The sequence below is a fragment of the Phyllobates terribilis genome, unplaced genomic scaffold (genome assembly GCF_046119375.1).
Source record: "Phyllobates terribilis strain yellow unplaced genomic scaffold, ASM4611937v1 Scaffold_61__1_contigs__length_8056638, whole genome shotgun sequence".
Classification (NCBI taxonomy): domain Eukaryota; kingdom Metazoa; phylum Chordata; class Amphibia; order Anura; family Dendrobatidae; genus Phyllobates; species Phyllobates terribilis.
In genome coordinates this window covers 1,971,575-2,035,093 of record NW_027362821.1, presented here as the reverse complement: position 1 = coordinate 2,035,093, position 63,519 = coordinate 1,971,575, and the positions used below count along the sequence as shown (strand labels likewise).

Sequence of the window (63,519 nt, the reverse complement as noted above, 5' to 3'; positions counted from 1 at the left end):
CCCTAATATTCATCCAATATCATTAAATAATGTAGACGTCAAAATATTCTCTAAAGTAATTACAACACGGCTCTCCCACAATCTACCCTCAATTGTCAGCAACGATCAGGTTGGCTTCATTAAGGACAGAGAAGCTCGTGATAATAAAAATAAAACATTAATTTCACATGCAAAAAAACAGGGGATCCCAATGTGCCTTGTTTCTGCCTACGCTAAAAAAGCGTTTGACACAGTGAATTGGACTTTCTTGAAGAGCACCCTACCACAAATTAGGTTGGACTCTTTCTTGTTATCTAAAATTCTATCCTTCTACACTGATCCTAAAGCGATAGGGTAAACGGCCTTCTATATGACACATTTTCTATTAAAAAGGGGACGAGACAAGGGTGTCCCTTATCACCTCTCCTATACACATTGGTGATGGAACATTTAGTGGTAGCATTACACACAAATCCAGATATTAGTGGAGTTACTATAGACTCACATCACTATAAACTAGCTCTACATGCAGACGACCTGTTGCTCTATGTTTCAAACCCAATGATCTCATTTCCCTCTATAATAAAGGAATTTGAATAACTCGGCCATGTAAGGAATTTTAAAGTCAACTACTCTAAAACAGAAGCCATAACATAACTTTTAACGCTGAACTGACACAATAACTCATTTCTAACTTTCCCTTTAAGTGGCAAAAAGACACAATTAAGTACCTGGGTATACAAATTCTGGGGAACTTGGATGATCTGTATTGTTTAAATTATATCCCCCGTCCTTGAACAAATGGTTAAAAATTTAATGAATTATAACTTGAAACCCTTGTCCTGGTTTGGTTGTATTAGTGTGATCAAAATGGACATTTTACCAGATCTTCTTTATATATTTCAGACCGTTCCGGTCTGCGTTCCTCAGATTTCTCCCGTCTCAACAATTCTAAGAGCAAGTTTGTATGGGGAACATCGAGGCCTAGGATACGTGTTAAAATATTGTAAAGAAACAGGAGGGAGGGTTAGGGAGCTGCAACGCTGAATCCAAACAGGGTGAAGATAGTCCACTGAAGGGTGCCGGTCCGGCTGGTGAGCACAGCCATATGAAGAAAACGAAAAGGAGAAAATCGGCACTCCAACAGGTAAAATATGAGAAAAATATATTGGATCATTTAAAAAAAAACAAAAAATTTAAAATTCTTACACGTTTCTGGCGCTAGGGTTGCGCCCTTAGTCATAGCAGATGAGAAAAGGACAATGAAGTCATATATATATATATATACAAGCACAATGGAGTCACATAATACAAAATGAGAAATCAATTAGACTTGCAAAAGGTGTGAAGAAAATCCCAGCCACAGTTCACATTGAAGGCAACGAGATCAAATACAGACAAGGTGATTATTACAAGCGTCACACAACAAGCCAGAAATGCAAAACACCATGATGGTGAAAAATAAGATAGAATTAGACCTCATCCTCTTATTCATGCATATCCGTATCCCCCTCTGTATATAAACTGTTTATTGCAGGACATTTGTGTGAAGACCTCCGGTGTTAGCTGCCAGGGATTATCCCATATAGGAACACAACACCGGGATTAAGTGTACAGGTGTGAGATCACCGGGTCAGAACATCTCAAATGCCATCAACTATAGCAACGGAAGGTGGGAGGATATACTGATTATAGAGGGACAGGAACATGTATACATGAGATGGATGCTAGATTCAGTATAGAGCATCGCAATAACAATGTCCAATAAACAGAGAAAAAGCATATCAATGTCTAAATTGTGAATAGAAATATTGTTCTTATCGATCTGACACACGTAAAAATATAATATAAAATAATATGCACAATAACCAATATGGAGAAACTATAAACCTATAACAATGAACATATAGAGGGGAAAAAATTATGCAAATCAAAATTGATTACATAGTAGAAGATTTACAAGGAAATCCACCCACATCTGATCTGGTGCAAAGTATAATATCCTGGCAAAGGATCATAGAGCCGCAGATATACCGAGCATTATCTGTCATATTAACGGGAGGCAAATAGATGCATCATTGTAAAACAGACGAGAACAAGTACAGAACACTGGTGAGATTACTGTGGAGCATTGTAATGGCGAATCAGATTACTGTGGAGCATTGTAATGGCGAATCAGAATACTGTGGAGCATTGTAATGGCGAATTAGATTACTGTGGAGCATTGTAATGGCGAATCAGATTACTGTGGAGCATTGTAATGGCGAATCAGATTAGATGGAGCGTACAAATCCATGATATCCAAGAGCTAAATGTATAACAGATTAATGGCAATGGGAGACGTCTGCATAGAGTCTGATGGAAAACCTGATCATGAGGCTATAGATGGAGGAAGCATTTCTATCTGTATCAACGAAAAACAGGTAATTACATTATAATAAAACTGACAAAAACAAATATCTGATGCAGAACTGAATCGTGAAGCTGTGGATGTAGCGGGAATTTCTATCTGTATCAACGAAAAACAAATAATTGAATTATATTGCGAGAAAACTGACAAAAATAAATATATGAGAAATGGAAAATAAATAAGCTGCAGAACATTGCAATGGAAATACTCCGTCATTGCTGAAAAATCTTTAAGATATTTGCATCATTTATGTGCGTTCTGCGAAGATGAATCAGCGATGATAGCGCAATATACAGAAAGGCAAATAAGTACACCGGCAAATAATAACCGGAAAAACACAAAATAAATTCAGAAAACCTGGAATGTCACCATATAGATGTCTGCTGGGAATAAACCAGTATGAATTTCATCAATAGATGTAAAACAGGTCATTGCGGAAATTCATTACCCGAAGGGTATTTAGTATGTACACATCAAATCCAGAAGGCTTCACGCATATTAAGGTGTTTCTGTCTGTTTCCACCCATTACCGGATAATTAACTTTTTCAAGACCAAAGAAAGAAAAATGTGTGAGATCATTATTATGTATGGACACGACATGTTCTGATGCCCCAGAGTATGTGCTATTAGAACTGTTGATATATGAAATCTGCTCTGGTGGTCTCTATGAATCCTACCAATTTGTATAAAACAATGTTGTCCAGTATTCTGGAGGAAGGCATTTATTTGTCGGTGTTTAATAACAAAATTCAGCGCTGGCTGTTACCTGATTATCCCATTTTACCCAATTTTCATGGGCTCCCCAAAACACACAAGGGTATCTCTCCCCCCCCCCCCCCTTCGCCCTATTATCTTGGGTATGGGTTCATTGAATGAGAATTTAAGCCAATGGCTGGTGAACATTTGTATCCTCTGGTTATTCAAACACCAGGCTATGTGAAAGATACTACGTCTGTCGTGAGGGTTTTTGACAGGTTCGTGTGGCAGGAAGAATATAGGTTTGTCACCAGCAATGTTGTCAACCTGTATTCCTCCATCCCTCACGCATTGGCCATCATTGCTGTTCAACACCATTTAAATAAATATAGTAACATCTCATAAAGTGGACACCACACTCTATAGAAAACCTTTCTCAGGTAACACATTACAGTTGTCTTCCAATTCTCAACTTACTCTATACAGTTCGCAGGGGCGACTCCGTATAGTTGGAGGTAAGCACTCCGATGCTGTTCAGCGAATGTGACCCGTGCTACACAAAATATGTAACTTCCAACATAAGTGCTGATCCATCCTCCGTGGATTCTTTTATGCCTAAGGGGAGACCTGCCCACATACCCCCTGTGATGACATCACGGGGGCTGGTCTCCAGCCTTCATATTTTTATTAGATATCTGTTTTTTGCGATAACTTATCATGGGTTGATCATAGAGGCCCGAAAGTGATACCATATTTTCCGTTATGATTTTACCTTTCTCCAGAGACCACAGACGGTATACCTGCCGTCTGCTATTTTGTTGCTTTTGCGCCACAGAGGGGCTTACAGAGACGGGAAAATATCCATATTGTTCCTTAGCTGACCCTGCCACCCAAAATATAGGCCCCATTATTATCGGACATATGGAACTTTAGTTATTCCATATCGGCTTTGGGCGCTTTGCAGGCCTTTGTTACATTCCCTTTGAAGCACTGAGAATACAACCTTCTCAGTTAGCTGTAAATCTATCACAAGGCTGTGTCAATTGGGTTTGGTAGCACCTTTTGGGCCAGCATTTGCTTACAAGGCCCTTCTCATGTGTGTGTTGATTTGCATAGAGGCAACTGGCCAAAGTGTCAGCTCTTCTCCCGTGGACAATTACTATAGGGGATGAGGGAAGAGGAGTTTTGTACATCGAGAGGCTGAAATTCTTGCCCATTCTTCCTTGCAAATCAGCTCGAGCTCATTGCGGTTGGATGGAGGGCGTTTATGAACAGCAGTTTTCAGCTCTTTCCACAGATTCTCGATTGGATTCAGGTCTGGACTTTGACTTGGCCATTCTAACACCTAGATACGTTTATTTTTGAACCATTCCATTGTAGATTTTCCTTTATGTTTGGGATCATTGTATTGTTGGAAGATAAATCTCCCTCCCAGTCTCAGGTCTTTTGCAGACTCCAACAGGTTTTCTTCCAGAATGGTCCTGTATTTGGCTCCGTCCATCTTCCCATCAATTTTAACCATCTTCCCTATCCCTGCTGAAGAAAAGCAGGCCCAAACCATGATCCTGCCACCACCATGTTTGACAGTGAGGATGGTGTTTTGAAGGTGATGAGCTGTGTTGCTTTTACGCCAAACATATCGTTTTGCATTGTGGCCAAAAAGTTTGATTTTGGTTTCATCTGACCAGAGCACCTTATTCCACATGTTTGGTGTGTCTCCCAGGTGGCTTGTGGCAAACTTCAAACAAGACTTTTATGGATATCTTTTAGAAATGGCTTTCTTCTTGCCACTCTTCCATAAAGGCCAGATTTGTGCAGTGTACGACTAATTGTTGTCCTATGGACAGACTCTCCCACCTCAGCTGTAGATCTCTGCATTTCATCCAGAGTAATCATGGGCCTTTTGGCTGCATCTCTGATCAGTCTTCTCCTTGTTCGAGATGAAAGTTTAGAGGGACGGCCGGGTCTTGGTAGATTTGCAGTGGTCTGGTACTCTTTCCATTTCAATATGATCGCTTGCACAGTGCTCCTTGAGATGTTTAAAACTTGGGAAATCTTTTTGTATCCAAATTCGGCTTTAAACTTCGCCACAACAGTATCTCGGACCTGCCTGGTGTGTTCCTTGGTCTTCATGATGCTCTCTGCACTTGAAACAGTACCCTGAGACTATCACAGAGCAGGTGCATTTATACGGAGACTTGATTACACAAGGTAGATTCTATTTATCATTACCAGCCATTTAGGACAACATTGGATCATTCAGAGATACTCACTGAACTTCTGGAGTGAGTTTGCTGCACTGAAAGTATAGGGGCCGAATAACATTACACGCCCCACTTTTTAAATTTTTTTAAAAAGTTTAAAATATCCAATAAATTTCGTCCCATTTGATGTTGATTGTTCCGAAAAAAATTTGAATTTTATATCTTTATGTTTGAAGCCAGAAATGTGGCAAAAGGTAGAAAAGTTCAAGGGGGCCAAATACTTTCATAAGGTACTGTATGTGATCTGGTGTTCTATGGGAACTGTTAGGGTATGTGCACATGGTCAGGAGCTGTTGTGGGTTTGACACTGCAGCTTATGCAGCAACAAACCTGCAGCGGCCAGGTGTTACAGCATAGTGTATAGGATTTCTAGAAATCCCATGTCCACTATGCGACTCTGTGCACCAATGGATCACCCACGAAAACTGGCATGCGTCGCGTCTTTCAGACCCGCATCATGTCAATTTCTCTTGCGGGTCCACATGTGGACTTTCTCCACAGTCTAACTTCTATGAGGAAACTCCACATGTCCTAAAAAAAAATTGCACCACTCAATTGCATAAAATGAGGGCAGAAGCCGCACGGCTATCCCGCAGCTTCGGGGCCGCAGACGCCTCCTGAGCGTGGGCACATACCCGTAATGTGTGATTGATAAGGATGTGGTGTAGAAGTGGAGTTTTTCCAAGAGTGGGCGGTGTGACTGTGGAAGGATCGATGAGTGGAGGTGGAGCTGGGGCGGAGTCTCCAGGGTGCCTAAAAAGTTTTTGCCAGTATGGGGCCTGAAATTCCTGGTGGCAGCCCTGCACACATATACATACACTCATATACTAATCTTTTATGATATTGGGGTCTTCTGGAGAGGGCTGCAGAACGCACTGTGGAGGAGGGAACACAGCAGACAGGACTGATTTCAGCTTCCTGCCCCTACGTGCTGTCCGATGCTGTGGACTCTCCTCGCCCAACCCCCTACTCTTAGAGGAAATTCTACTGGGAAAGGAACAGCAGGAGACAGAAGACCCACTGTAAGTCCACGCAGGAGGACAGACACAGCAGCCAATGAGTGCTCTTATCAGTCTGATGGGGAAGCGTTCATTGGCCACCAGCCTCTCTCCTGCATGACATGCCCCATTTTTCAATGGCCGCACTTTGCCCAGGGTGTCAAAAATCATTACGGGTGGGAGTGGACAGGGTTAAGCAGCATCAGCCCTCAGTCAAGGGGCTCCATAGCAGCTGCGTGGTCTACTGCCTGAGCAGTACGCCCCTTCCTGCATGGGCCCCCCTCCACCTCTGGGCCCGGGTGCGGCTGCATCGGCGGTATGTCCGCCCCTCGCTGCGGCTCTGAGCAAATGTAATATTATTTACACCCAACCGAGTGGTAAAGAAATCAGTGAGAAACTTGTGGGATAAGACAGTAAGAACGCCCATTACACCCTCAGATGACTTCCCTCGTGGGCACAGTGTCCGAAATGGGGTTATTTTAGGGGGTCGTATGTTCATCACACCTCAAGGGCTTTGCTATTGGCCGCTCCGTACACACATGGCTCCGCTCCGTATACACAGCTCCGATCTGTACACCTCGTACACACGCGGCTCCGCTCCGTACACCTCGTACACGCGCGGCTCCGCTCCGCACACCTCGTACACGCGCGGCTCCGCTCCGTACACCTCGTACACGCGCGGCTCCGCTCCGTACACCTCGTACACGCGCGGCTCCGCTCCGTACACCTCGTACACGCGCGGCTCCGCTCCGTACACCTCGTACACGCGCGGCTCCGCTCCGTACACCTGGTACACGCGCGGCTCCGCTCCGTACACCTCGTACACGCGCGGCTCCGCTCCGTACACCTCGTACACGCGCGGCTCCGCTCCGTACACCTCGTACACGCACGGCTCTGCTCCGTACACCTTGTACACACGCGGCTCTGCTCCGTACACCTCGTACACACGCGGCTCTGCTCCGTACACCTCGTACACGCGCGCGGCTCTGCTCCGTACACCTCGTACACACATGGCTCTGCTCCGTACACCTCGTACACACGCGGCTCTGCTACATCCACACAGTAAACCCCTCCTGACCCCACACATAAACTTCAGCTCATCCAGCACTATGACAACCAGCACAGCAGAGTCCTGCATCCACTGAGGCCCCTGATCATGTGACCCCTGACTCCTCCCCTCCTGTGACCTCATCACAGCTCCTGTGCGCACAGAGCAGCCATATATGTGGTGGCGGCTCTGCAGGTGGAGGTATGTGGAGACCCCATTACTGGGCGCAGGGGGCATTAACCCCTTCAGCACGGAGACTCTTTTGGGGTCTTGTGTTGCCCCTTTATAAGAATCATAAGGTTTTTGTTCTGTTTCCTGTAATAGATACATACGACCCAACTATGGAGACAGGAAGGGAGGAAACGTATTGTTCTCATAGTACAGGACCCCTTTACTGGCCCCACAGTGTAATGCCCCCATTATGCCCCTTACACAGTATGTATGATGCCCCCACACAGTGTAATGCCCCCATTATGCCCCTTATGTATTATGTATGATGCCCCCACACAGTGTAATGCCCCCATCATGCCCCTTATGCAGGATGTATGATGCCCCCACACAGTGTAATGCCCCCATTATGCCCCTTATGCAGGATGTATGATGCCCCCCACAGTGTAATGCCCCTTATGCAGGATGTATGATGCCCCCACACAGTGTAATGTCCCCGTTATGTCCCTTATGCAGTATGTATGATGCCCCCACAGTGTAATGCCCCCATTATGCCCCTTATGCAGTATGTATGATGCCCCCACACAGTGTAATGCCCCCATTATGCCCCTTATGCAGTATGTATGATGCCCCCACACAGTGTAATGCCCCCATTATGCCCCTTATGCAGTATGTATGATGCCCCCACACAGTGTAATGCCCCCATTATGCCCCTTATGCAGTATGTATGATGCCCCCATTATGCCCCTTATGCAGTATGTATGATGCCCCCATTATGCCCCTTATGCAGGATGTATGATGCCCCCACACAGTGTAATGCCCCCATTATGCCCCTTATGCAGGATGCATGATGCCCCCCACAGTGTAATGCCCCCATTATGCCCCTTATGCAGTATGTATGATGCCCCCATTATGCCCCTTATGCAGTATGTATGATGCCCCCACACAGTGTAATGCCCCCATTATGCCCCTTATGCAGGATGCATGATGCCCCCACAGTGTAATGCCCCCATTATGCCCCTTATGCAGTATGTATGATGCCCCCACACAGTGTAATGCCCCCCATTATGCCCCTTATGCAGTATGTATGATGCCCCCACACAGTGTAATGCCCCCATTATGCCCCTTATGCAGGATGCATGATGCCCCCCACAGTGTAATGCCCTCCATTATGCCCCTTATGCAGTATGTATGATGCCCCCACACAGTGTAATGCCCCCATTATGCCCCTTATGCAGGATGTATGATACCCCCACACAGTGTAATGCCCCCATTATGCTCTTTATGCAGGGTGTATGATGCCCCCACACAGTGTAATGCCCCTTATGCAGGATGTATGATGCCCCCACACAGTGTAATGCCCCCATTATGCTCCTTATGCAGGGTGTATGATGCCCCCACACAGTGTAATGCCCCCATTATGCCCCTTATGCAGGATGTATGATGCTCCCACACAGTGTAATGCCCCCATTATGCCCCTTATGCAGTGTGTATGATGCCCCCAAACAGTGTAATGCCCCCATTATGCCCCTTATGCTGGATGTATGATGCCCCCACACAGTGTAATGCCCCCATTATGCCCCTTATGCCGGATAAATGATACCCCCACACAGTGTAATGCCCCTTATGCCGGATGTATGATGCCCCCACACAGTGTAATGTCCCCATTATGCCCCTTATGCAGTATGTATGATGCCCCCACACAGTGTAATGCCCCCATTATGCTCCTTATGCAGGGTGTATGATGCCCCCACACAGTGTAATGCCCCCATTATGCTCCTTATGCAGGGTGTATGATGCCCCCACACAGTGTAATGTCCCCATTATGCCCTTTATGCAGGGTGTATGATGCCCCCACACAGTGTAATGTCCCCATTATGCCCCTTATGCAGTATGTATGATGCCCCCACACAGTGTAATGCCCCCATTATGCCCCTTATGCAGTATGTATGATGCTGCCACACAGTGTAATGCCCCTTATGCAGTATGTATGATGCTGCCACACAGTGTAATGCCCCCATTATGCCCCTTATGCAGTATGTATGATGCCCCCACACAGTGTAATGCCCCCATTATGCCCCTTATGCAGTATGTATGATGCCCCCCACACAGTATAATGTTCCCACAGTACTGCCTGAGGTTGGAATAAACTTTCTGGAAAATGGTCTTCCCTTTCCCTGCTCCCCTACATGTATACCCTCGAGCATGTATACATGCATGTAGGGGAGCAGGCTTTACTAGATATTGAGGCTTTGTACAGTAATATACAGCATGAGGATGGCATCAGAGGTGTAAGACGTTTCTTGAAATTGAGATCAATAAAGTGTAGCAGACATAATGACTTCATAGAGGATCTTCTAAAATTCACTTTTACTCATAACTTCTTCCTTTTTGACAGGAAGTACTTCCCCCGAGCTCAGCGGTACTGTGATGGGGAGCCCCTGTGCCCCCTCGTATGCTAACCTATTCCTGGACTAGTGGGAGGAAATCACAATATTCATAATGATCATAAGTGGTGGCATCCATATACTGGGACATAGTATAGATATATTGACGACATTCTTATTATCTACTCAGGGACGAGTGAAAAGTTTCTTGAATTTGTCAGGGAACTCAACATCAATAGAGTCGGCCTTAGATTTACATCAGAGGTTAATTATTACCAGTTGCCTTTCCTGGATGTTCTAAATAAGATATAGCGGGATGGGACCCTAGCGACACTTATCTACAAAATACTTACAAGCACTAGTAAACTATTGAAGTGGGATAGCCGCCACCCCATCCCCCTAAAAAAAAACAACAAAAAAAAACAAACAATATCCAAGGGCCAATTTTTATGGTTGAGAAGAAGCTGCTCTAATATCACAGATTTTAATATACGGCCAATAGACATGAACACCAGATTCATGGAACAAGGGTACAGACACTCCTTCATACCTAACCAAGAAAAAGATGGGATAACACGAGAAATAGGAACTTTGGACAATCAGAGTGACCATATCTTTAATATCCTCAGAAAACACTAGGGTGTACTTGTAGTCAACTCGGACCTGGGAGTGCCGTGTGATCTACTACCACAATAACTTTCAGAAAGTGTCGGTCAATTAGGGACCGTTTAGTTTACAATTCTGAACAGCCAATCACAGCATTTCTCACTGTTTCTGGCAATCAGATTGCCGGAAACAGTGATGTGCAGCCTGGGATCGGTGCTCATAAGAGCATCGATCCTAGGCTGTTGCTAAGAAACCCCAGCCCTCTCCCCAACCCGCTATGATTGGTGTGATCGCCAATCACATCGATCGCACCGATCATAGCGCCACCGCGCGGTGACTGGGCGGTCACGGGGCGGTGACCGGCTTGAGACCTACCTGTCACCGCCCCATAACCCCTTGTGATGTCAGCAGAGGCCCCAGACAGCTCTGATTGGAGCGATCGATGATGACATCGATCGCTCCAATCAGAGTACCTGAACACAGGTGACAAGGCGGTCACAGGGCGGTGACCGACTTGTCACCTCCCTGTGACCCCCTGTGATGCTGCCCAGGCCCCAGCCATCTCTGGTGCGATCGATGCCATCATCGATCGCACCAATCAGCGTTCCTGATCGGGAGGTGAGTGGCCTGTGACCTGGCTGTCACTACCCTATCATTCCCCCTTTGACCGCCCTGCAGTTCCTCACACTTGGTGAGGATTTCTACGGAGCGGTCACGTATGATCACCTCTGTGCTGGGCATTGTGTTGCCACAGAAGCACCTGTGACACCACAAGACCTTCTCACCTGCTCCAGTCGCTGCTGCGCTGGCGTCCTGCTGCTGCGTCCTGGGTCTCCTGCTCCGTGTCTTGCTGCTGCAGATCTTACTCCTGGACCTGCTGCTGAAAGAAGAACAGAGAAGACTTTGGTAAGTCCATCTCTGTTCTCCCCTCATCCACCCCAAACCCCTCCTTTTTACCCACCCTGCCCCCAGTTTGTTTGTTTTTTTGTGCGTCCTGCAGCGGCCGAGCGCTGACCAGTGACTACTTCACTGATCAACGTCCAAGCTCGCTGCATTTCACGACTTTATTTCATCCCTGTCAATTCTTTCTCCTCCCCCCTCACTTTGCACCACCTCCGTGCGTACATCCAGCAGCCACCGAGAGTTTATCGGTGACGCAAATCACCGATCAGCACTCGTGCTCGCTACTTTACCTTTTTTTTTCAACTAACCATTTTTTTTCCTAGAGGGCGGTCACGCTGTCCGATTGTGCTCCGTGCTGGGCCACAGAAGCCTGTGACACCACAATCGATGCTCCTGCTCCAGAAGACATCTTACAGAAGACATCTGATAGACGACATCTGAAAGACAACAACTGTAAGTAGGATTTTTTGATCCCTCCTCATCCACCCCAATCCCCCTCTCCCCCTTCCCATACCCCTTTCTGCCTCCAAGTGCTGATCATCACTTCATCGCTCGACTGTTGTCCGTTTTCCTTTTTCTTTGCGCTTCGTGCAGCGGCCGAGCGCTGATCAGTGACCACAGATCTTATTCCAATCGCATACCTTTTTGCAGTCCAGTGAGCGTCAGTCACAAATAGCCAGGGATCGCTAATCAGCAGGTGCTCTGCGCAAAGAAAGATTTTTCCTTTGATATCCTGTTAGCAGATAGAAGGTGGCACTCCAGCAAGCGATTGAATATGAAGATCCTTTATTCTTTACAATTTTAAAACATGGAGCCGGGAAAGTGGGAGTCCTTCAGGTGCTGCTGAACCGCCACTCAGACGCCCCAGGAGAAGAGATGAACCAGCGCCCTCCCCCTACTACTGACCCCATGTGGACCTTGCCCCCCAAAATTATGAGCCACTGATTCCTGATTTTGTGGCGGAATCAGGAATCAGGTTTGACACCACCGGCCTCACAGAACTAGACTTTTTCAAAGTCTTTTTCTCTGAGGATCTTGTAAACCTCATGGTGGGCCAAACTAATTTATACGCTCATCAATTTTTGGAACAAAACCCCTCTTCATCATTTTCTAACTGGTCTCCTATACACGCAGTAGAAATAATGAAGTTTTGGGGCCTGGTCCTTCATATGGGATCCTGAAGAAGCCAGAACTTTGACAATATTGGAGTGTTGACGTTTTGTATAACACTCCAGTGTTACAAATGGTCATGACCCGGAAATGTTTTCAGGCCATCCACAAGTTCTTGCATTACAACGATAATGCAAGGTGTCCTGCACGCGATGACCCGAACTTTGATCATCTTTTCAAAGTTCGGCCGATCATCGACCACTTCAACAACAAGTTTGCTAAAGTGTACGTGCTCCAAAGGGACATCTGCGTGGATGAGTCCTTAATGGCTTTTATGGAGCGGCTTGGATTCCATCAGTACCTGCCCAATAATAAGGCCAGGTACGGAATCAAGCTGTATAAACTTTGTGAGAGTACCTCAGGGTACACTCACAAATTTAGAGTTTATGACTGGAAGGACTCCCGGATTAAATCCCCTGAATGCCCCCCTGTTTTGGGAGTGAGTGGGAAAATTGTGTGGGACTTGTTGCACACACTGCTGGATAAAGGTTATCACTTATACTTTAACTTTTATACTGGTGCCCCTCTTTTCTAGTCCCTCTCTGCGCTACGTACCGCAGCCTGCGATACTGTCCGCAAAAATAAAGAGGCCTCCCAAAGACGCTAATTGGGCAGCTGCTCAGAATGGGTGAGAGCAGAGCCCAATGTAGCGACCACTTTCTGGTGGTCAAGTACAAGGACAAGAGGGATGTCCTTTTCTTGACCACCATACATGGTGATGGCAGCACCCTCAGCACTGTACAAGGTTCCACTACACAGGTCATCAAACCAGACTGTGTAGTGGGGTACAACAAGTACACGGGGGGAGTTGATCTCTCTGATCAAGTCCTCCAGCTGTACAGTGCTTTGAGAAAGGCCAAGGTGTGGTACAAGAAGTTGGCCGTGCACATTGTACAGATGGCAATGCACAACGCTTTCCTTCTATCACAATGTGCAGGCCAGACTTCTACGTTGTACCTTCAGTTCCAGGAGGTAGTTATCAAGGCCCTGATATTTTGCAGTGGTGACTGAGCGGGCCCCAGTACTTCCGGAATTGAAGGTCCTCGAATTGTACCAGACCAGCATTTCCCAGGGCAGATGCCTCACAGCGGAAAAAAAGGTCACAAAAGAAGTGCCGAGTGTGTTTATAAAAGGTGAATACGCAAGGACACCATTCATCAATGTGACACCTGCCCCGACAAACCTGGCCTGTGCATGAAAGAATGCTTCAAAAAGTACCATACTTCCATGGACTACTAAATTAATTTCTGACGTATGACAACCTGACGAACACTACACAACTGACGTATGACACTACATTATAAGATTCACAAATCGGGTATCCGTTCCAAAAAGGGGGCACTTGTTGGCCATTTCCACTGTTTAGGCACATTAGGGGCTCTGAGAACGTGACATGATGCCCGCAGACTATTCCATCAAAGTTTGCATTCCAAAGCGTCACTCCTTCGCTTCCTAGCCCTGATGTGCACCAAAACAGTAGTTTTCTCCAACACATGGGGTATCAGCGTACTCAGGAGGAATTGGACAACAGATTTTGAGGTCCACTTTCTCCTGGTACCCTTGGGAAAATAAAAAAATTTAGGATAAAAGATCGTTTTTGTGGAAAAAAAAATGATTTTTTTTTCATAACTCTACGTCATAAACTTTTGCATAGCGCTTAGGGGTCCAAAGTGCTCACCACACTTCTAAATAAGTTCCTTAAGGGGTCTAGTTTCCAAAATGGGGTCACTTGTGGGGGTTTCCACTGTTTAGGCACATGGGGTCCGCTGTCAATTCCAGCGAATTTTGCATTGAAAACATCAATTGGCGCTCCTTCCCTTCCAAGCCCTGCCGTGCGCCCAAACAATGGCTTTCCCCCACATATGGGGTATCAGCATACTCAGGAGAAATTGCACAATAACTTTTGGTTTCCAATTTCTCCTGGTACGCTTGTAAAAATAAAAAAAATTGGGGGTTAAAGTAAAATTTTAGTGAAAAAAAGTTAATTTTAGTGAAAAAAAGTTAAATGTTCATTTTTTCCTTTCACGTTCAATTAATTGCTGTGAAGCATGTGAAGGGTTAATAAACTTCTTGAATGTGGTTTTGAGCACCTTGAGGGGTGCAGTTGTTAGAATGGTGTCACTTTTGGATATTTTCTGTCATAAAGACCCCTCAAAGTGACTTCAAATGTGACGGGGACCCCCAAAAAATGGTTTGTAAACTTTGTTGTAAAAATGAGAAATTGCTGGTCAACTTTTAACCCTTATAGCTCCCTAAAAAAAAAAAAAAAAAAAAAAATTGTTTCCAAAATTGTGCTGATGTAAAGTAGACATATGGTAAATGTTATTTATTAACTATTTTGTGTGACATATCTCTCTGATGTAAGTGCATGAAAGTTCAAAGTTTGAAAATTGTGAAACTTTCAAAACTTTCCCCAAATTTCCATTTTTTTCACAAATAAACGCAAGTGATATCGAAGAAATTTTACCACTGTCATGAAGTACAATATGTCACGAAAAAACATTCTCGGAATCAGGGGAATCCATTAAAGCATTCCAGAGTTCTTACCTCATAAAGTGACAGTGGTCAGAATTGTAAAAATTGTCCTGGTCATTAACGTGCAAACCACCCTGGGGGGGTAAAGGGGTTAAACTGAATGATTTGGGTCAAGCATTTGGGATATCCTTCCACAAGCTTCTCACAATAGTTTGGTTGGAATTTGGGCCCATTCCTCCTGACAAAACTGGTGTAACTGATCCAGGTTTGTAGGTCGCCTCGTTCGCAGCCTTTTCAGCTTTGCCCGTAAATTTTCAATAGGACTGAGATCAGGGCTTTGTGGTGGCCACTCCAAAACATTGACTTTGTTATCCTTAATCCACTTTGTTACCATTTTGGCAGTATGCTTTGGGTCATTGTCCATTTGGAAGACCCTTTTTGCCCATGCTTTAACTTCATGGCTAATGTCTTGAGATGTTGCTTCAGTATTGCCAAATATTATTCTTTTCTCATTATGCCATCTATTTTGTGAAGTGCATCAGTCCCTCCTGCAGCAAGACAACTCCACAACATGATGCTGTCACCCCCGTGTTTCACAGTTGGGATGGTGTTCTTAGGCTTCCAAGCTTCTCCCTTTTTCCTCCAAATGTAACAATGGTAATTATGCCCAAAATTTTAGTTTAATCAAACCACAGGACATGCCTCCAAAAATTAAGGTATTTGTTCCTATGTGCATTTGCCAACATTAATCTGGCTTTTTTAGGTTTCTTTTGGAGTAATGGCTTCTTCTTGGCAGAGTGGCCTTTCAGCCCATGTTGATACAGCACTCGTTTCACTGTGGATATTGACACAGTCTTTCCAGCTTCCGCCATCATCTTCACAAGGTCTCTTGCTTTTGTCCTTGGGTTGATATGCACATGTTGGACCAAAAGCACGTTCATCTCTGGGACACAGAACCCGCCTACTTCCTGAGCGGTATGATAGCTGGACATTCCCATCTTGTTTGTATTTGCGTATAATTGTTTGTACAGATGAATGAGGCACCTTCAGGTATCTTGAAATTGTACCCAAGGATGAGCTGGACTTGTGCAAGTCCACAATTCTCTTCCTGGTATCTTGGCTGATTTCTTTAGACTTTCCCATGATGCTACACAAAGAAGCAGTGTGTGTCAGGTGTGTATTAAAATACATCCATACGTGTGTCTCTAAATAACTAAGATGTTGCCAAAAAACCGGAAGCTTCCAAACACGTGATATGTGTAGTGTCGGCGTCTCTGCCTCCTGCGCGGCAGAAACGTCGATCCACTCATCACCGCGGCTATGGTTCGGCTTTCCCCGCTATTTCCTCTGGTCTCACCGCAGCGTCTTCCCAGGGCACTGTACTCTTAAAGGGGCCGCGCGCGCCGTCCTAAAAAGTGCCTGGCCAATGGCCGGAGGACTGCCCCTATTTAAAGCACCTCCTCAAAAATGGAGGTGCCTGTGCAAAGTTGTGGTTTGTATTCTAAGCACTCTTTCCAGCCCTCAGGTCCCAGTGCTGCCTGCCTGTCTATCAGCCTTGTCCGCCTGTCAGTCTGCCTGCCCGTTTACCTGCATTGTCTATCAGCCATGCTCATCTGTCATGCCTCTTGGCTTTGGCCATCAGTCCCGTGGGAGTTGCCTGCTCTCACTGGAGGTCGGTCCCAGTGTGGCACCTGTTCCACCTTCTCCGTCCCTTCTTGGTTCACGGAGTCGATTAAGCCACCGTGTAGCCAGGGTCCAGTTACGCCCCACTGGTCCCTCCTCATATCTCAGCACAGAGGTTCTACCACCCGGACCTTTAACAGTATGATCATATGGGCAGTCCAAAATTGTTTAAAGGCATAGTAATCTTAGTATATGTAAACTTTTGACTTTGCAGTAAGTAATAAATATGCCTTAAAACATTCTCTGCCTTAAAACATTCTCTCTCTCTCATTATTCTGGCACTTGACAAATATTAAAAATTATGGTAATCCTAATTGACCTAAAATGGGAAAGGTTTATTCTGATTTAATTTCAGATATTGAGAAAAACGTGCATACAGTGAAGGAAATAATTATTTGATCCCTTGCTGTTTTTGTAAGTTTGCCCACTGACAAAGACATGAACAGTCTGTAATTTTAAGGGTAGGTTAATTTTAACATTGAGAGATAAAATATCCAAAAAAAAAAAAAAAATACATTGTATAAATTAGATAAATTTATTTTCATTTTGTAGTGACAAATAAGTATTTGATTCCTCTTGCAAACAACACTTAGTACTTGGTGGCAAAACCCTTGTTGGCAAGCACAGCAGTCAGACTTTTTTTGTAGTTGATGATGAGGTTTGGAGGAAAATAGGAGATGCGTCTTATAGTCCGAATGTTGGGGGATGAGGGGGTATATATATGATGTGTGGGGGGAGCGGTAGCGGTGGGGGAGTGGGGCACAGGAGGCAGCAGCCGCCTGCTGCAGCCTACACTGTCCCCGCTGCTAAAGAAAATTAATATTCAGTGCTCCCCACGCCCATGGGAGCGTGAATGAATATTTAACCTCTCTCTATGCTCATGGTCGTGGAGAGGGGGTGAATATTCATGCCCTTTAATAGCTTGCACACGCGATCTCCCAGCAGGAGCTGTTCTGCAGCTGTGTGCCGGCTATTAAGGAGCATGAAGTCACTGTGACCTCCGGGAGCTGATCTCTCCTTGTGAGCCGCGCATGGTAGTGATGCCAGGCGTGGCTCACATGGCAAGATCAGTGGGGCAGACAGGACGCAGTGCTGGAGGAGAGAAGAAAGGTGAGTAGGAGTGTTTATTTTTATTTTTTTATGTGCAGCATGATGGGGATGAGGGGGACCATACATACCAGGATAAGGATGAGGGGGCCATACATACCAGGATAAGGATGAGGGGGCCATACATATAAGGATGAGGGGGCCATACATACCAGGATAAGGATGAGGGGCTATACATTCCAGGATAAGGATGAGGGGTGCCATGCATATCAGGACAGGGATGAGGGGTGCCATGCATATCAGGACAGGGATGAGGGGTGCCATGCATATCAGGACAGGGATGAGGGGTGCCATGCATATCAGGACAGGGATGAGGGGTGCCATGCATATCAGGACAGGGATGAGGGGTGCCATGCATATCAGGACAGGGATGAGGGGTGCCATGCATATCAGGACAGGGATGAGGGGTGCCATGCATATCAGGACAGGGATGAGGGGTGCCATGCATATCAGGACAGGGATGAGGGGTGCCATGCATATCAGGACAGGGATGAGGGGTGCCATGCATATCAGGACAGGGATGAGGGGGGTGCCATGCATACCAGGACAGGGATGAGGGGGGTGCCATGCATGCCAGGATAGGGATGGGGGGTGCCATGCATACCAGGACAGGGATGAGGGGGGTGCCATGCATACCAGGACAGGGATGAGGGGGGTGCCATGCATACCAGGACAGGGATGAGGGGGGTGCCATGCATACCAGGACAGGGATGAGGGGGGGTGCCATGCATACCAGGACAGGGATGAGGGGGGGTGCCATGCATACCAGGACATGGATGAGGGGGGTGCCATGCATACCAGGACATGGATGAGGGGGGTGCCATGCATACCAGGACAGGGATGAGGGTGGTGCCATGCATACCAGGACAGGGATGAGGGTGGTGCCATGCATACCAGGACAGGGATGAGGGTGGTGCCATGCATACCAGGACAGGGATGAGGGTGGTGCCATGCATGCCAGGACAGGGATGAGGGTGGTGCCATGCATGCCAGGACAGGGATGGGGAGTGCCATGCATGCCAGGACAGGGATGGGGAGTGCCATGCATGCCAGGACAGGGATGGGGGGTGCTATGCATGCCAGGACAGGGATGGGGGGTGCCATGCATGCCAGGACAGGGATGGGGGGTGCCATGCATGCCAGGACAGGGATGAGGGGTGCCATGCATGCCAGGACAGGGATGAGGGGTGCCATGCATACCAGGATAGGGATGGGGGGTGCCATACATGCCAAGATAGGGATGGGGGGGTGCCATGCATGCCAGGATAGGGATGGGGGGCGCCATGCATGCCGCCAGGATAGGGATGAGGGGTGCCATGCATGCCAGGATGGAGGGGTGCCATGCATACCAGGATGGAGGGATGCCAGGCATGCCAGGATGGGGATGGGGGCCACGTATAAAAGGAAGGGGGACATATAAACCAAGATGGGGGATATTGTTAGAATTGGAGGACATTACCCCTATACCAGTGTCAGCAATGTCAACACATTTTTTGCTTAAATTTTTTTTTTATATTTTCTTCCTCTAAAACCTAGGTGCATCTTATAGTCCGAAAAATACGGTACTGTAAAATAATATATCTCCTCATATGTTTCTGTGGCATCGCGGTACCCGTTCTACTGCTGCTAAATGAGCCAGTTGTAGTGTGATAGTAGACTTGTTCCACTGTGGGCACTGTGAGTTAGGGGATATAATACATTGCATTGTAAATTGGACTTTCCTGCCATCTACTGGCCAATGTGTGTATATGAAAGGTAAGTGATTATTCTCCTCACAATAAGCTGCCATAGAAACGGCTGTGAGGAGTCTCCCAGCTCAGGGCTCGCACACTGACTGAGCACTGGTACAAATCAGTAGTGGGGGGTTCAAGCTGCCTAATGAAGATATAGGAGACAGACACTATTTCTCACAGAAGTGTTTCCATGCCAGTCCACGCTGGGGGGACATTTTTCTCCACATAATCTCCTTCCCAAAAAGACAAGCGTCTTCCAGTCAGGAGAGAGAACGCTGTTCATGTGCTCTCCTGCACGTTGGTTATCCTGTTTGCTTCTAGCCGGACCAGATCCACGTGGCTGCCACACCACCGACTTTTTGTTTAAACCTACCCCCTGCGAAAGGGAACGGTGGGCTAAAAACTGAGCACACCCAGACTTTAGTGTGTTTCCACGGAGAGCCAATCTGTGAAGGTCCCTCCATCAGTGTAATATTTCTTAGACTGTGCATAGCATTTCCTCTACTAGCAAGTGAAGAGGACTCTGCTCCAGCCGCCCTGAGAGACCATAACCTCGCTTGTCTCATGAGGAGAGAACCATTACTTTCCTATGCACAAAATACTGTAAACTTTGCCTTCAAGAGAGACTGTACCCCGTTACCTCTTTCAGTAAAATTGTTATGTTTACAAGTTCACCTCCGTGTCTGGCTGCTTGAGTTTGCACAAACATCACGGACACTCCAAACTTGCACCCAGACACCACAACTACAGGAGTGCCCCCTGGGGGTCCTATACCATCCACAAGTGCCACCTTCCGACAATTGTTGTGGACACTAGGGAAGTGTTTAGGGGTCCACTTCAACTACTGTGACATCATTATCTGCTGCCTTTGAGACTACATACCCCAGCTGGCCCTTCTGCAACATCTGGGACCTCCTCAGTGGCCCACCACATTTCCCCTTATTATCTCCAGTAATTGTATTCTTACACAGGATTTTTATGATGTTATATAGGCTCATCATCTTCTCATTCAGGTCCCTACAATATCGGATCCCCTCAGTGAAGATCTTTTATATAAGAGAATTTTCCTGATTTACCCATCAAGGATGGATATGGACAGAGACAAGATGGCGGAGAGGATATTACACCTCACCCTAGAGATCCTCTTCCGGCTTACTGGAGAGGTGAGAGATTCTGATGACGTCCCATTACATCATTCTTATCTATGGGAATAACAGATGGACAGAACTGGAGAGGTGAGGACTCTGGAAATGTCTGGAGGGAGATTTATTAATGTGTCTCTCCATAACCAGGATTACACAGTAGTGAAGAAGACCTCTAGTGAGCGCTGTCAGGACCCTGTGTCTGAGGGATGGAAAAGACCCCTGAGCCCAATCACAGGACCTCCATCTCACCCCCTGATACATGAGGACATCAATGACCAGAAGATCCTAGAACTCGCCTACAAGATGATTGAGCTGCTGACTGGAGAGGTGACACTGCTGGGAATGCTGGGACATTATACAGTAACAATATGAAGGGATCGGGGGATGACATTATCATTGTATGTGTCAGGTTCCTTTAAGATGTCAGGATGTCGCTGTCTATTTTTCCATGGAGGAGTGGGAGTATTTAGAAGGACACAAAGATCTGTACAAGGACGTCATGATGGAGGTTCCCCAGCCCCTCACATCACCAGGTAATAGACAGGACTAAATACACACGGCCTATAATTATCTGTATGTAAAGAATGAATTCAGTCCCTGTATGTGTTTCCTACAGATTTATCCAGTAAGAGAACAACACCAGAGAGATGTCCCCGTCCTCTTCTTCCACAGGACTGTAAACAAGAAGACCCCAATGTTCCTCAGGATCATCAGGTAGATGGAGAGAAGGTGTCATGAGATCTCCCCTATGATGTGTAGACTGCTGTGAAGGTCTTGTGCTCAGTCTTGTTTTATCCACCAGTATTATATGTTTTATACTAGCTATTGAACCCATTCTACGCCCAGGTGGTGAGCATTTTTATTGGTATATGGTCTCCCATGCTGGTATGTGCTGCCCCCCTCTTGGTATTTGTGCTGCCCCCATCCTGTCCCCACCATCCTATCCTGGTATGCATGGCACCCCTCACCCACAAATCCTTGTATGCATGGCACCCCTCACCCCCACATCCTGGTATGCGTGGTACCCCTCACCCCCCAATCCTGGTATGCATGGTCCCCTCACCCTGCAATCCTGGTATGTGTGGTACCCCTCATCCTGGTATGCAAGGTCCCCTCACCCCCCAATCCTGATATGTGTGGCCCCCTCACCCCCCAATCCTGATATGTGTGGCCCCCTCATTCCTTTCACACTGTACACACATACAAAAAAATAAACAGTTATACTCACCTTTCTTCTCTGTGCTCCAGCTCTTCTGCGCCCTGTTCTGCCGGAGGCCGGGGGAGGAGTGTGTCACCGGAGCACTGCGTTGTCTGGCGCCATTTTGCTGAACGCACACTGTAAATGTGTCTTCAGTAAAATGGCGCCGGATAGCACTACGCTCATGCGCCAATCCGACGCCTCACTCCAGCCCCATCTCCGAAGAAGAGAGGCGCTGCAGCAACGCTCCTCCCGATCAGGTAAGTATGGCGCCGGAGATTGTGGTATGTGTTCAGTGCCTACGCATATCGCGATCTCCGGAGCCATATACTCCTCTTACCTGTAACGGCTGGATGCCTGATTCTGTCTGGAGCCAGACTGCGCGTCGCGCATGCGCAGTCTATCGAGGCTTAAGACAGAGATACGCATCCCCGGTTATATTATAGACTATTGTAATGAGAACGGTGGAGATGGCAGGATTAGAGCTAATCATAGATGGGACTTCTCCATCTGTCTGTGACTTTTCCAATATTTGTTTCAGGGTGAAGATCTGACCCATATTAATACTACAGAGACATATGTGAGGGGTGATGAGCGCTGTAAAGAGGAGATTCCTACATATGACTACCCAGGTGAGTAGTAACCACTAAATGCAGAGAAGTCACAGATTCTTCTCAGTCACCGGCTGTGGCTGCTTTATCGGTGGTGTAGTCCGGCCGTATCACAATCGTGTGATCATCATTTTGCCTCTAGGCCACAACATTCTCCTCCACCCTAAACTGTTCAAATCATTTTGGACATTGAAAGCCCTTTTCTATAGAACTTACAACCTCGACAATCCACCTACCCCCTGGGATTAGGAGACGCTGACCGTGACCTGCGCAGATCTGTAAACTACAAAAAATAAATAAATAAAAAGATTATTATTATTAACTACAAAGCCAAATGACAGCGTATGAAGAATGGGCTGACAAGTTAGAAAATCACTTGAAGAAAAATATTATGATGGGCCTGTAAGAGAAACAGAGGGTAATGATGGTGTTGGCTTCCTAGATCCCTGATATCTTATTGGATGAATCTACCTTCTCTCCCTTCTGTCCTGCTGAATGTCCTCATATGGTCCCTACAAGACCAGGTCCAGTCTTTCTGGCCAAACGTCACTTTTATGATCTACAACATTAAATGTGCAGTGAGGCCAAGTGTGAATTTCTGTACAATAACAGTAGAGTCTCCCTTTATATTGAGTTTTCAATTTCTTCTAAAACGGACTAACTTCAAACAGGATTGTGATAAACTATACAGAAAACATTACACCTGTGCATGATATATCTCTAAGCTGTGCGTGGCTGATGGCTGTAATATACATTTATTCCCGCCTGCAGGAGATGTGTTGGCTCGAGTCCTGGTTTCATGGATTCACTCCACGTCATAAATTACATTATATTTTCAATCCTAAGGAATTCACATTACTGCACAATCTCTCCTGAAATTGGGGCGCTAATACTTTCTCTACTCTTCTGGTCAGGACTCATAGTAGCGCCAATGGTCCACCACAAATGAGTGCAACTCCAGTTTAGTTTGTAGTTCTCCTCTCATACATACATTGTTGTTGAGGATGTAACATAGAATAAAAAAATAAGTTATTTTTTTCCAGGTTCATTCTGTATGATAGTTTGATTGTGGTGGGATCGTCCGGCCTCACTTACTTCAGTCTGTAACTCCTTGGTAGCCTTTAAAAAAAAGGTCTCCATTGACTCTCCCAGATGCCCGAGATCTAAAATTAAGACATTTTCAGCTCTGCACTATTATAAATAGTTCTCTTTAATAAAAGTATATTTTTTTCTTGAATCTCATGTGATAGAAAATATTTATTAGACCTTACAATAATTTAGATGGCCAAGAGCCACCAAGCCGCATACTATAATTACCCCAGAGAGGTTTCACCATTAGTTACTCATTTTTTACTGATGAAGACTCTTGAGTTTGATCATTTCAGGAGATGTGTTATTGTCTATACTCACAGTTTTGCTCATCACCCTTTAACCCCCTCTACATGGATCTGGCGTTACACAGAGACCCCTAGGCTTGGGCCACAGTGTTACCTGCTGTTCTGTGGAGTGAGATGGGAAGAAGAATAGTCAGGTAGCCGGGTCAGAACCAGGAGAGCAGAGAAAATACAAAATCAGAAGACACAAGAGTAGTCAGTAAACGGGCCGAGGTCACAACAGGAAACAAATACACAAGCCGGGAGCTGAGCACAGAGGACTGACCCAGAGGAGAACAAGGCTGTATCTGGCAGCTTCCAGCAATATGCTTCCAGCTTTAGTAGGGTGTGGTGCTTTCCAGTTGGCTGAAGCAGGGAGCAGATTACTCCAGCTGGACAGCACACACCCATACTGCCAGACTGGATGGTACTACAGGTCCCAGGCACCCTAATCTTAGTGGCTGGACAGAGCCTTCGCCATACAGAGCTTCTGGTTCTGACGTCTCCTCCATCACCAGCGCCGCCTGCAGGATGAATAAGGCGGCTTCTGGTGAGAGAAGCAGACGTCGGGGAGCAGATCCCAGAGGAGATGGGACACACCATTTGCAGAAGCCCTAATATGACGTAATAACAGAAAACCAGAGCAGTAATAATCTTTATTTTCTTTATATATATATATATATATATATATATATATATATATATAGCGCCAACATATTCCTCAGCGATTTACATACATTATCATCGCTGTCCCCATTGGGGCTCACAATCTAAATTCCCTATCAGTAGTATGTCTTTGAAGTGTGGGAGGAAACCAGAGAAACACGGGGAGAACATACAAACTCCTTGCAGATGTTGTCCTTGGTGGCATTTGAGCCCAGGACCCCAGCGCTGCAGTACGAAGCACTGAGCTATCGTGCTGCCCTAAGCAGGGCAGCACAGTGAAATCCACATAAAGTGACTCCATTGCTCCATTGTGTAATTTTTAACCCTCAGGGAATTAATCTAAAGGGGTAGTGACTATTTTGATTCTACTGGCACTTTCCGGATATTAGAATGCAGTGGATGTTGGAGAGTGAAAATTGCAATTATGCCATTTTATTGCCCAACACATAGTGCCCAGATTGTGCTCCAGGAGACACACACCGTAAATTAAGTGGGTTCTTCTCACTATAGTAATGTCAAATACATAGATGCTAAATGTGGTTTGGGCGCACTGCAAGGCTCAGAAGCAAGGGGGAGATTTGACTTTGGGAGATCGGATATTGCTGGATTGGGTTATGGAAGCCATGTTGCTTTTCAAGAGCCTTTATGGAAACCTCTGTTTTTTTTTCCTTTTTCACCACCTGAGAGAGGGTATCCACCCACCAAGGGTACACGCGGGAGTGCAGTGGTATTATGCACCCTGTGGCTAAGCGCGCTGGCAAGTGGGACTTCCGGGGTTGTGCACATGCAGGGCACGTGTCAAGAGGTTCCGGGGCGCCCTGCTAACGTAGCGTGCCGGGACCAGGACTACACACACGCAGAGCGCATGTTAGTTTCCGGCGCACCCTGCTGACGTTGCGCGCCGGAATGCTGGTCCATGGGGCTGCGCACACGCAGGGCGTGTGTCAGGAAGTGAAGCGCCCTGCGGCAAGAGCCGCAGTCACCAGAGCAGAAGCAGCAGAAGCCACCAAAGCAGCCTCAGCAGCAACAGCAGCTCCATCAAGGCCACAGCAGTGTCAGTCAGACAAGCGGCAGCAAGACCAGCCAGAGGAGCAGGGCAGGTCGCGAGTCCACCACCTCCAGCCGGGAGCGATCATATGAATTGATCCAGCCTCAATCTCCGGTACCCTGAACGGCAGAGTAGTGAGTGATCTATGTGAAAGTTCACCATAGTAGATGGGTCCCTTTTTTCTATGTATTTTTTCTACTAGGAAAAACCCAAAAAGTGTAGTGCCAAGAGGAATAACATGGAGTGTGCGCTGTGCAGGGTTAATTTTCCCAACACTTATACTAAAAAGCTTAGCCCGAGTTGTATCCAAGAAACCATATCAGAGGAAACACCTAATTTTGCTATGGATTTAAAATCTTTAATCCAGACGGAGGTTAGGGACTCCCTAAAGACGTTGGTTATACGTAAAAAGAGTAGGAAGCTGAGATGTCATACATCAGACTCAGAAATTCTGTAGTATTCCAGGGCAAGGGGAAGTCTGTTTCCTCTCCTACCTACTCGTCATCCTCATCATCATCATCTTCCTCAGATAGCAATACAGGAGGTAGGCCATGTTTTCCAGTGCAAACCACGGATAAGCTGATTAAAGCCATCAGAACAACTATGGGCATAGCCGATACCAAGACCCCTAGTACTGTTCAGGACATCATGATTGGGGGTCTGGATCAGAAGAAGAGGCGCACATTCCCTGTCAATGAGAGGATCGTTTATCGACAGGGAATAGAAAAGACCTGATGGGAGAGGGCAGTTACCATCACCTTCAAAGAGAAGATACCCGTTTGAGGAAGAAGAATCAACCAGGTGAGATAAAACCCCAAAAATTGACGTGACAGTATCAAAATTCTCTAAAAAAAATCCACCCTGCCGTTTGAGGATTTAGGAGCTTTCAAGGATCCTCTTGATAAAAAAAGCGGAAACCTTATTAAAACAAACCTGGGAGGGACCAGCGGGAGCATTGAAACCGGAAGTCGCAGCCACTTGCACAGCCAGGTCAATGATGGTCTGGTTTCAGCATCTAGAAGACCAGATTAAAGGGGACATTCCAAGGGAAAAAATCCTGGCCAGTCTTCCGCTAATGCAGGGGGCGGCTGCTTTCCTCGCGGACGCGTCGGCAGATTCAGTAAGGCTGGCCGCCAGATCAGCGAATTTATCCATCGCAGCTCGCAGAGCTCTGTGGCTCAAGAGCTGGTCAGGTGATGTACAGTCTAAGATGAAACTGTTCAATCCCGTGTGAAGGGGAGTTTCTTTTTGGCAAAGCTCTGGATGACATACTGGATAAAGCCGCAGATAAGAAACACAGGTTTTCCAGTGTGTTGATGCCTCAGTACAAGACTTCCTTTTGTAAAAGGAGGTATAGCATAGGTAAATTTTTCAGAGACCAGGGCAGATGAAAGGACAAGGAGTGAAGGCTTCATGTTCGGAGGTCCTTCCTCTGAGAACAGAAAAACCCCTAAGTGATGGGCCTCCCCAGGTAGGAGGAAGACTGTCCCACTTCCTGCCTACCTGGGAAAAAATTACATCCAGTGCCTGGATATTAGGGATTATAAAGACAGGACTGAGACTGGAATTCAGATCCATTCCCCTGCAGACCTTCAGGATTTCGTCTCCCAGGAGGCCCAGAGAGCAAACATCCCTGGAGCAAGAGGTATTAAAACCAGTGGAAAAGAAGGTTCTGAGAGAGACTGATAAGCAAGCAGGGGAAAGGATTCTATTCGCCCCTGTTTCTGATAAAGAAGCCGGATGGCTCCTTTAGAACCATAATCAACTTGAAGGGCCTAAACAACTTTCTAATCTACAGACCCTTCAAAATGGAATCTATAATATTAGCCATAAAGGTGTTGTTCCCGGGTTGTTATGAGTGTCCTCGACCTGAAGGACGCCTATTACCACTTCCCAATCCATACAGGATACCAGCAATATCTGAGAGTAGCTGTATATATCATCAATCGTGTGAGGCAATTTCAGTTCACAGCTCTGCCCTTTGGCCTCTCCATGGCGCCGAGAATCTTTACGAAGATCATTCTGGAGGTCATGGCGCATGACCTCCAGAATGTCCCTTATCTGGACGACTTCCTGGTAGTATGCAGATCAAGAGAGCATTGAAAACTCGCATTGACAAGAGTCAGAGCCAGCCTGATCAATCTTGGATGGATACTGAATCTAGAGAAGTCAAGCGTGGAGCGTCGGAAGGTTCCGTCTTTTTTAGGGCTTATCTTGGACTCAGAGGGATAGACTTGTCTGCTACCAGAAGACAAGAAAAACAGAATTATGTCCTTAGACTAAGGAGTAGTCAGGAATCCATCCATGACCCTAAGGAAAGCAATGTCTCTTTTAGGTACAATGACATCATGTATCCCAGCAGTCCAGTGGGCTCAGATACACTCCCGATATCTGCAGCAAGATATCCTAGCAGCGGAGAAACAACTCAGGGGGACACTTGGACAGGAAGATGACACTTTCCAATACAGCCATCAGCTCAATCGCATGGTGGCTGGATCGGGAGAACCTGTCACAGAGAGTTCCCTGGTCGTATCAGGTCAGGGACATAATTACAGCGGACTCAAGCTCAGATGACTGGGAGCACATCTGGGAGATCTTGTAATACAAGGAATCTGGTCGGACAGTGAGAAAGCCTTCTCAAAACATGAAGGAGCTGTCGGCGATAAAGAATGCAGTGATGAAGTTCAGTTCCCAACTACAGGAACAACACATCCTAATTATGTCAGACAACAGTACAACAGTCGCTTATGTAAATCATCAGGGGGGCACGAGATCCCGACCTCTCCTGTTAGTGAAAGAGCAGATTCTGTAGTTTGCAGAACAACATCAATTTATGCTCTCGGCTCTGCATATAAGAGGCAAAGAAAACTAAAGATCAGATTTTCTGAGTCAGAATATACTGAATCAGGGCGAATGGGAGCTGAATCCAACAGTATTCCAGCAAATTGTGGATCGCTGGGGTCAATCAGAAATAGATCTTTTCGCAAACAAACGAAACAGAAAAACAAGGATCTTCTGCTCCTTAAATCCAAAAGAAAGACCCTATGCATTAGATGCATTACAAATACCCTGGAGCTTTGGCCTAGCCTATGCTTTCCCCCCACTAATGTTAATGCCAACGATTTTGAGGAAGATCCGAGAGGAGCAGGCAAGGGTCATACTAATCGCCCCATTCTGGCCCAAGAGACCCTGGTTCACCTGGATAAAGAGGATGTCCCAGTCAGATCCATGGGTCCTTCCAGATACTCCAGATCTCCTCAAGCAAGGCCCAGGCTTCCATCATCAGAGGTTGGGCATTTGATGGCCTGGAGTTTGAAAGGTCGTTACTAATCCAGGAAGGTTTTCCCTAGGTCTAGTAACTACTCTGCTCAAAAGCAGTGTGACGACTAAGATCTATTGTAGGACATGGTCAAAATTCCTATCTATTTCGGCGCAGTGAGCTAAGGTTAAAATTCCTATAAAGCTATTCTGGAATTTCTTCAAAGGGTCTTAGATATGGGGTTGGCTACCAGTACCCTTTAGGTGCAAGTATCAGCGCTTAGAGCTTTATATAACTATAATTTGGCAGCAGATAGATGGGTTATCAGGTTTAAAAAGGCGTGCAATAGATCCAGACCTATTGCTACCCCGAGAATGCCTCCCTGGGATCTAAACCTGGTCCTGGAAGCCCTGACTAAGTCTCCTTTTTGAGCACTTAGGAAGCGTGACAGAAAGAACTCTCACTCTGAACACAGTGATACTGATAGCGCTAACATCAGCCCGTAGAGTTAGTGACTTACAAGCTCTGTCAGTAAATCATCCTTTTACACAGGTCACTGTAGATGGAGTTACATTAATACCAGACCCAGCCTATTTTCCGAAGGTGGCCTCCAAATTCCACAGAACACAGGAGATCATTCTCCCCTCATTGTATCCTAACCCAACAGATTTAGGGGAACAGAGGCTTCATACTCTAGATGTTAGACTGGTTTTGGTTCAGTATTTGGAGGTAACAAGGCCTTGGAGAAGTGATGCCTTATTTGTCTCCTTCCAGGGAGCTTAAAGTTACAAGGGGAACTATAGTTAGCTGGATCAGGGACACTGTTAGCTTAGCATATTTCCCTAGTAATGTGCCAGTTTCAGAGAACCTGAAGGGCCATTCCACAGAGCTGGTGCAGCCTCCTGGGCTGAGAAGGCAGAAGTGTCCATTGATAACCTATGTAAGGCAGCAACATGGTAATCTCCTTCTACCTTTTATAACCATTACCGGCTTGATCTTTCTTCATCTGCTGATCTATCCTTTGGGAGAAAGGTGTTGCAAGTGGTGATCCATCCCTAAGGTGTCTGTTCTATATAAATCTCTCAGGTGGTGCTATCATAGGAGAAGGGGAAAAAAATCATAGTTACCTACCGATAACGGGATTTTACAGAGCCCATAACAGCACCCTTTTATGCCCCCCCCTTTTTTTATCACTTATGGTGTTCTCTATATATGGGTGTATAGTGAGAAATGTTTTATTGGTGGTAGTTGTGTACTAACAGACTGTCTGGAGGTTCTCTCATGCTCTAAAACAAAACTGATGTGGAGGAGAGGTACCGCCTTTTTTATTCAGCAGGTTTCCTGTCCTGGGTGGGCGGATACCATCTCTCAGGTGGTGCTATCATGGGCTCTGTAAAATCCTGTTACCGGTAACTATGATTTTTTTTCCATTTACAGACGATGGACCTGAGTGGGGCTTGTTGTTTGTGAGATGAGTAGAAGTTTTAATTGGTATTATTGTTGCCTACATAACTTGGTGGCTTTTTATTCCATATTTGAAAGGCAGAATGAACAAACAGTTGAAAACCACGCTCTATTGGTTCATCCTATGAGGTTTTCTATTAGATTTTGAAATGTCAGTGTCTTGGTGAATAATTAATTCAATGTATTTTTCGGACTATAAGACGCACTTTTTTCCTCCTTTTTTTCTCCTATGCCCGCTGTTAAAGGGCATGAATATTCAACCTCTCTCCATGCCCATGGGCATGGGGAAGGGGTGAATATTCATTCCCTTTAATGAGCGGGCACAGGAGATAGCCAGCAGCCGCAGCGCGGCTCCGCTATGTGCCGGCTATGAAGGAGAGTGAATTCACTGCTCCCCGTGCACACAGTCCCGGCGTGGGAAGCAGTGACTTCCAGCAGCTAATCTCTCCTTGTGAGCCGTGCATGGCAGTGACGTCATGCACGGCTCACATGGAGAGATCAGTGCAGGCAGACAGGACGCAGCGCTGGAGGAGAGAGAAGAGAGGTGAGTAGGAGTGTTTATTTTTTTTTAATGTGCAGCATGATGGGGATTAGGGGTGCCATGCATATTTGGGCAGGGATTAAGGGTGCCATGCATACCAGGACAGGGATGAGGGGTGCCATGCATACCAGGACAGGGATGAGGGGTGCCATGCATACCAGGACAGGGATGAGGGGTGCCATGCATACCAGGACAGGGATGAGGGGTGCCATGCATACCAGGACAGGGATGAGGGGTGCCATGCATACCAGGATAGGGATTAGGGGTGCCATGCATACCAGGACAGGGATGAGGGGTTCCATGCATACTAGGACAGGGATGAGGGGTGCCATGCATGCCAAGACAGGGATGAGGGGTGCCATGCATACCAGGACAGGGATGAGGGGTGCCATGCATACCAGGACCGGGATGAAGGGTGCCATGCATACCAGGATAGGGATGATGGGTGCCATGCATACCAGGATAGGGATGATGGGTGCCATCCATACCAGGACAGGGATGAAGGGTGCCTTGCATACCAGGACAGGGATGAGGGGTGCCTTGCATACCAGGACAGGGATGAGGGGTACCATGCATACTAGGACAGGGATGAGGGGTGCCATGCATATCAGGATAGGGATGAGGGGTGCCATGCATACCAGGATAAGGATGAGGGGTGCCATGCATACCAGGATGGAGGGATGCCAGGCATACCAGGATGGGGATGGGGACCACGTATAAAAGGAAGGGGCGGCATATATACCAGGATGGGGGATATTGTCAGAATTGGGGGACATTACCCCTGTACCAGTGTCAGCAGAAGACCCCCCTCCCCCTTAAAAGTGCATCATGACCACATTTTATGCTTAAATTTTTATTTTTTTATTTTCCTCCTTAAAACCTAGGTGCGTCTTATGGTCCGTTGCGTCTTATAGTCCGAAAAATACGGTACATAACTTGCCATTATTATAGACAGTTTAAGTAGAAATGTAAAAAAATAAAATCCAAGGATATTTTATTGAAAAATAATAGATTTTTATCTTAGCAGATAACTGTACCTGGAGATCAGAGGTAATGCTGACATCTTCAATTTTTAAATCAGAAGATCTTGAGATCCCACAGGATACAATTGAATTGAATGCCATTACTCCAGATATACCATCATCCCTTCACAGCAAAGATTTGTCATCTGATCCTTTGAAACAGGTCCTGTCTTCTGATTCATTACCAACTACTAAGGAAAATTATAGTCACAAATTAAGCATTAAAAAACAAACTGCTCCTAAAGCAAAGAAGACATTTTTAGAATATGGAAATAGTTTTCCTCTCGAAAAATCTTTTCCTAACCATCAAAAAATTCACACAGCCGAGAATAGATTTTCTTGTTCCAAGTGTGGGAAATATTTTAACAAGAAATCAGATCTTGTTAAACACCAGGGAACCCACACAGGGGAGAAGCCTTTTTCATGTTCAGAATGTGGGAAATGTTTTACACGAAAAGCAGCTCTTAATAAACATCAGAGAAGTCACACAGGGGAGAAGCCTTTTTCATGTTCAGAATGTGGTAAACATTTTAAACAGAAATACGGTCTTGTTATACACCAGATAACTCATACAGAGGAGAAGCCTTTTTCATGTTCAGAATGTGGGAAATATTTTACACGAAAATCAGCTCTTAATAAACATCAGAGAAGTCACACAGGGGAGAAGCCTTTTTCATGTTCAGAATGTGGTAAACATTTTAAATTGAAATACAGTCTTGTTATACACCAGAGAACTCACACATGGGAGAAGCCTTTTTCATGTTCAGAATGTGGTAAACATTTTAAACAGAAATGCAATCTTGTTGAACACTACAGAACTCACACAGGGGAGAAGCCTTTTTCATGTTCAGAATGTGGGAAATATTTTACGCGGAAAGTAACTCTTAATAAACATCAGAGAAGTCACACAGGGGAGAAGCCTTTTTCAAAATTCAATTTTTATTGAAAGGTTAAATAATTTTCAATTACAAAAATACAAAAAAAAAAAAAAAAAAATGAATAACCAGGACAATATCAGCATCAATATATCATAGAATATAAGTATAACGTCCAATAAAACATCAAGTTATAGCAAGAAAAAGGAAGGAAGAAAACATTTTAGGCCATCAGTATTACAATTATGAAGTTACTAAAATCCAATGGAAACCATACGTAGTGCAGCCAGGCCCGAACCAATGCAGAGCACAATCCGGACAGAGAAGAAACGCACCAGAGAAAAGGGTGGGTCACATCAGTGTGATGTAAGACTGTAGGCATCGGATTCCTGGAATTCAATCCAGTCTCTCCAAGACTCACAATCAGTGGGGGATCGGGCAATCAAATGTTCCATCCTATTTAGAAGAGCTATGTCACAGAACCACTCCTCCAGAGTAGGTGGAGAAGTACTTTTCCATTGACGAGGAATGATATTCTTAGCAGCCTGTATAAGGTAGCTTACTAAAGACCTTTTGTAATTGGTGAGACTAGTTGGGATCATAAAGAGCAAAAGAGATTCAGGAGAGTCGGGCAGAGAAGCCATTTTCATGTTCAAAATTTGGGAAATCTTTTAACCAGAAAGCGCATCTTGATAGCCACCAGAGTACCCACACAGGGAAGAATGCAGCAACTACACCCAATTGGTCTCTGTACAGACAGGCCCTAGCTAACTAAAAATAACACCTCAGACCTAACTCCCTAATAGGCAGTTGAGGAGTTTCTCTTACCTCCTGAGGAATCAGAGGGGGGGGGGCAGCAATACACTGTCAACAAGGGGAAAGAAAAGTGTGAAGATATGGAAACCCTGAGTGAGAAACTAAGACACATTCATATAGGGCAAAGAAGGCAAGCTAATGAGAACCAAAAATAAAAGGAATAAGTATAACTTCCCAGAAACCTAACCGTGGTAGAAAGAAAAGGTATTGGGAGGGAAAGAAAACAGACAAGGAGGATTGTTTCACCTTTGTGGTGAAACTTACAAAATTCATCCTCACCCACAATTATTTGAATTTGATAACATTTATCTACAGGAGACTGGTTCAGCAATGGGAAGTAAAATGGCTCCACAGTACGCAAATCTTTTTGTGGCCAAGCTTTATAGTGACTTCTTGTCCTCATGTCCCATCAGGCCTCTTGCCTACTACCGTTACATTGACGATATCTTAATCATCTGGACAGAATCTCAGCAACAGCTTAAGATGTTCCATGAACACTTTAATCAATTTCATCCCACCATCAACTTAACACTCAACTACTCCTGTACTGAAATCAACACCTTGGTGGCCTCAGAAAGGCCTTTTTGAACGAGGACTACCATACAAGAACAATTGTAAACCAGATTGCAAGAGCCACCAGAATATTATGGAATCATCTCCTACATTTCAAAACTAAACAAGAAAGCAATCTGGTGTCTCTAGTAGTCACCTACAATCCAAATCTGGAGATGCCAATGGGATCTGCATGGAAATTACAACCATTATTAGAAAAAGATGCTGATTACAATCTATATTTCCAGACCCCCCACTTCTGTGATTTAGGCAGCCCCCAAATCTAAGAAGCATCATTATCAGAAACTCCCTGTCCTTTCCAACAGCTACAGGAACTTTTCCCTGCAGCCAGAAAAAATGTAAAACCTGTCTATTTATAATGACCACTGGCAAGATAAAGATTCCCAACTCAAATCAGGAGACAACCACAAGATCCCAGGTACTTTCAGCTTCATCACATCTAATGTAGTGTACTTAATTATATGTACCAAATGTCCAGCTGGGGGTCTGTACATAGGGGAGACAGGGCAAAAACTTAGAACAAGGATGAATTCTCATCGCCACACAATAAAAGAAAAAAGAATAGATCTACCTGTGGCCAAACATTTTTTATCCCTGATCACAGCATCATGGACATGAAATTACTTGTATTAAAAGGTAACTTCAAATTTCAGAGGGACAGAAAAATGTGGAATTACAAACTTATGACAATCTTTGACACACTCACAGATCAGGAGTTAATGTGTCACATGGATTTATGTCAACTAAGGAACGTGCTCCTCAGACCGTTTTGGGCATCACAATCATGGACCAGACCTCAATCACAGGACAATAAAACTTTCACACTCCTTATCAATGAACTGTTCCAATATTCATGGCCACAACTGCTTCTCCCTCTCCGATGCTAATAGTTCTGCTTCACGCCACTTGTCTTATCTATTGCATTATTCCTGTGCCCTGTTGTGTATAAATATATGACACTTCAGATTTTGTGTTATACTGTGTCTGAAAAGAGACCTGAGTAGTCTTGAAATTTTGCAATTTACCATCTTTTCAGTTAGCCAAAGGTATCAACTACTGAAGATTCTCAAATTTTAATATTTTTCTCCAAACAGCAATTTTAAGATCTCTCCACAGGTGTTCAATGGGATTTAGATCCAAGCTCATTGGCGGTCACTTCACAACTCTCCAGCACTTTGTTTCCATCCATTTCTGGGTGCTTCTTGATGTATGTTTGGGGTCATTGCCATGCTGGCAACCCATGACCTAGAACGCAAACCCAGCTTTCTGAGACTAGGCACTACATTGCCACACCAAATCCTTTGGTAATCTTCAGATTTCATGATGACTTGCACACAGTGAAGGCACCCAATGCCAGAGGCAGTAAAACAACTCCAAAACATCTTTGAACCTCCACCATATTCCACTGTAGTTACTGTGATCTTTTCTTTGCATGCTTCTTTCTGTTTAAACAGTAGAACGATGTGCTTTTACCGAAAAGCTCTATATTGGTCTCTTCTGTCCACAAGACGCTTCCCCAGAAAGGGTTTTAGCTTACTCATGTACATTTTGGCAAACTGCAGTGTAGCTTTTGTATGCCTCTGTGTCAGCTGTGGGGTCCGCCTTATTCTCCTGCCATAGCGTTTCATTTAATTCAAATGTTGACGGCTGGTTCACGTTGGCACTGAAGCAACCTGAGCATGCAAGACAGCTTGAATTTCTTTGGAACTTTGGTGGGGCTACTTATTCACCATCTGGACTACCCTTTCGTCAGTTTTTCTTCTGTCCACATCCAGGGAGATTAGCTACAGTGACATGGGTTGTAAATGTACTGATTATGTTGTGCACCATGGACAAAGGAACATCCGGATCTCTGGAGATGGACTTGAAAAATATCAAGAATTTCAAGATTAGAACAATTTTGGTTCTCAAGTCCTCAAACAGTTCTCTTCTTCTCTTTCTGTCCTCCATGCTTAGTGTGGCACACGCTTGCACACAATGCAAAGATTGAATCAACTTCTCCCTTTTTATCTGGTTTCAGGTGTGATTTTCATGTTGCCCACACCTGTTACTTGCCACAATTGAGTATGAACGAGTTTCACATGCTTGAAACGAAGTTGTTTACCCACACCCCACAATTTTGAGAAAAGGTGCCAACAATTTTGACCGGTCCATTTTTTGTGGTTTTGTGTGAAATTATGTTCACTTTGCCTTTTTTTATCTGTTTTTTTTTTGTGTTGTTCACATACACATAAAGGAAATAAACATGTATAACAAAATATGTGTAATTGCAATAATTTTCTGGGAGAATTACGTCATTTTCTGGAACAATTTCAAGGGAGCCAACACTTTGACCATGACTTGTTTTTGTTGCAGCATTTCATCCTCTACATGTTCAGCTATATTAGAAGGCTTGTAGCAAATTCCAATTAACAGCGTTACATTATTGGCATTTCCTTGTACATTTACCCATACTGACTCTACATTGTCGAAGCTCCCCTCCAATGTCGTCATTTAGCGCAGGTCTTAAGTTGGATTTAATGAAAATACCCACCCCTCTACCTTTTTATCTTTCCTAACCTTTTGAATGTAGTGTAACCCTCTGTTTATCACTCAGTCGTGACTTGCCAGCCAGGTTTCCGTAATGCCCACCACATTGTAATCTGTGGCTGACATTAAGAGTCTCTAATTCATTAATTTTGTTTGCAAGACCTCTTGCATTTGCCAGCAGACATTTAATACTATTAACTATTTATTACTCCTTCTTGCCTCCTTACTTTCCTTGAATGTCCCAGCCCCCTAAATCCTCATTGACCCCTACTGTCTCTCTCTCTGTCTACTCTATCCCCTTATTTTCACAAAAAACCTCCCTCCCCCCAGATCCCAGTTTAAAAGCTCTTCCATCCATCTGACCATTTTTCACTGCAGCACATCTGCACCCCCCCCCAGTTGAGGTTCAGCCTGTCCCTATCGTAGAGCCTGTAGCCAACAGAAGTAGGCCCAGTTCTCCATGAACCCAAACCCTTTATCCTGCCACTTATTTATCTCCTTAAGTTCCCGCTAACTTTCTAGTGACGCTAGTGGAATCGGCTGTATTTCTGCAAACACTACCTTAGAGGTCCTGTACTTCAACTTCTCTCCTAATTCCCTGTGACCTTCCACCTTCCTCTAACTTTGTCATTGGTACCAATGTGTACCATGACTGCTGGGTTTTCCCCAGCCCCACCCAATAATCTGTTTATCTGATCGCAGGAAGATCCCCCATATTAACTTGGGAGCTACCTTAAGGACCATAATATTTCCACTTAACGAGATAGTGCAGACAGCGCCTGACCCACCTGGAACTAAGAACTCGCTCTACCTCATACTCCCGACACCCTTCCAAATCCACCTCATTTATGTCTTGAGGTCCCCTCAAATTTTTTGAAAAGAGAAGAATGGAAAGAATTATGATTTTCCAGGTAATAAGAAGTTGCAAATTAACTGTCACAGGATTTAAATTTGTAATAATTTTATAAGTACCTACAAATTTAGGTGCAAACTTTTTAGATGTGATCTTTAAGTGCAGATATTTTGAGGACAACCACACAAAATCCCCCACCCTAAAGATAGAAGCATTCCTACGTCTGCAGTTAGCACCACTTTTGGCCTGGTCACTAGCTACCAAAAATCCCTTTTGTCCTCCCTCAAGACCTTAATTAGTTGGGGACAAAATCTCTCCTCCTCTGGCAGGGAAGATTGTAATCCTGAAATATTCCCAAACACTGGATTAAAACTACAGCAGCTAAAAAAAGGCAAGGTCCCGGTAGCCTTTGAGGAACAGTTATTTAGAGCACACTCGATAAGGGGCAGAAATTCCACCCAGTCTTCCTGATTAGAGGAGACAAAACATCACTAATACTGCTCTATTTCCTGGTTCATCCTTCTGGTTGACCATTAGTCTCGGTATGATAGACTGAGAGAAAAAAGCAGCTTATTACCCAATCTGGAGCAAAAACTAGCCAGAAATTGAACCGCTGAATCAAAAATTAGATTTTTGGGAACACCATGAAATTTAATCTATGAGAAATTAACAAAGTTGCTAAGATCCTAGCAGTTGGCAACTTTTGAAGCAGGACCAAAAGAACCTTTTTGCTCAAACGTTCCACCACCACCCACACGACAGTAATACCACCAGAGTTAAGCAAATCATTGACAAAGTCCATGGACAAGTGGGTCCAGGGCTGCAACGAAACATCGTTAGGGAAGAAATAACCCACTGAGCTTGATGAGAGGCTTTAGCCTTGGAACAGACTTTGCATTTCCAAACATACTCTCCAATATCCTTAAGAGCATTCTGCCACCAAAAGGACCTAGAAAGAGATCTCCTAGTGGCAGACGAACCCGCGTGCCCAGTTAAAACGGAATCATGTTCTTCATCAAAAAGATCTACACGTAAAGAGGGCAGTACATAAAGCTTGTTCATAGGTAAACCTTCCTGCGCACTGTCCTGAGCATCCTGAATGTGCTGCCTAAGATCTTCACCCACCCCTCTGTGACTGGAGAGGTGGATGGCCGTATATGACCCTTAGGGCTCATACCCATATGTGTGAAAAAAACGTTTTGATATATGGACCGGAAAATCAGATGAGTGTCATGCGATTTTCATGAGGACTATGCGATTTTTCACACCTAGCATCCATATGACATCCGTATGCAATGCATTTTGCTTTCTCTGCAACTATTATTCGATAATCATTTACAGTGTTATATGCTACAGAATGGTAATGTAGCCGTAAAAATTGGATGCCATATGGATGGTCCGTGTGCCATCCGTTTTTTTTTTCTCGCGCCCATTGACTTGCATTGGCGAGTCTTGTCCGATATATGTGGCAAATTGCAGCATGCTTTGATTTTTTATCGGATTGCACTCATCCGTTTTTTCACGCAGATGAGTATGAGCCCTATGCAAGAAAAACAGACTAGAGCAATCCGATAATAAATCGGATTGCACTCTGATCAATGTTAATCTATGAGGTACATCTCATCTGTGATTTTTTTTCTCAGCTGAAATTGGACTGAGAAAAAAATCGCAGCATACTGCGTATATCGGACGAGACTCGCCAATGCAAGTTAATGGGACCAGCCGTATGCCATCCGATTTTTATGGATACATTATCATTCTGTAGCACAGAACACTGTAAATGGTCCTGTAAATGATGGCAGAATAATAGTTGCAGAGAAAAAAAACCCATACGGATGTTAGGTGCGAAAAATCGCATTTTCCTCTCATCAAAATCGCATGGAACTCTTCCGTTTTTCGGTCCAGAATACGGAATTTTTTTTTCACGTATGGGTATGAGCCCTTAGCTGGACTCTTCTGAATATAGTTTTTCAAGGCCGCCCTCCCTGGAAGGGGTTAAACATACGAGATTTCTGCATTTTAGCTCCTGGTATGAAGTGGATAGCACAATCATATGCCGCCATATAGTAGACGTCCGGTAACTGGTAATAATCACCTCATGTGTCGTCTATTTGTCTCCAAGCAGAGAAAATCCCACGTTACATTCCACACACAAAACTGTAGAAAAGGCGGCGCGGGGTAATTGTGCCAGTAGTGAGGGGCAAATAATGCCGGAAATGTCACTGACTGCGGAGAAGTTTCTCCACCGGCTCTGCAGGTGGAGGTATCTGGAGATCCCCCTTTACTGGGCGCTGGGGGGGCATTAACCCCTTCAGCACTGAGACTCTTTTGGGGTCTCTGTGTGGTGTGAACAGTGAGGTAACAGCTGTGTACAGAATGCGGCTTAGCTGGTTCCCGTCCACATTAGATCCATTCAGACGACTGCAGGATGAAGGACAGAAGCCCAGAGAAGTCCTCACCGCCATTATTCCTCTCCTAGTTCTATCACAGAATACTGTATGTGGCAGGTACTCAATGGATCTTCTGCTTTCTGGACCGGTTCCTCCTGTAAGTCCTATTAACCCTTTCTCCCCAGAGCCTGTTTTTTCACCTTCCTGAGCAGTAGCACTTTATGAGGTAATAACTCTGGAGCTTCAGCGGATCCCATTGATTCTGAGATTGAGTTTTCTTGACAAATTGTTCTTCATGTTAGTGGTCAATTTAGGACGATATTTTTTGCTTTTATTTGTGAAAATATAACAAATTTGGCGAAAGTTTCACAATTTTCAAATTTTTAATTTTTATGCCATTGAACTTAAGAGTTCTGCGACACAAAATAGTTAATAAATAACATTTCGCACATGTCTACTTTACATCAGCACCATTATTGAAACATAATTTTTTATGTTAGGAAGCTAGAAGGGTTAAAAGTTTATCATCAATTTCTCATTTTTCCAATGTGTGGTGAGCACCTTGAACCCCAAGGTGCTTCATGAGCCGTGAAAATAAAAAAAACTAATTTTCCCCACAAAAATGTTGTTTTAGCCCCAATTTTTTTATTTTCACAAAAGTTACAGGAGAAAATCGACTCCAAAATTGGTTGTGCAATTTCTCCTGAGTAAGCTGTTAACCCTTATGTGGTGGAAAACTAACACATTGCGCGGCTCTGAAGGGAAGGGATGCCATTTTGGCTGGAATAGGTAGCGGACACCATGTCTCATTTGAAGAGCCGCTGACGGGAGCAGGGCTGAGGCTGGAGAGCAGAGGAGATGAAGGGACTGCGGGCAGAGGATGACACAGAGAGGAGGAGGGGGCCATGGATGAAGGGGCTGCTGCGGAGTACAGTGCAGGATGGGAGCAGGGCTGAGACTGGAGAGCAGAGGAGATGAAGGGACTGCGGGCAGAGGATGACACAGAGAGGAGGAGGAGGCCATGGATGAAGGGGCTGCTGCGGAGTACAGTGCAGGACGGGAGCAGGGCTGAGGCTGGAGAGCAGAGGAGATGAAGGGACTGCAGGCAGAGGATGACACAGAGAGGAGGAGGCGGCCATGGATGAAGGGGCTGCTGCGGAGTACAGTGCAGGACGGGAGCAGGGCTGAGGCTGGAGAGCAGAGGAGATGAAGGGACTGCGGGCAAAGGATGACACGTGGAGCTAGAGAGGAGGGGAACAGCGGCAGGTCAGGTGGAGGCAGGCAGGGAAGTAGAAGAGTAGAGCGTGCAAGCACTGCCGTTTTGCCACGACCTCCGCCGTCCTCCTGCCAAGCATGCAGGACGCGAGTGCCAGCATGGCGTTATGATGACACTGCATGCACAGGCATCCCTGTATGCACCTTTGCGCACCCGGCGGCAGGGCGCTTTGAAGTGCGGGACGCCCACACTGATATGATTATATCAGTGCTGGCGTCTGGACGCCTGCAGGCAGCGGCTATTGCCAGGACAAGGATCTCTTTGATCCTTTTATCCTAGCAGTGTGACTCTCTACTGACATGGTAATTAACCATGTCAGCCTATAGTCACAGGCAATAGATGGACATCTGTCCATCTTCTTTTGACATGCCCAGACTTTTCTTGTCCTGGGCATATCTGAAAAGTGGGGGAATTATTATAAGGGGGCCAACTATATATGTGTGGAGGCACAATTATATTTATGTGCATGTGGGCATATATAAGTGTGGGGACACATGGGGACATAGGCACATAAGGCAATACACTGTGTGCCGAATTATTAGGCAAATGAGTATTTTGATCACATGATATTTTTTATACATGTTGTCCTACTCCAAGCTGCATAGGCTTGAGAGCCAACTACCAATTAAGTAAATCTGGTGATGTGCATCTCTGCAATGAGGAGGGGTGTTGACTAATGACATCAACACCCTATATAAGGTGTGCTTAATTATTAGGCAACTTCCTTTCCTTTGGCAAAATGGGTCAGAAGAGAGATTTGACAAGCTCTGAAAAGTCCAAAATTGTGAGATGTCTTGCAGAGGGATGCAGCAGTCTTGAAATTTCCAAACTTTTGAAGCGTGATCACCGAACAATCAAGCGTTTCATGGCAAATAGCCAACAGGGTCGCAAGAAGCGTGTTGGCCAAAAAAGGCGCAAAATAACTGCCCATGAATTGAGGAAAATCAAGCGTGAAGCTGCCAAGATGCCATTTGCCACCAGTTTTGCCATATTTCAGAGCTGCAGCGTTACTGGAGTATCAAAAAGCACAAGGTGTACGATACTCAGGGACATGGCCACGGTAAGGAAGGCTGAAAAATGACCACTTTTGAACAAGAAACATAAAATAAAATGTCAAGAATGGGCAAAGAAATATCTTGACTGATCTTTCAAAGGTTTTATGGACTGATGAAATGAGAGTGACTCTTGATGGGCCAGATGGATGGGCCATTGGCTGGATCAGTAAAGGGCAAAGAGCTCCACTCCGACTCAGATGCCAGCAAGGTGGAGGTGGGGTACTGGTATGGGCTGGTATCATCAAAGATTAACTTGTGGGACCTTTTCGGGTTGAGGATGGAGTGAAGCTCAACTCCCAGACCTACTGCCATTTTCTGGAAGACAACTTCTTCAAGCAGTGGTACAGGAAGAAGTCGGTATCGTTCAAGAAAAACATGATTTTCATGCAGGACAATGCTCCATCACATGCATCCAACCACTCCACGGCGTGGCTGGCCAGTAAAGGTCTAAAAGAAGAAAAAATAATGACATGGCCCCCTTGTTCACCTGATCTGAACCCCTTAGAGAACCTGTGGTCCATCATAAAATGTGAGATCTACAGGGAGGGAAAACAGTACACCTCTCGGAACAGTGTCTGGGAGGCTGTGGTGGCTGCTGCACGCAATGTTGATCGAAAACAGATCAAGCAACTGACAGAATCTATGGATGGAAGGCTGTTGAGTGTCATCATAAAGAAAGGTGGCTATATTGATCACTAATTTTTTTGTTTTTGCATGTCAGAAATGTTTATTTCTAAATTTTGTGCACCGATATTGGTTTTCCTGGTGAAAATAAACAAGTGAGGTGTGATTATATTTGGTTTTTATTGTTTCCTAATAATTCTGCACCGTAATAGTTACTTGCACAAACAGATATCCTCCTAAGATAGCCAAATCTAAAAAAAAAACACTCCAACTTCCAAAAATATTAAGCTTGGATATTTATGAGTCTTTTGGGTTGATTGAGAACATAGTTGTTGATCAATAATAAAAATAATCCTCTAAAATACAACTTGCCTAATAATTCGGCACGCAGTGTATATACACATGCATATACAGGTACTTCTCACTAAATTAGAATATCATCAAAAAGTTAATTTATTTCAGTTCTTCAATACAAAAAAGTGAAACTCATATATTATATAGAGTCATTACAAACAGAGTGATCTATTTTAAGAGTTTATTTCAGTTAAGGTTGATGATTATGGCTTACAGCCAATGAAAACACACAAGTCATTATCTCAGTAAATTAGAATACTTTATAACACCAGCTTGAAAATTATTTTAAAATCTGAAATGTTGGCCTACTGAAATGTATGTTCAGTAAATGCACTCAATACTTGGTCGGGGCTCCTTTTGCATCAATACTGCATCAATGCTTCGTGGCATGGAGGCGATCAACTGTGACATTGCTGAGGTGTTATGGAAGCCCAGGTGGCTTTGATAGCAGCCTTCAGCTCATCTGCATTGTTGCGTCTGGGGTCTCTCGTCTTCTTCTTGACAATACCCCACAGATTCTCTATAGGGTTAAGGTCAGAAGAGTTTGCTGGCCAATCAAGCACAGTGATACTGTTGTTTGTTAACCAGGTATTGGTACTTTTGGCAGTGTGGACAGTTGCCAAATCCTGCTGGAGAATGAAATTTCGATCTCCAAAAAGCTTGTCAGTAGAGGGAAGCTTGAACTGCTCTAAAATTTCCTGGTAGACGGCTGCGCTGACTTTGGTCTTGATAAAACACAGTGGACCTTCGCCAGCAGATGACATGGCTCCCCAAACCATCACTGATTGTGGAAACTTCACACTAGACCTCAAGCAGCTTGGATTGTGACCTCTCCATTCTTCCTCCAGACTCTGGGACCTTGATTCCAACACCTTGGACCACTGAGCAAAAGTCCAGGTCTTTTTCTCCTTGGCCCAGGTAAGACGCTTCTGGCGTTGTCTATTGGTTATGAGTGGCTTGACACAAGGAATGCGACACTTGTAGCCCATGTCCTGGATATGTTTGTGTGTGGTGGCTCTTGAAGCAATGACTCCAGCAGCAATCCACTCCTTGGGAATCTCCCCCACATTTTTGAATGGCCTTTTCTCAACAATCCTTTCAAGGTTGCGGTTATCCCGGTTGCTTGTGCACCTTTTTCTACCACACTTTTTCCTTCCACTCAACTTTCTATTAATATGCTTGGATACAGCACTCTGTGAACAGCCAGCTTCTTTAGCAATGGCCTTTTGTGGCTTACCCTCCTTGTGGGGTGTGTCAATGACTGCCTTCTGGACATCTGTCAAGTCAGAAGTTTTCCCCATGATTGTGGAGCCTACTGAAACAGACTAAGGGACCTTTTTAAATGCTTAGGAAGCCTTTGCAGATGTTTTTTTGTTAATTATTCTAATTTTCTGAGATAATGACTTTTTTGTGTTTTCATTGGCTTTAAGCCATAATCATCAACATTAACAGAACTAAACAATTGAAATAGATCACCCTGTTTGTAATGACTCTATATAATATGAGTTTCCTTTTTTTATTGAAGAACTGAAATAAATGGCTTTTTGATGATATTCTAGTGAGATGCACCTGTGTATATATATGAATTCGCATACATGGTAGTATGAAAAAACATACAGTACAGACCAAAAGTTGGACACACCTCATTTAAATATTTTTCTGTATTTTCATCACTATGAAAATTGTACATTCACACTGAAGGCATCAAAACTATGAATTAACACATGTGGAATTATATACTTAACAAAATAGTGTGAAACAACTGAAAATATGTCTTATATTCTAGGTTCTTCAAAGTAGCCACCTTTTGCTTTCATGACTGCTTTGCACATTCTTGGCATTCTCTTGATGAGCTTCAAGAGGTAGTCACCGGAAATGGTTTTCACTTCACAGGTGTCCACTGTCAGGTTTAATAAGTGGGATTTCTTGCCTTATAAATGGGGTTGGGACCATCAGTTGTGTTGTGCAGAAGTCTGGTGGATACACAGCTGATAGTCCTACTGAATAGACAGTTAGAATTTGTATTATGGCAAGAAAAAAGCAGCTAAGTAAAAAAAAACGAGTGGCTATCATTACTTTAAGAAATGAAGGTCAGTCAGTGCGAAAAATTGGGCCAACTTTGAAAGTGTCCCCAAGTGCAGTTGCAAAAACCATCAAGCGCTACAAAGAAACTGGCTCACATGAGGACCGCCCCAGGAAAGGAAGACCAAGAGTCACCTCTGCTTCTGAGGATAAGTTTATCCGAGTCACCAGCCTCAGAAATCGCAGGTTAACAGCAGCTCAGATTAGAGACCAGGTCAATGCCACACAGAGTTCTAGCAGCAGACACATCTCTTCAACAACTGTTAAGAGGAGACTTTGTGCAGCAGGCCTTCATGGTAAAATAGCTGCTAAGAAACTACTGCTAAGGACAGGCAACAAGCAGAAGAGACTTGTTTGGGCTAAAGAACACAAGGAATGGACATTAGACCAGTGGAAATCTGTGCTTTGGTCTGATGAGTTCAAATTTGAGATCTTTGGTTCCAACCACCGTGTCTTTGTGCGATGCAGAAAAGGTGAATGGATGGACTCTACATGCCTGGTTCCCACCGTGAGGCATGGAGGAGGGGGTGTGATGGTGTGGGGGTGCTTTGCTGGTGACACTGTTGGAGATTTATTCAAAATTGAAGGCATACTGAACCAGCATGGCTACCACAGCATCTTGCAGTGGCTTGCTCTTCCATCCGGTTTGCGTTTAGTTGGACCATCATTTATTTTTCAACAGGACAATGACCCCAAACACACCTCCAGGCTGTGTAAGGGCTATTTGACCAAGAGGCGGAGTGATGGGGTGCTACGCCAGATGACCTGGCCTCCACAGTCACCAGACCTGAACCCAATCGAGATGGTTTGGGGTGAGCTGGACCGCCGAGTGAAGGTAAAAGGGCCAACAAATGCTAAGCATCTCTGGGAACTCCTTCAAGATTGTTGGAAGACCATTTCCGGTGACTACCTCTTGAAGCTCATCAAGAGAATGCCAAGAGTGTGCAAAGCAGTCATCAAAGCAAAGGGTGGCTACTTTGAAGAACCTAGAATATAAGACATATTTTCAGTTGTTTCACACTTTTTTGTTAAGTATATAATTCCACATGTGTTAATTCATAGTTTTGATGCCTTCAGTGTGAATGTACAATTTTCATAGTCATGAAAATACAGAAAAATCTTTAAATGAGAAGGTGTGTCCAGACTTTTGGTCTGTACTTTATATATATATATATATATATATATATATATAATGTATGTATATGTGCATACATATTTTAGGACACTTATCTTTACACTCTTTCTTCAGTTCGAAATGTGGTTAAGAAATGGCAGTTAACAGCAACAGCAAGGAAGACCAAGCTAAATTTCAGTGAGAGCTGCTCGTAGGATTGCTGGAGAGGCAAATCAGAAACCCCCCCTGCAAAAGACCTTCAGAAAGATATAGAAGATTCTTTAGTTGTTGCACATTTTTCAACTGTTCAGAGACACCTGCTCAAATATGGCCTTCATGAAAGAGTCATCAGAAGAAAACCTCTCCTGAGTCCTCACTATAAAATTCTGTGTCAGACGTATGCAAAAGAACATCTAAATAAGCCTGATGCATTTTGGAAACATGTTCTGTGTACTGATGAGGTTAAAATAAAACTCTTTGGCCACAATGATCAAAGGTATGTGTGGAGAAAAAAGAGCACAGAATTTCAAGAAAAGAATGCCTTGCCAACCATTAAGCCTGGAGGTTGATCAATCATGCTTTAGGGTTGTGTTGCAGCCAATGGCATGGGATTATTTCATGGGTAGAGAGAAGAATGGATTCAATGAAGTTTCAACAAATTCTTAATGCAATAACACCATCTGTAAAAAAAGCTGATGTTGAAAAGAGGATGGCTTCTTCAAATGGATAATGGATTCTAAACACACTTCAAAATCCACAATAGACAACCACAAAGGCACAAGATGAAGGTTTTACAATGGCCCTCACAGTCCTCTGATCTGAACATCATTGAAAATCTGTGGCTAGACGTCAAAATAGCAGTGCATGCAAGACGACCCAGGAATCTCACAGAACTGGAAGAATTTTCCAAGGAAGAATGGATGAAAATCCCTCAAACAAGAATTTAAAAACTCTTGTCTGGCTACAAAAAACGTTTACAAGCTGTGATACTTGCAAAAGATGGTGCTACTAGGTACTAACCAATCAGGGTGTCCAAACTTTTGCATCGGCCCATTTTCCGTTTTGTAATTTTGACCATGGATGTTTCAACCTTTACATGCCACTGTGAGTAAAGGGAATTAAGGAAGGATTCCTTATCTTAGACGAACAAGGGCTGTAACGACACATCTCAACCTGTATGGTCCTTACAGGGATGATGGACCTTCCCATAATGGCTTGCTATACTGTTGTAGCTTTTAACAAAAGTTCTTGACTCTGCATAATGCAGGAGAAACATTCATAAAGTGTTGTGCCTGTTATCTGATATATATACTTGTCATCAAGTTCTTGTTAAGTAAAGTAAAGTTTATTTTTGGACTTTGGTCTCCTTCATTTATCTCCATACCATCTGGACTGGGCCTGCCAAGTGCAGTGGCAGCATACGGTCTTCAGAGTCGGGAAATATGACTCCACCAAATTAAAGTCTGTGATGCAATGTGGCATTGGTGGATGGAACAAGACATGATGTCTCAGATGTGCTCGATTGGATTCAGGTCTGGGGAATGGACAGGCCATTCCAAAGCATCAATGCCTTCATCATGCAGGAACTGCTGACACACTCCAGCCACATGAGGTCTGGCATTGTCCTGCATTAGGAGGAATCCAGGGCCAACTGCACCAGCATATGGTCTCACAAGGGGTCTGAGGATCTCATCTCGGTAACTAATGGCAGTCAGGCTACCTCTGGCGAGCACATGGAAAGCTGTGCGGCCCTACAAGGAAATGCCTCCCCACACCATTATTGACCCACTGCCAACCGGTCATTCTGGAGAACGTTCTCCACAGCATCTCCAGACTCTGTCACGTCTGTCACATGTGTGCAGTGTGAACCTGCTCTCATCCGTGAAGAACACAGGCCGTCAATGTGTAATCTGCCAATCTTGGTGTTCTCTGCCAAATGCCAATGACCCTTTACCATGTTGTACTATAAGCACAACACCCACTTGTGGACTTCAAGCCTTCATACCACCCTCATGGAATCTGTTTCTGACAGTTTGAGCTGACAAATAAATGTTAGTGGCCTGTTGGACGTCATTTTGCAGGGCTCTGGCATGCTCCTCCTGTTCCTCCTTGCACAAAGGAGGAGGTAGCGGTCCTGATGCTGGGTTGTTGCCCTCCTAAGGCCCCCTCCACATCTCCTGGTGTACTGACCTGTCTCCTGGTACAGTATATGCTCCATGCTTTGGACACTGTGCTGACACACAGTTACCCTTCTTGCCACAGCTCTCATTGATGTGCCATCCTGGATGAGCTGCACTACATGAGCTACTTCCTTGGGTTGTAGACACTGCCTCATGCTAATGTACGTCTAGGGGTGAGAGCAATGATAAAATGCAAAAGTGACCAAAACAGCCAAAAAGGATGAGAACAGAGAAATGTTCTGCAGAACCACTCCTTTATAGGGGGTGTCTTGCTAATTGAATCTCATTTCTACCAGTTGTCTGTACCATTTACACAACAGCAGGAGAAATTGCTTCACAATCAGTGTGGCTTCATAACTGGACAGATAGATTTCACAGAAGTGTGATTGACTTAGAGTTACATTGTGTTGTTTAAGTGTTCCCTTTATATTTTTGAGTAGTGTACGTAACAGCCCCATACACGAGATAAGTGTTGGCTGAACAGTCATTTGGCAGATGACTATCTCTCCCGACTCCACCATACACACAAATATTCCAGCTTTCTTGTGGTCTGTATGAGGGTCACCTCCAGACTCCTCTAGCAGGGGAGTATCTACAGGAAAAGCAAACAATTAGCCTCTAAAATTCAGGATGCCAGATCCTTCTCTGCCCTGACATCATCTGTCATTATATAGTTAGCCAACCCCGAATTCATTACTTCCATGCAACTTTAGTCTAATGTGTATGGGGGCTTTAAAATGTAACTCATTTGACGCTGCCTCTGGCCCAGCCTAATAGACTTTCGTACATTGCAGGCCCAGACACCATTATTAGGTATTTAAGTATCATAGTAACTAGGCAGCCCCATACTATTGAGTACTTGGGGGAGGAGGGGCATTCAGCCAAACTCTGTCACACCTTCTGAGATGCCATGTTTGCTTTTGACAGCAGCAATTTGGTAAACTGCCAGGGTTTATGTTGCAGCCGCACCTGTGCCATCCCTGCGGTGTACATCTATGTTCTGGTGCTCAAAGGAATTAATTATATTAAAACAAATGTTTAATGTGTTAGAAAATAACAAAATGTGTCTTATGATTTTTGCATGTTTTTTTCTTTTTATAAGAATTGTTGGTGCCAATTTTCTTTTGAAACATTTTAATTTCTGCTTTTTTTCTGGTGTTTTTCTTGTAATATAGGAACGCCTAAGGCCAGAAATAAACCCCATAAATCACTTTACCTGGAAACTTTGATATCTAATAATTTCTGCCCACAATATTTGTGTAAACAAAAAAGGTTTCATAAAAGCATCAAACTTCTGTGTGTGAATCAGACATAAGATCTAACGAGATAGAAGATTACAGTCCGGGGAAGACGGGAAACATTCATATAGACGGGTGGAGATGTAGTCAGTGATGGACTCTGGCCAAATATGTTTCTGGAGCTGTATAAGAAGATGAAAATGTCGTCCTCATCATGAAGTAGTTATTTCTCATGTCACGTGTAATGAATATCTCCTGCAGTATTGCTAATGCCGATTGTAGTGTCCGTAAATGAGACGACAACTAGCGTTATTGAAGATGAGTCTATGAGAAACGTATTCAGCTGCAGACTCCGAGGAAGAAACTGCTTGTTGTCTGTGGCCTAAAATATATAGGTTTTATTAGCAGATATAAAGAAAAAAACTAAATAGTATAAAATTATAAATCTCCTCATATTTTTCTCTAATTATCTCCAGTAATTGTATTATTACACAGGATTTTTATGATGTTATATCTACTTATCTTCTTCTCATTCAGGTCTCTACAATATTCGATCCGCTCAGTGACAATCTTCTATATAAGAGAGTTTTCCTGATTTACCCATCAAAACTGGATATGGACAAGGTCAAGATGGCAGAGAAAATATTACACCTCACCCTAGAGATCCTCTTCCGGCTTACTGGAGAGGTGAGAGATTCTAATGACGTCACATTACATCATTCTTATCTATAGGAATAACAGATGGACAGAACTGGAGAGGTGAGGACTCTGGAAATGTCTGTAGTGAGATTTATTAATGTATCTCTCCATAACCAGGATTACACAGTAGTGAAGAGGACCTCTAGTGGGCGCTGTCAGGCCCCTGTGTCTGAGGGATGGGAAAGACCCCTGAGCCCAATCACAGGACCTCCACCTCAACCCTTGCTACATGAGGACATCAATGACCAGAAGATCCTAGAACTCATCTACAAGATGATTGAGCTGCTGACTGGAGAGGTGACACTGCTGGGAATGCTGGGACATTATACAGTAAAGCTATGAAGGGATCGGGGGGATGACATTATCATTGTATGTGTCAGGTTCCTATAAGGTGTCAGGATGTCGCTATCTATTTCTCCATGGAGGAGTGGGAGTATTTAGAGGGACACAAAGATCTGTACAAAGATGTCATGATGGAGGTTCCTCAGCCTCTCACATCACCAGGTAATAAACAGGACTAAATACACACGGCCTATAATTATCTGTATGTAAAGAATGAATTCAGTCCCTGTATGTGTTTTCTCCAGTTCTATCCAGTAAGAGGACAACGCCAGAGAGATGTCACCGTCCTCTTCTTCCACAGGACTGTAACCAAGAAGATCCCAATGTTCCTCAGGATCATCAGGTAGATAGAGAGAAGATATCATGAGATCTTCTCTATGATGTGTAGACGGCTGTGAAGGTCTTGTGCTCAGCAGGGCTGTGGTGTCGGAGTCGGAGCCCATTTTGGTGGATTTGGAGTGGTATCAAATGGACCGACTCCTAAAATATATAATAAATTGGGTACAGTAGTTCAATGCAGTTTGTGGGGAATATTTTTTCATAAGAATTTGGGAAAGTTATGAAATGTCCTATAAATGTCTGTCGTATTCCTGATCTAAGGGTCTAGACTTTTAGCTGAGATGAATCTGTGCTACAGTAAATTTATCACTTTAATAATGGACCATGTATGAGGGAGTCTTGGAGTCGGTGTCATGGAAATTGAGGAGTCGGAGTTTTGGCTTACCGACTCCACAGCCCTGGTGCTCAGTCTTGTTTTATCCACCAGTATTATATGTTTTATACTTGTGTAATGAGAACGGTGGAGATGGCAGGATTAGAGCTGATCATAGATGTGACCTCTCCATCTGTCTGTGACTTTTACAATATTTGTTTCAGGGTGAAGATCTGACCCATATTAATACTACAGAGACATATGTGAGGGTTGATGAGTGGTGTAAAGAGGAGATTCCTACATATGACTACCCAGGTGAGTAGTAACCACTAAAGGCAGAGAAGTCACAGATTCTTCTCAGTCACCGGCTGTGGCTGCTTTATCGGTGGTGTAGTCCGGCCGTATCACAATCGGGTGATCACCATTTTGCTGCTAGACCACAACATTCTCCTCCGTGCGAAAATGTTCAAATTACTTTGTGTAATTGTGAAAGACCTTTTCTATAGAATTTACAACCTGGAGAATTCACCTACCCCCTGGGATTAGGAGACGCTGACCGTTACTTGCCCAGATCTGTAAACTACAAAGCCAAATGACAGCGTACGTAGAATGTGCTGACAAGTTAGAAAATCACTTAAAGAAAAATATTATGATGGGCCTGTAAGAGAAAGCGGAGGGTAATGATGCTGTTGGCTTCCTAGAACCTTGATATCTTATTGGATGAATCTACCTTCTCTCCCTTCTGTGCTGCTGAATGTGCTCATATGGTCCCTACAAGACCAGGTCCAGTCTTTCTGGCCAAACTCCATTAGTCATTTTTTGATGAAGACTGTTGAGTTTGATCATTTCAGTAGATGTGTTCTTGTCTATATTCAGTTTTTGACTACAGTAATTGGTGCTCAACATACTCTGATTTAACCCCTTCCCACAGCCACTTTTGTGTTCCTAATCAGGCCCCATTTTTTCAAATCTGATGTGTGTCACTTTATGCGGGAATAATTTTGGAATTCTTCTCAAAGGATAATAGGAAATGAATGGACTATACAAATTATTTTCCAACTTCTCTTTAATCTGACAGTACCCTATATACGGTTGTACACTATTGTCTGGGCACAAGGCAGGTTAAGAAGGGAAGGAGCGGCATTTAGCTGTTTGAATGCTGATCTTGGTGGATTAGTTTGCAGACACAATGTATCGTGGTCACTTGGCAGCTCAAAAGATGGCCACCACAAACAGGTTTGGCGCTATCTACCCTGTTTTCCAGATCCCAGGGATTGCTTTGCTCATTATTCTTTAACCCTTCTACATGGATCTGGCGTTATACAGAGACCCCTAGGCTTGGGCCACGGTGTTACCTGCTGTTCTATGGTGTGAGATGGGAAGAAGAATAGTCAGGTAGCCGGGTCAGAACCAGGAGAGCAGAGAAAATACAAAATCAGAAGACACAAGAGTAGTCAGTAAACGGGTCGGGGTCCCAACAGAAACAAATACACAAGCCGGGAGCTGAGCACAGAGGACTGAACCAGAGGAGAACAAGGCTGTATCTGGCAGCTTCCGGCAATATGCTTCCAGCTTTAGTAGGGTGCGATCTCCAGAGCAGCAGCAGCAGAAGCCACCAAAGCAGCCTCAGCAGCAACAGCAGCTCCATCATCAAGGCCGCAGCAGTGGCAGTCGGACAAGCGGCAGCAAGACCAGCCAGAGGAGCAGGGCAGGTCGCGAGTCCACAACCTCCAGCCAGGAGCAATCATATGAATTTATCCAGCCTCAATCTCCGGTACCCTGAACGGCAGAGTAGTGAGTGATCTACATGAAAGTTCACCATATTTTTTGTACTAGGAAAAACCCCAAAAGTGTAGTGCCAAGAGGAATAACAAGTAGTGTGAGCTGTGCGGTGTTAATTTTCCCAGCACTTATACTAAAAAGCTTTGCTCGAGTTGTATCCAAGAAACCATATCAGAGGAAACACCTAATTTTGCTATGGATTTAAAATCTTTAATCCAGACGGAGGTTAGGGACTCCCTAAAGACGTTGGCTACACGTAAAAAGAGTAGGAAGCTGAAACGTCATACATCAGACTCAGAGGAATCTGTAGTATTCCAGGGCAAGGGGAAGTCTATTTCCTCTCCTACCTACTCGTTATCCTCATCATCATCTTCCTCAGATAGCGATACAGGAGGTAGGCCATGTTTTCCAGCGCAAAACACAGATAAGCTGATTAAAGCCATCAGAACAACTATGGGCATAGCCGATACCAAGACCTCTAGGACTGTTCAGGACATTATGTTTGGGGGTCTGGATCAGAAGAAGAGGCGCACATTCCCCGTCAAAGAGAGGATCGTTCATCGACAGGGAATGGAAAAGACCTGATAGGAGAGGGCAGTTACCATCACCTTCAAAGAGAAGATACCCGTTTGAGGAAGAAGAATCAACCAGGTGAGATAAAACCCTAAAAATTGACGTGACAGTATCAAAATTCTCTAAAAAAAAAATCCGCCCTGCCGTTTGAGGATTTAGGAGCTTTCAAGGATCCTCTTGATAAAAAAGCGGAAACCTTATTAAAACAAACCTGGGAGTGACCAGCGGGAGCATTGAAACGGGCAGTCGCAGCCACTTGCACAGCCAGGTCAATGATGGTCTGGTTGCAGCAGCTAGAAGACAAGATTAAAGGGGACATTCCAAGGGAAAAAATCCTGGCCAGTCTTCCGCTAATGCAGGGGGCGGCTGCCTTCCTCGCGGACGCGTCGGCAGATTCAGTAAGGCTGGCCGCCAGATCAGCGAATTTATCCAACGCAGCTCGCAGAGCTCTGTGGCTCAAGAGCTGGTCAGGTGATGTACAGTCTAAGATGAAACTGTGTTCAATCCCGTGTGAAGGGGAGTTTCTTTTTGGCAAAGCTCTAGATGACCTACTGGATAAAGCCGCAGATAAGAAACACGGGTTTTCCAGTGTGTTGATGCCTCAGTACAAGACTTCCTTTCGTAAAAGGAAGTATAGAATAGGTAAATTTTCCAGAGACCAGGGCAGATAGAAGGACAAGGAGTGGAGGCTTCATGTTCGGAGGCCCTTCCTCTGAGAACAGAAAAAACCCTAAGTGATGGGCCTCCCCAGGTAGGAGGAAGACTGTCCCACTTCCTGCCTACCTGGGAAAAAATTACATCCAGTGCCTGGATATTAGGGATTATAAAGACAGGACTGAGACTGGAATTCAGATCCATTCTCCTGCAGACCTTCAGGATTTCGTCTCCCAGGAGGCCGAGAGAGCTAACAGCCCTGGAGCAAGAGATAGTAAACGTAGTGGAAAAGAAGGTTCTGAGAGAGACTAATAAGCGAGCAGGGCAAAGGATTCTATTCGCCCCTGTTTCTGATAAAGAAGCCGGACGGCTTGAAGGGCCTAAATCAACTAGAAGGGCCTAAACAACTTTCTAATCTACAGACCCTTCAAGATGGAATCTACAGTACAGACCAAAAGTTTGGACACACCTTCTCATTTAAAGATTTTTCTGTATTTTCATGACTATGAAAATTGTATATTCACACTGAAGGCATCAAAACTATGAATTAACACATGTGTTAATTCAAGATTGTTGGAAGACCATTTCCGGTGACTACCTCTTGAAGCTCATCAAGAGAATGCCAAGAGTGTGCAAAACAGTCATCAAATCAAAAGGTGGCTACTTTGAAGAACCTAGAATATAAGACATATTTTCAGTTGTTTCACACTTTTTTGTTAAGTATATAATTCCACATGTGTTAATTCATAGTTTTCAGTGTTAATGTACAATTTTCATAGTCATGAAAATACACAAAAATCTTTAAATGAGAAGGTGTGTCCAAACTTTTGGTCTGTACTGTATAATATCAGCCATAAAGGTGTTATTCCCGGGTTGTTATATGAGTGTCCTCGACTTGAAGGACGCCTATTACCACGTCCCAATCCATACAGGATACCAGCAGTATCTGAGAGTAGCTGTGTATATCATCAATCGTGTGAGGCAATTTCAGTTCACAGCTCTGCCCTTCGGCCTCTCCATGGCTCCAAGAATCTTTATGAAGATCATTCTGGAAGTAATGGCGCATTTGAGAGAACAAGATACTCTAGTTGTCCCTTACCTTGACGACTTCCTGGTAGTATGCAGATCAAGAGAGCATTGAAAACTCGCATTGACAAGAGTCAGAGCCAGCCTGATCAATCTTGAATGGATACTGAATCTAGAGAAGTCAAACCTGGAGCCTCGGAAGGTTCCGTCTTTTTTAGGGCTTATCTTGGACTCAGAGGGATAGACTTGTCTGCTACCGGAAGACAAGAAAAACAGAATTATGTCTCTAGACTCAGGGGACACTTGGACAGGAAGATGACACTTTCCAATACAGCCATCATCTCAATCGCATGGTGGCTGGATCGGGAGAACCTGTCACAGAGAGTTCTTTGGTCGTATCAGGTGTGGGACATAATTACAGCGGACTCAAGCTCAGATGGCTGGGAGCACATCTGGGAGATCGTGTAATACAAGGAGTCTGGTCGGACAGCGAGAAAGGCTTCTCCTCAAAACATGAAGGATTTGTCGGCGGTAAAGAGTGCAGTGATGAAGTTCAGTTCCCAACTACAGGGACAACACATCCGAATCATGTCAGACAACAGGACAACAGTCGCCTATGTCAATCATCGGGGGCACGAGATCCCGACCTCTCCTGTTAGTGAAAGAGCAGATTCTACAGTTTGCAGAACATCAATTTATGCTCTCGGCTCTGCATATAAGAGGCAAAGAAAACTAAAGATCAGATTTTCTGAGTCAGAATATACTGAAGCAGGGCGAATGGGAGCTGAATCCAACAGTATTCCAGCAAATTGTGGATCGCTGGGGTCAACCAGAAATAGATCTTTTCGCAAACAAACAAAACAGAAAAATAAGGATCTTCTGCTCCTTAAATCCAAAAGAAAGTAGATGCATTACAAATACCCTGGAGCTTTGGCCTAGCCTATGCTTTCCCCCCGCTAATGTTAATGCCAACGATTTTGAGGAAGATCCGAGAGGAACAGGCAAGGGTCATACTAATCGCCCCATTCTGGCCCAAGAGACCCTGGTTCACCTGGATAAAGAGGATGTCCCAGTCAGATCCATGGGTCCTTCCAGATGCTCCAGATCTCCTCAAGCAAGGCCCAGTCTTCCATGCTCAGAGGTCGGGCTTTTGATGGCCTGGAGTTTGAAAGGTTGTTAGTAATCCAGTAAGGGTTTTCCCCAGGTCTAGTCACTACTCTGCTCAAAAGCAAGAAGCCTGTGACGACTAAGATCTATGGTAGGACATCGGCAAAATTCCTATCTATTTCGGCGCAGTCAGCTAAGGTTAAAATTCCTATTAAAGCTATTCTGGAATTTCTTCAAAGGGTCTTAGTTATGGGGTTGGCTACCAGTACCCTTTAGGCGCAAGTATCAGCGCTTGGAGCTTTATATAACTATAATTTGGCAGCAGATAGATGGGTTATCAGGTTTAAAAAGGTGTGCGATAGATCCAGACCTATTGCTACCCCGAGAATGCCTCCCTGGGATCTAAACCTGTTCCTGGAAGCCCTGACTAAGTCTCCTTTTTGAGACTTAAGGAAGTGTGACAGAAAGAACTCTCACTCTGAAGACAGCGATACTGATAGCGCTAACATCAGCCCGTAGAGTTAGTGACTTACAAGCTCTGTCAGTAAATCATCCTTTTACACAGGTCACTGTAGATGGAGTTACGTTAAGACCAGACCCGGCCTATTTTCCGAAGGTGGCCTCCAAATTCCACAGAACACAGGAGATCATTCTCCCCTCATTGTATCCTAACCCAAAAGATTTAGAGGAACAGAGGCTTCAAACTCTAGATGTTAGACTGGTTTTGGTTCAGTATTTGGAGGTAACAAGGCCTTGGAGGAGAAGTGATGCCTTATTTGTCTCCTTCCAGGGAGCTAGAAAGGGACTTAAAGTTACAAGGGGAACTATAGTTAGATGGATCAGGGACACCGTTATCTTAGCATATTTCCCTAGTAATGTGCCGGTTTCAGAGAACCTGAAGGGCCATTCCACAGAGCTAGTGCAGCCTCCTGGACTGAGAAGGTGGAAGTGTCCATTGATAACATAGGTAAGGCAGCAACATGGTAATCTCCTTCTACCTTCTATAACCATTACCGGCTTGATCTTTCTTCATCTGCTGATCTATCCTTTGGGAGAAAGGTGTTGCAAGCGGTGATCCATCCCTAAGGTGTCTGTTCTATATAAATCTCTCAGGTGGTGCCATCATAGGAGAAGGGGAAAAAAATCATAGTTACCTACCGGTAATGGGATTTTCCAGAGCCCATGAGAGCACCCTCATATGCCCCCCTCCCCTTTTTTGATCACTTATGGTGTTCTCTATATATGGGTGTATAGTATGAAATGTTTTATTGGTGGTAGTTGTGTACTAACATACTGTCTGGAGGTCCTCTCATGCTCAAAAACAAAACTGATGTGGAGGAGAGGTACCGCCTTTTTTATTCAGCAGGTTTCCTGTCCTGGGTGGGCGGATACCGTCTCTCAGGTGGTGCTATCATGGGCTCTGTAAAATCCTGTTACCGGTAACTATGATTTTTTTCCATTTACAGACAATGGACCTGAGTGGAGCTTGCTGTTTGTGAGATGAGTAGAAGTTTTTATTGGTATTATTGTTGCCTACATAACTTGGTGGCTTTTTATTCCATATTTGGGAGGCAGAATGAACAAACAGTTGAAAACCACACTCTACTGGTTCATCCTATGAGGTTTTCTATTCGATTTTGAAATGTCAGTGTCTTGGTGAATAATTAATTCAATGTATTTACCGTATTTTTCAGACTATAAGACGCACTTTTTTCCTCCTTTTTTTTTCTCCTATGCCCGCTGTTAAAGGGCATGAATATTCAACCTCTCTCCACGCCCATGGGCATGGGGAGGGGGTGAATATTCATGCCCTTTAATGAGCGGGCACAGGAGATAGCCAGCAGCCGCAGCGCGGCTCCGCTATGTGCCGGCTATGAAGGAGACTGAAGTCACTGCTCCCCGCGCACACAGTCCCGGCGTGGGAAGCAGTGACTTCCGGCAGCTGATCTCTCCTTGTGACCCGCGCATGGCAGTGACATCATGCACGGCTCACATGGAGAGATCAGTGCAGACAGACAGGATGCAGCGCTGGAGGAGAGAGAAGAAAGGTGAGTAGGAGTGTTTATTTTTTTTTAATGTGCAGCATGATGGGGATTAGGGGTGCCATGCATATTAGGACAGGGATTAGGGGTGCCATGCATACCAGGACAGGGATTAGGGGTGCCATGCATACCAGGACAGGGATGAGGGGTGCCATGCATACCAGGACAGGGATGAGGGGTGCCATGCATACCAGGATAGGGATGATGGGTGCCATGCATACCAGGACAGGGATGAGGGGTTCCATGCATACCAGGACAGGGATGAGGGGTGCCATGCATACCAGGACAGGGATGATGGGTGCCATGCATACCAGGATAGGGATTAGGGGTGCCATGCATACCAGGACAGGGATGAGGGGTACCATGAATACTAGGACAGGGATGAGGGGTGCCATGCATATCAGGATAGGTATGAGGGGTGCCATGCATACCAGGATAAGGATGAGGGGTGCCATGCATACCAGGATGGAGGGATGCCAGGCATACCAGGATGGGGATGGGGACCACGTATAAAAGGAAGGGGGCGGCATATATACCTGGATGGGGGATATTGTCAGAATTGGGGGACATAACCCCTATACGAGTGTCAGCAGAAGACCCCCCTCCCCCTTAAAAGTGCATCATGACCACATTTTTTGCTTACATTTTTATTTTTTTATTTTCCTCCTCTAAAACCTTGGTGCATCTTATGGTCCGGCGTGTCTTATAGTCCGAAAAATACGGTACATAACTTGCCATTATTATAGACAGTTTAAGTAGAAATTTAAAAAAATAAAACCCAAGGATATTTTATTGAAAAATAATAGATTTTTATCTTAGCAGATAACTGTACCTGGAGATCAGAGGGACAGCTGACATCTTCAATTTTTAAATCAGAAGATCTTGAGATCCCACAATATACAATTGAAGTGAATGCTATTACTCCAGATATACCATCATCCCTTCACAGCAAAGATTTGTCATCTGATCCTTTGAAACAGGTCCTGTCTTCTGATTCATTACTGACTACTAAGGAAAATCATAGTCACAAATTAAGCATTAAAAAACAAACTGCTCCTAAACCAAAGAAGACATTTTTAGAATATGGAAATAGTTTTCCTCTCGAAAAATCTTTTCCTAAACATCAAAAAATTCACACAGCCGAGAATAGATTTTCTTGTTCCAAGTGTGGGAAATATTTTAACAAGAAATCAGATCTTGTTAAACACCAGGGAACTCACACAGGGGAGAAGCCTTTTTCATGTTCAGAATGTGGGAAATGTTTTACAAAAAAATCCAATGTTGTTAAGCACCAGAAAACTCACACAGGGGAGAAGCCATTTTCATGTTCAGAATGTGAGAAATGTTTTTACCAGAAATCATATTTAGTTAGTCACCAGAGAATTCACACAGGGGAGAAGCCTTTTTCCTGTTCAGAATGTGAGAAATGTTTTTGCCAGAAATCAGATTTAGTTATTCACCAGAGAATTCACACTGGGAAGAAGCCTTTTTCATGTTCAGAATGTGAGAAATGTTTTAACCACAAATCAAATTTTGTTAGGCACCAGAGAACTCACACAGGGGAGAAGCCTTTTTCATGTTCAGAATGTGGGAAATGTTTTAACCAGAAATCAAGTCTTGTTAAACACCACAGAACTCACACAGGGGTGAAGCCTTTTTCATGTTCAGAATGTGGTAAACATTTTGAACAGAAATGCAATCTTGTTAAACACCACAGAACTCATACAGGGGAGAAGCCTTTTTCATGTTCAGAATGTGGTAAACATTTTAAACAGAAATACAGTCTTGTTATACACCAGATAACTCATACAGAGGAGAAGCCTTTTTCATGTTCAAAATGTGGGAAATATTTTACACGAAAAACAGCTCTTAATAAACATCAGAGAAGTCACACAGGGGAGAAGCCTTTTTCATGTTCAGAATGTGGTAAACATTTTAAACAGAAATACAGTCTTGTTATACACCAGATAACTCACACAGAGGAGAAGCCTTTTTCATGCTCAGAATGTGGGAAATATTTTACACGAAAAGCAGCTCTTAATAAACATCAGAGAAGTCACACAGGGGAGAAGCCTTTTTCATGTTCAGAATGTGGTAAACATTTTAAACAGAAATACGGTCTTGTTATACACCAGAGAACTCATACAGAGGAGAAGCCTTTTTCATGTTCAGAATGTGGGAAATATTTTAAACAGAAATATGGTCTTGTTATTCACCAGAGAACTCATACAGAGGAGAAGCCTTTTTCATGTTCAGAATGTGGGAAATATTTTACGCGGAAAGCAACTCTTAATAAACATCAGAGAAGTCACACAGGGGAGAAGCCTTTTTCAAAATTCAATTTTTATTGAAAGGTTAAATCATTTTCAATTACAAAAATACAAAAAACAAAACAAAAAAAAAAACAATAACCAGGACAATATCAGCATCAGTATATCATAGAATATAAGTATAACGTCCAATAAAACATCAAGTTATAGGAAGAAAAAGGAAGGAATGGAACATTTTAGGCCATCAGTATTACAATTGTAAAATCCAATGGAAACCATACATAGTGCAGCCAGGCGCGAACCAATGCAGAGCACAATCCGGACAGAGAAGAAACGCACCAGAGAAAAGGTTGGGTCACATCAGTGTGATGTAAGACTGTAGGCATCGGATTCCTGGAATTCAATCCAGTCTCTCCAAGACTCACAGTATCTATCACAATCAGTGGGGGATCGGGCAATCAAATGTTCCATCCTATTTAGAAGAGCTATGTCACAGAACCACTCCTCCAGAGTAGGTGGAGAAGTACTTTTCCAGTGACGAGGAATGATATTCTTAGCAGCCTGTATAAGGTAGCTTACTAAAGACCTTTTGTATTTGGTGAGCCTAGTTTGTATCATAAAGAGCAAAAGAGATTCAGAAGAGTCGGGCAGAGAAGCCTTTTTCATATTCAAAATTTGGGAAATCTTTTAACCAGAAAGCGCATCTTGATAGCCACCAGAGAACCCACACAGGGAAGAATGCAGCAACTACACCCAATTGGTCTCTGTGCAGACAGGCCCTAGCTAACTAAAAATAACACCTCAGACCTAACTCCCTAATAGGCAGTTGAGGAGTTTCTCTTACCTCCTGAGGAATCGGGGGGGGAGCAATACACTGTCAACAAGAGGAAAGGAAAGTGTGAAGATATGAAAACCCTGAGTGAGAAACTAAGACACATTCATATAGGGCAAAGAAGGCAAGCTAATGAGAACCAAAAATAAAAGGAATAAGTATAACTTCCCAGAAACCTAACCGTGGTAGAAAGAAAAGGTATTGGGAGGGAAAGAAAACAGACAAGGAGGATTGTTTCACCTTTGTGGTGAAACTTACAAAATTCATCCTCACCCACAATTATTTGAATTTGATAACATTTATCTACAGGAGACTGGTACAGCAATGGGAAGTAAAATGGCTCCACAGTACGCAAATATTTTTGTGGCCAAGCTTTATAGTGACTCCTTGTCCTCCTGTCCCATCAGGCCTCTTGCCTACTACCGTTACATTGACGATAGTTTAATCATCTGGACAGAATCTCAGCAAGAGCTTAAGACGTTCCATGAACACTTTAATCAATTTCATCTCACCATCAACTTAACACTCAACTACTCCTGTACTGAAATTAACACCTTGGTGGCCTCAGAAAGGCCTTTTTGAATGACTACCATACAAGAACAATTGTAAACCAGATTGCAAGAGCCACCAGAATATTATGGAATCATCTCCTACATTTCAAAACTAAACAAGAAAGCAATCTGGTGTCTCTAGTAGTCACCTACAATCCAAATCTGGAGGTGTTAATGGGAGCTGCATGGAAATTACAACCATTATTACAAAAAGATGCTGATTACAATCTATATTTCCAGACCCCCAACTTCTGTGATTTAGCCAGCCCCCAAATCTAAGAAGCATCATTATCAGAAACTCCCTGTCCTCTCCAACAGCTACAGGATCTTTTCTCTATATATGCAAATAAAAATAATAATTTTATTCAAATATTTAAAAAAAGTGGTTCAGATAAAATTACACAAAGGAGAAGAAAAGACGAAGGAACTCACAGTGACAATCAATGTATAATAAATAAATAAATAGATAGATATGGGGACATCATAAAGCCATACTTCATATAGAGCTCATAAGTTACACTCAAAAAAAGTGACTAGTGCTTGATATATATAAATCAGAATAATATATTACACGATAATATCCATTAAACCTAGTGGAATAATGTAATGAATCTGAGGCATAAATGAGTTAACATATGGCAAAGCAGGAAATTATAAAAAGAGGCTGTAATAAATCCACAAAATAAGTAAGCTCCAAATAGTCCAAAGTCCAGAATAATATTAAATGTTAGTTCTCAATGGCCAATCCTAACAATAGCAGTAGGCAATAGAGACAAGTGTCAATAGCATAAGGAGTAAAGTGCCAGAGAAATAAGCACAGAGCTAATGAATGAAACAGGGACAGAGGACAAAAAGGAGGCGATACAACCTTGTCACTGGAGGAGAGAAGACCCCAACGCACGTTTCGCGTACCGCTTCTTCGGGGGGAGGTGTATAGATGTCTCGCATGTTTCCTTAAATAGCGGTGCCCGTGGATACACGTGTGGTCATAGCGGCGCTTCCGGTGGCAGCGTCAGAGCGGAAGTCAGAGGCAGCAGTGATCCACGTCATCAATCCCCACCCACCAGCCGACGCG

At 44.3% G+C, this 63,519-nt stretch overlaps 1 protein-coding gene across 1 annotated transcript; it reads left to right on the top strand.

The window, feature by feature from the left end:
* The first annotated feature begins 11,133 nt into the window (after positions 1 to 11,133).
* Positions 11,134 to 61,213, top strand: LOC141192408 (uncharacterized). The gene is made up of 7 exons (XM_073661922.1): positions 11,134 to 11,175; positions 20,921 to 21,100; positions 21,183 to 21,306; positions 21,390 to 21,487; positions 22,513 to 22,603; positions 31,958 to 32,832; positions 59,979 to 61,213. The coding sequence occupies exons 1-7, from the start codon at positions 11,134 to 11,136 to the stop codon at positions 61,140 to 61,142; spliced, it is 2,574 nt and encodes an 857-aa protein (XP_073518023.1). The 3' UTR covers positions 61,143 to 61,213.
* The last annotated feature ends 2,306 nt before the right edge of the window (positions 61,214 to 63,519 follow it).

Excerpts from the sequence above, each read along its gene's own strand:
- LOC141192408 (XM_073661922.1), top strand. The coding sequence starts at position 11,134 with ATGCCATCATCGATCGCACCAATCAGCGTTCCTGATCGGGAG. Across the intron at positions 21,101-21,182 it reads TTGAGCTGCTGACTGGAGAG|GTTCCTTTAAGATGTCAGGA; the intron begins GTGACACTGCTG and ends TGTATGTGTCAG. Across the intron at positions 21,488-22,512 it reads ATGTTCCTCAGGATCATCAG|GGTGAAGATCTGACCCATAT; the intron begins GTAGATGGAGAG and ends TATTTGTTTCAG.